Source organism: Muscardinus avellanarius, assembly GCF_963383645.1.
Source record: "Muscardinus avellanarius genome assembly, chromosome: 2".
Taxonomy (NCBI): Eukaryota; Metazoa; Chordata; class Mammalia; order Rodentia; family Gliridae; genus Muscardinus; species Muscardinus avellanarius.
This window is the reverse complement of record NC_137787.1, coordinates 1,623,456-1,694,437: the sequence shown is the minus strand read 5'-3', so window position 1 is coordinate 1,694,437 and position 70,982 is coordinate 1,623,456. Positions and strand designations below refer to the sequence as shown.

Genomic DNA, 70,982 nt, shown 5'->3' with positions numbered 1-70,982 from the left:
TCCACTTCTCCACTCCAGTCTCTCTAAAGACATCTGATCTAGATGCCGGGGCATCTAGGACCCACCCTAAACCAGGATGCTCTTATCTTTAAACCTTTAACTACATCTGCAAAAACCCTTTCTCCACCAGGCGTGGTGGCACACTCTTATAATCCCCGCGGTTGGGAAGTGGAGACAGGAGGATCGCACAGGTTCGAAGCCAGCCTCGCTAGCTGAAGAGACCCTGTTTCAAAATAAAAATATAAAAAATAGGTCTGGGAGTGTAGCCCGGAGGTAGAAGAGCTTCCAGGAACCTCAGTACAACTTAAAAAAAAAACAAAAAACAAACAAACAAACAAAAAAAAAAACACCTGGACCTTGCCCAGCCCAGGGGCCTGGGTGCCTGTCAGACCTCATCTTGCCCCGCGCGGTGGGGCCCACCTCCTAGCCAGCAGGCCCAGCAGCATGGGGGCCTAAGTGAAGGAGGCGTCCTCCACCACCATGTGGTGGACAGAGCCCCCTGCGTCTCTGGAGGTTGCAGGCCTTCACCCAGGTGGTGAGGGAACCCGGAGGAGCAGCGTCCTCCATCCTCTGGGGCTCAGGGTCTACAGGTCAGAGACCTCCAGGCCCTCGCCTGCTGTGTTCACAGCAGAATCAGTCAGAAAGCCATGGAGTCTTTAATCTTGTGTGTGTGTGTGTGTGTGTGTGTGTGTGTGTGTGTGTGTTAATGGTGATGGTGGAACCCAAGGGTCTTCTACCTCCAGACTACACTCCCAGACCTATTTTTTATATTTTTATTTGGAAACAGTGTCTAAGTTGCTGAAGGCCTCACTAAATTGTTGAGGCTGGCTTTGAACCCACAGTCCTCCTGTCTCAGCCTCCCAATGCTGGGATGACGGGCATGCACCACCACGCCCAGATGAAAGCCGTGGGTCCTGAGGGTGCTGACTGAAATGGCGCAGGGTAGACATCATGCAGCTGGAGCGGCCCAAGACGGCGACCTAAGCCTGCTGACCACAGGCATCTGTTCTCCCCTGACGCCGATTCCATTGTGTGACGGGGCCCTGACCTTTCAGTGTCAGCCGCTGAAGTTTTGGGGGGACACCCCCACACAGCAGGCCAGATGCCACGGCTGCCTGGCTCAGGGGGCAGAATGAGGCGCAGAGCTTCCCTTTCCAGCGCCCAGTGTTCTGGCTCCCTCACCTCTCCCCACTGCTCCGCAGAGCTGGGCCGAGCTCCACTCCCAGCTTTCTGTGCAGAGCTGGCCTTGCATTCTGCCCTCTGGAGGCTGGCGGGAGCCGGGCTGGGAGTAGAGGGTCTGGCTGCCCTTGTCCCGGGCAGCGCAGGGAGCTGACACCGGCCTCTGCCCACCTGGCCAGCTGGAAGACGTGGATTTGCTGGCTCAGGCTGATTCTGGAAGGAACCACCATTGGCTCCCCTCGGAGCAGGATGAGAAAATGCTGGGGATGGAATGGCGGCCCACATGTGAGCCAAGACAGTTGGGGCAGGAGAGGCCCCCATCCCAGGTCCTCTGGACATGCTGTGAAGGGCTGTCCAGCTCCGGGAGCACCTTCCCGCCACGCACGCACGTGCCCGGGGCCTCCCTCTCTCCCTGAACGCAGAGGCTGCCACCTTCCCAAAAGGGCCACCTGCAGGGTGTTCCCAGCCGGGGACAGTTTTATTGGCCGTGTATATTTTTCTTTTGAGAAGTGCCTATTCACTCCAATTTCCTGTATTTAAAAAAATTAGATTATTTGTTTTTTTTAAGATTTTTGAGTTCTTTATATATTCTAGCTATCAGTCCTCTATCAGAGAAGTAGCTGTCGAGGGTCGTCACCCATTCTGTGGGCTCTTCAGACCCTTGATGGTTTCCTTTGCTACATAGAGCTTTTTAATTTGATGCCACCCTTTGATTGATTCTTGGCTTTATTTCCTGAGCTTTGGGGGCGTCTTACTGAAAAGACTCTGCCTGCGCCTGTGAGTTGGAGAGTCAGCCCTATGTCTTGACCCCAGGAACTGCAAAATTTCCGGTCTCATTTCCAGGTCTTTGGTCCACGTGGAGCTGACATTTGTGCAGGGTGAGTGTGAACAGCTTAACTTCATGCTAACTTCACCTCCTGTCCTTCTGGGACTTTCAGTTATTTCCCTGGCTTGCTCTGCAGGCTCCTTCCAGAAGGTTGGCCGTCTGGGGCAGGGCCGGGTGGCTCCACAGTTTTGCTTTGACTGCACTTCCAGAACACAGGATAGCTCCTGACACATCACTGGCCTATGCGACGGAATTAATGAATGAGCAGGTTCCGTCTCAAGACCCACACACACAATTTCACGAGAACATCGGCAGTGGCCACCTCTGGATCCTGGGGTTTGGGTGGTTTTAACTAAGTTCTTAATGTGGTCCAAATAATTTAAATGCCCTGCAAGGTCTGTCTCCAAAGTGTTAAATTCAGTGAAGCCTAACACACCCACAGTGATTTCCACTGGACTCGGCTCTAGGATCCCCCTCGCGCCTCTGCACTTTGCTCTTCCCCGTGCGTGGGTCTGTGATGAGCACGTGAGGGTGCTGCGCTGTCTGTGGAGGGAGCGTTGGCACTGGGGTGAGTTCTGACTCTATCACAGTGCGACCGGTAGACCTGGCTTCCTGCCCGGCCTCCCTCCCCGTCTGGACGCTGTGGCACAATACCTGTGTGCCCTGGCGAAACCAGGAGGGCTTCACCCCAAGCTCCTCTCGCCACGGCTCCTGGTGCTGAGGCCTGGACCGTGTCCATCGGAATTCCTGAGCTGAAGCCCTACTGCCTGCTGGGGTGCACTTGGAGCGAGGACTGTTGGGAGGTGATGAGGCTCAGTGGGTCATCGGAGGGGCCTCCTGGAGGGTCAGCGCCACACAGGAAGCAGTGAGGAATATGGCTTTCGCATTCCAGAACCAGCTCTGTGGGCACCTCTGTCTACACTGTGAGAGGTAAGTGTGCGATGTGTAAGCCCCCGCCATGGCATTTCATACGCCAGCCCACACTGCCACATGGGTACGGTCCCCGAGCCAAACAGACTCAATGCCTGCTTTTCCCTGAATAGCTGCAGAATTATTCGAACAAGCCAACTGCATCCTCCTGTGGAAGCTGGGGCACCCAAAATCATCTTGCAAGCCCCTCCCTTGGCCCCGCCATTCACCTGTTGCAGGATAGCGTGCGCAGCCCTCCCCTCCCTCGGCCCCACCGTTCGCCTGTTGCAGGTTACCGTGCGCAGCCCTCCCCTCCCTCGGCCCCACCGTTCGCCTGTTGCAGGTTACCGTGCGCAGCCCTCCCCTCCCTCGGCCCCACTGTTCGCCTGTTGCAGGTTACCGTGCGCAGCCCTCCCCTCCCTCGGCCCCACTGTTCGCCTGTTGCAGGTTACCGTGCGCAGCCCTCCCCTCCCTCGGCCCCACTGTTCGCCTGTTGCAGGTTACTGTGCGCAGCCCTCCCCTCCCTCGGCCCCACCGTTCGCCTGTTGCAGGTTACCGTGCGCAGCCCTCCCCTCCCTCGGCCCCACTGTTCGCCTGTTGCAGGTTACCGTGCGCAGCCCTCCCCTCCCTCGGCCCCACTGTTCGCCTGTTGCAGGTTACCGTGCGCAGCCCTCCCCTCCCTCGGCCCCACTGTTCACCTGTTGCAGGTTACCGTGCGCAGCCCCGCATGGCCTGCAAATCTCTCCCGGGCCAGGTGCATGTGACCAGTAAACTGCAGTCTCTTCCCTCTGCCCAGTGCCAGGGCTCCTGTATTCTCCACCCCCGGCCCTAGGACAGAAACCCCTCCCTCACCAAGGGGGCAGGGAGGGGACAATTAAAACCATGGTCTCTGAGGACAGTCATGCCCACCTGATGCCAGAGAAGATCCAGCCACGTGCTGGGAAGGGCACTGCTCCTCTCTGAGCGCCTGTTCATTCCTGAGGTGGGCTGGACGGTGAACAGGCCCTTGTCACTCAGCTGCCGGCTGCCATGGCAGCCATGGCTCAGCCAGGGCCTGGGCTGGGACAGAGAGGCTGCAGTTCCCATCCCTGGACCATAGTGTGCAAGAAACCCAAAGGCTTCAGCGCACAGCTCCACGTCGAGGTCGGAGCTGCAGCTATTCTGAGCAGTGTCTCCTCAGCTCAAACTGAGACAAGACGTCCCTAAATAGCGTTCACATTTGCCAAGAGTAGTTGAGTCTCTGGAACTTCCCTGGAGGTCAATATCCAGCTCCCTCGGCTTCTGGGAGAAACAGTTCTGAAGCTAAAGGAAGGACATGGCCAGTGCAAGCGGCACAGAAGCCTCCTTTATAACTGTACACGTGCTTTGCCAAATCGGTAATATATCTCTTTTTAATATTTGAGTTAATTACTCGAAGTCTTATTGGTGAAATTAGACACTACCAAGGGAGGAACAATACTGTAAATCAGTAGATTTCTCACCTGACAATGTGAAGGCAGAAAATTTGCCACATTTCCCAAAGAGATCTGTTAGTTCCAAATTCTATGTCCAGTGAAAATACCTTTTGAGAATGAAGCACAAATAAAGGGATTCTTAGAGGAAGCATATAAGGGGTTGGTCACCAGCAGGCTCGCCCTTAAGGTGTCTCTACAGAAACCCCCGAGCACAGGGAAGGGACGAGCGTTCAGAGAGGAAGCGAGAACACAGAATAAACACAGTGGGACACACCTTTCTACTCATACACTTTTAAATTATTTTTATGGTTTAGGCAAAACTTCTTCTTTGATGTAGTGCTCAATATAGATAAACATAAGATAATATTATGTGAAATGTGTGGAAGGTAAAGAAAACAAAATAAAAAAGGTGTCTGCACTGTACTAATAATGAAAACCTTTTTTTTTTTTTTTTTTTTTTTTTGGTGGTACTAGGGTTCCTGGAAGCCCTTTTACCTCCGGGCTACACTCCCAGACCTATTTTATACTTTTTTATTTTTGGAAACAGGGTCTCTTACACCAGCGCAGCTGACTCCTGTCTCTGCCTCCCAAGCGCGGGGATTACAAGCGTGCACCACCACGCCCGGCTATAATGAAAATCATTTATACCAGTAGATTGTGTCCTGCTACACTTATGTATATTTTATTTATTTATTTATTTTGGTGGTACTAGGGGTGGAACCCAGGGGCCTTCTACCTCCGGGCTATACTCCCAGACCTATTTTATATTTTATTTGGAAACAAGGTCTCACTAAGTTGCTGAGAGCCTCACTAAGTAGCTGAGGCTGGCTTTGAACCTGTGCGATCCTCCTGTCTCAGCCTCCCAGGTGCTGGGATTACAAGCGTGCACCACCACGCCTGGCCATTTATGTATATTTTAACATCTAGAGAAATCACTGTATAAACTACACAGAGAATTATACTCAAAGCACTCTAGGCAAATCCCAATGGAATGTTAAAAATGTTCAAGTAATCTAAAAGAAGGCAGTAAAGGTGAAACAGAGGAACAAAAAGGGAAGAAAACGCTAAAATGTCAAACCTGATTTAAATACATAAACTTAAAGACGATAATTGGCAGGTGGATGAAAATGAGCAACAGCAGAACAAACAACAACCCAGTGACATGTTGTCTACGAGATTCTCCTTTAGATATAATCGTGACCGATCACCTTGAATTCACAGTGTGGATAACTACAGTTCACCAATAAATGTATGAGAATAAAATTAAATACATTTAAAAAATATAAAATAAATAATAAGTAACTATAATGATATAGGTAGGTTAGAAATAAAAATAGAAACAGAACATGCAAACCTTAGCTCACAAAAAGTAAAAGTGGCTATATAGATTATCAGATAAAGTAGACTTCAGAGTAAAAAAAATGCTGGGACAAAAAGGGGGACATTGCTTGTGTAATATATACAAGAAGACATAACAACTCAAATATGTGTGCACAAAACAATACCGTTTCAAAGAACATAAAAATGTGATCAGCTGGGCGTGGTGGTGCATGCTTGTAGTCCCCGCGCTTGGGAGGCAGAGACAGGAGGATCACACAGATTCAAAGTCAGCCACGCTGGCTAAGAGACCCTGTTTCCAAAAATAAAAAAGTATAAAATAGGTCTGGGAGTGTATCCTGGAGGTAGAAAGGCTTCCAGGAACCCCAGTACCACCAAAAAAAAATGTGATCAGAAATAGACAAATACACAAATAAAGTTAGTGACTTTAATATCACTCTCCCAGCAATCAATAGAATGGCTAGCAAGACAAAGAAAGGAGGACACACATCACCAGTATCAGGAATAAAACAGGTGCTATTGCTACAGACCCCATGGCCATTAAAAGAAATATGTCTTCACACATACATTTCACAGTTTAATGACATAAACCAATTACTTAGAAACTACAACTCATCAAATATGAAATAGATTGAATCTGTAATGTAAAAGCTTATGAGTAAGTCTCCACATTCTTGGAGAATCTACCAAATATGAATAGAAAATCAGCACCAATTATACATAATCTCTCCCTGAAAGTGAAAAAGAAGGAAACATCTTTTTTCATTTTTAAGGCCAGTATAACCTGAATAAAAATATGGTAAGAAAAGTGCAAAACACAAAAACACATGCCAGTATTCCTCACAAACTTGGGTACAAGAATCTCCAACAAAATACTAGCCAATTGAATCAAACATGATATAAAAGAATTAGACTCCATAACAAGTAGGTTTTTGCGAAAATTTAAAATAGGGTTTATATTTGCAAATTAGTCAATAAAATATACCGTATTATTGATAATGTTATGAAAACTCATCATCATGCCAACTGATGTGGAAAAAGCACTGAACAGCATTCAACACCTGCTCATGATCAAAACTCTCAGCAGACATAAAGAAAAACTTCATCAACGTGATCACAAGCATCTACAAAAGTCACAGCTAACATCACACTAATGATGAAGATTCAGATGCTTTTCCTGGACTATGATGAGAAAGTTGAAAATATTCACTGTTGCTACTCCAGTGTAATGAGCTGAAAATTCTAGCTAGAGCAAAAAGTCAAGAAAAAAAAATAATGGGCATAAGAGATTGGAAAGGAAGAAATAAAACTATTCCTATTTGTGGGTGTTATCATGATATATATAGAAACAAGCCCCTCCAAGTTATTTAAAAACTTCTAGAACTAATAAGTGGGTCCATCACTCATTAGGATGCAGATCAGCATACAGAGATGAACTGCGTGTTGGCACAATGGCAGTGAGCACGTAGAGAGTGAAACTGAAAACACGATGCAGCACATTCCAATAGCTCAGAAAGACGTCCCAGCATCAATACAACATGCCACTTACAGACTCTGTACACCAAAACTACAGGATGCTAACGAAGAAGTAAAACAAATAAAAAGATATACAATGTTCATCGATTGAAATGCTCAAGTCTCTCTAAATTCAGCCAAAAGTTTAACATGGTTCCTATCAAAATTCCAGAAAAAGTTTTTTTTTTCTGATGTGATAAACATATTTAAATTTCACATGGAAAGGGAAACTAGAATATCTTAAAAAGATTTAAAAAAACAATGTGGGAGGCATCACTCTACCTATGTTAATATTGACTCCATATTTACTCTACCTACAGTAATTAAGACTAGAGAGACAGAACAGAAAACAGGATAAAAATCTAGAAATAAATCTACACAGGTACTTCTAACTCATCTTTGTCAAGGTGCAAAAGCAGTTCCACGAGGGACCCACTTCTCCCCTGCACTTTCCCTTCCTGCCGATTGGCCCTTCTCCCGGGTACCTTACCTGCCTCACCTACCTTGGGACCACCCTTCTCCACCTCCGGCTCCCACGCCTCTTTCACACCTTTTATTTCCACCTCATTTGAACCATGGTCAGAAGCATCCTGGCTCGTGGATAGCTGCCTGAGCGCTCCCTCCTCTCTTCAGCACTATCCTGCCGCTGTCTGTGAGGCCTCCAGCTGCTGATAACACACCTTCCATCCCTCGTGACTCCCATGCTCTGCCACAACCCATGGCTAGCCTCTGTCATCTTTCGCCAACCATTCTCTGTGTCTATAAACGGCTCCCTGTGTCTCTACTGGGGAACTCTCAGAATGCGGATCCGACTGCCCCTCTCATGCGCAGTCCCCGCATGGAGCCTCTTGCATTCACAGCCCCGTCGTACCAGGGCAGTGGGGTGGGCTGCGGACAGGCTAAAGAAAGTGCACAGAGATGGTGCGCCAAATATATGGCTTCCTGGGAAGCTCAAGAAAACCAGTGGCTGCTCCAGGAAGAGCCCAGCAGGGACGGCCGGGCGGCACCTCCATCCCTCACGATGCTTCACCAGAGTGTCGCGGTGTTCTCCTCACGCTGCTTTGTCCAGTGAGGACTGGCCAGACGAGGGACATGCACCCTCTCTGCAGAGCCCTGGACTCCACGTGGTCCTCACTGAGAGGGCTGCAGAAGCAGTTTGTCTTCAGCACCGCTGTCTTAGTCTGCTCATCTGACCAGCGTCCCAAGGAACGACTGCCCCGTGTACGTACAAGGCAGTGACTTTCTGCAGGTAACACTAGCTGGCCACTCCCAAGTGTGTGAGAGGCAGCCAGTGAGTGTCCTCCGGGAGAATCCGTATCTGGACTTCTGGCCCAGCCTTCTCTCTTTGTTTCCTTGACCTGGCCACGTCTGGGGACCAGAGAGGTGTTGTCAAGGAGATGGTGGATGAGACTCAACCCCAGCCCAGGTGGACTCACCTCCCGCAGCCCGCCCCACCTGTCGTCCACAGCGCCCTGCTCTCCTTCTGCCTGCAGCCTTCTCTGGCCAGGTGGAGGCTGAGGAGGGTCAGGGGAGAGGGGCCTGGAGCTAAGGGGCAGTATCATGACGAGAATTTGTGTTCTCTGCTCCAGGCAGTCCTTGCTTTCCATAAGCGGGGCAGATATCCCAGCACTGGTGCCCCAAATCTTGTACTGGCCCTGGGCCGGTCAGGCTGGTGTGCCCAGGGCTCCCTCAGACCTGACCCAGGTGCTAGTGTCTACAGGCACAGCTAACAGATAGGATCCAGTGAGGACTACCCTGATAACCCAATACTGTGGCCATGCCCCTCCTGTCACCCCAAGGTCCAGAGTGAAGAGCCAGGCTCCTGGAGGAGGACTCTGCTGGAGACGGTAGCACCAGTCACCTGTTTCATCACCCCTGCCAGCCAGTCACGGAGCCAATCCCTGAGAACTGAAGTCGCACCTTCTTGCTCTCCCTGCCATCTATCGATGGTGAGAATTCATCTACTGAGCTCCTCTGGGGATCCCTGATTCAGAGACCCCGACCTGGGCCGTAGCACACTGTGACAGGCAGAACACTGTGACGGGCAGAACACCATGACAGGCAGAGGCCTGCTGGGTCCTGGCCAGAGCCCTGCACTGGAGGACAGGAATGGACCCTAAGCCTCCCCTGTGGGAACGTGAGCAGACACAGTGACCAGCCCAGCAGCGAGAGGGCTGGGGCAGGGATGCAGCTGCCCTGCAGCCACAGCCCCCTGCGCAGGGAGGGGACAGCGAGCCTGGACAGACAGGGCAGAGCCTGTGCCCACGGCGAGCTGGGGCTGACTTCTGCCTGTTACCAGACCCATCCCATTATGGAAGCTCCAAATCCGGGGGCCTAGAAGGACCCCTGGAGACTTGAACCCAACCTATTCCATTTAGATGCCAGGGAGCCAGTCCCCAAAGCCCCGGGGTAACAGTGCAGCAGACATGGCTGGAGATCCACATGCTCTGCTCCTGGTGGGGCTGCCGCAGTGGCCAGTGAGGGGCCTGAGCTGGGCAGGGGAGGTACATGAGCCAGAGTCCAAATGGACCATCCAGGGCCATGCAGGCTCCGCAGCGCCTCTCGAGCCCCGGCTGCTGAGCTGGACCTATGTTGGTAATGTAATCCACAGGTCTAATAACTGCTGCCCTGGTGTGCATCCCAGGGGGAGTGTCACAGGGCCTCCAGAGCGGCCCTGCTGAGCTGAGGGATCCAGGTGAGAAAGGACGGGGCGGCCACTGTGCACCCACACAGGAAAACGAAAGCCACCGTCATAGCCAAAACAGAGACTAGGACCCTGAGTGATTCCGATCCCTCTGTGAGGCAGGAGCCCAGGGGTAGGTGCATCCACAGCACTTCCCAACACAAGGGTAGACTGAGGCAGGACCGGAATGAAGGCAAATGGAATGGGACAGATCTCTGGGGAGGGAGAGGGGCTCGGCTGCTTGGAGCCTTCGCACTTCCCCAAGGCTAAGAGCGAATCAGGAAAAAGTGTTTCTGGGCAGTTAATCGCCTTCATGGGGGCTGGCCTGGCTCTTTCTTGAAGTGGTCAGAGGTCCTAACACTCCGGCATCCATCTGCTCACAATCCCCTTTCCCTACTGATTTCTGGGGAACCCGCAGACCTTCACCTGGAGAGCAAGCCTCCATGGAGCCTGGGGGAGGGACCTGGACCCGGAGAAGGCCAGGGCAGCCACTTCAGTTACTGCCCCTTCTGCCATCTATGCAGCTAAGAAGGCAAGAAGGCCCGGCCACCCGGCCCGCTGTCGAGGGGCGGTGTGCAATCCTGGGTGTGGAGTAGCACTCAAGAGCATCAAGTGTCCGTGTTCCTGAGGAGCTAAGGTCACCACAGAGGGCAGGCACTTCCCAGACTGCGGTGAGAGACAGGTCCAGGGAACGCCTTTCTAGAGACCATGGGATCACGGATTGTTTTGTTGTGGTGGTGGTACTGGAAATTGCTACACCCCCGGCCCTGTTTTATTTTGTTTTTTGAACAGGGTCTTGTTAGGTTGCTGAGACTCGCTAGTTGCTAGGCGGTCCTCAAACAACCCTTCTGTCTCAGCCCTCCAAGTGCTGGCATGATAAGTGTACACCACCACACCTGGCATTTATTTATTTATTTGATCACAGACTTGAGTGGTCCGGTTTTTGTTCACAAGTGAATTAAGAGCCGCCCTGGACCCCGTCCCCAAGGTCCCGTGGCTCCACTGTCCACGTGTGGAGGCCGCAGTGGGTCCTGCCCTCCCCCACCTCACCTGTGACCTGCTCTGGGCTCTCCCACGTGGTACACCTACATGGACTGCGCGTGAGCCTTTGCGTCCAGCTCCTTACTCAGTGTGGTGTCCTCGGGTCCTTCGTGCGATGACCTTGGCACTGTCCCTGGGCGGGCTGAGCCCAGCACTGGCTTCCTGCAGCCCTGATGACAGCCCCGTGGCCCCAGCCCTCCACCTGCTCAGAAGGAAGCAGGGCAGATGGCGGCCAGCCAGGGCCACGGAACCCGAGACTGTTTACTCCCCCCAGAAAAGGAGCCAGTGCATGGAGAACAAGTTGCTGGCCAAGAACAAAGATTGTTCAGTCAGCAGCAAGGCCGCAGAGTGGGCGGGTCCTGAAGGGGCACCCTAACCCAGCACAGGCCAAGCCTCGAGCTCCGTTCCTCTGTAGGCCAGGGTGGCCAGGGGCCATATGAGGAAAGAGCAGTGAACCTCGAGGCTGGGCTGCTGACGTGGCTCGTGCTGGTGTGGCCGGTCTTGAAGGCGGAGGGCGAGGAGGGAAGCATAGGGCACACTGACATTGCGCGGCTAGCTCCAGGTAAGCATCCTGTAATGGTGGATGGGGGCTGCGGGCTCAGGGAAGCACAGGTGTTTCCTAGCAAAGGACAGAAGTGTGCTTCAGTGCAACGGGGAGACTGTGGGGCTCCGTTAGGACACTTGCAGCGTGAGCGGCAGCCCTCCCCTCTGGGCATGGACTTACCCGAGGAGGTGCCAGGCCCCAGGTCCGACCTGGACCTGCTGGTCTTCCTCATGGCTGCAGAATGTGGCAAGTCCAGGGCAGAGCCTGGCATCCCTTCTGATGTCTTAGAAGTGACACAGTGGGGTCAGTGTGAACAGAGGAGCATGGAGGATCTCAGGACAGAGGACACACCCCACATGACACTATAAAAGTGGGCCCCTGGTACATATGTCCAAACCCACTGCAGAGTGAGGCCTCCATGCAGGATGGACCCTGGCTGGCGGGAGGTTCCTCCCGAATGACAACAGGCACTTGGTATGGGGTGCTGACAGCGGGGAGGTGGGTGCACGTGGGGCGGGGGCATAAGAAATTGTGTACCTTCTAGTCAGTTTGGCTGTGAGCCTACAACTTCTCAAAATAAAGTGTCAATGAGTGATGTCACCCTGTGTGTCACTGTCCCTCCATCAACCCTAAGGCTGGCTCGGCTGAGGTGTGAGGGGTGGGCTTGGGGCTAGCACCAAGGAATAGCAGAGGGCACTGGAGGCCACCAGCACGGCTGCCTCGAGACAAGCTCTGCTCAGCCACAAGAAAAAAGCCAGTATGTGCAGACCTGAGCCTGGTAATGTGATTGTTTAGCTACTCGTTTTTTTTTTTTTTTTTTTGGTGGTACTGGGTTCCTGGAAGCCCTTCTACCTCCGGGCTACACTCCCAGACCTATTTTTTATATTTTTATTTGGAAACAGGGTCTCCTAAGCCAGCACGCACAGCTGGCTTCGAACCCGCGCCATCCTCCTGTCTCTGCCTCCCAAGCGCAGGGATTACAAGCGTGCGCCACCACGCCCGGCAAGGAAACAGGGTCTCTTAAAGCCAGTGTGGCTGGTTTCGAATCTGCGCGATCCTCCTGTCTCTGCCTCCCAAGCGCGGGGATCACAAGCGTGCCCACCATGTCCAGCAGCTACTCGCTCTTTAAAGACGTCTTTATTGTTTATAACTTCCATACCATAAGGCTCGCCAATTTTCTGTCCATCCAATGAGTTTCCATACATCTACAAGCTTGTGTAACCATCACAGATGACTTCAGAACATTTCCAGCACCCCAGAAGGATCCTCAGCCTGCCCGCTCTCCCCAGCCCCTGCCCGGCAACCACACATCTACTGTTCTGGATTTGCCCATCGCAGTCTTTGAAGGAACGGAATCCTGCAACATGTGGTCTGCCATGGCGGCTCCTCTCCACTGAGCACAGTGCTCCCAGGTTCGTCCACGCAGTGGCTGGCTGGGTGCCGCGTTCTTTTTTATTGACAAATAAGTTCCACTGGGTGGATGGGCCACGGCTTGTCACTCCTCCACCTGTCAGTGGACATTCAGCTTGCTCCCTCTTTGTGGCCGCCATGGGCAACACTGCCATAAACATAGTGTGCAAGTTCGTGGTGACGATGCCTCCGACTCGCCTGGGTGGATGACTGTCAGGCCAAGCCCACTCTGTTCCGTGATGGTGGAGGAGGCGCCAGCCTCGGTGTGCCAGCCCGTCTTCTAGCAACTTACCAAAGGGTGGTCTAGCTAAATCAACCCTGGCAGGGTAACTGAGGGTCTGGGGAGCAGAGGGGCGGCAAGTGGAGCTCTGTGGGACGAATCCGCGCGGCTCACGCACACAGGACGTGGGCCAGGGCTCTGCTGCGGGTCCTGGCCTGCCGCTGCTTTGGGCAGCTCTGCTCTTGCCGCACTTCTGTTTGCATTTTATTTTTTTTTAATCGTTCTTTGGCTAAAAATGAAATAAGCTCACTAAAAAGGATTTGAGCCACACAGAAAAATTCAGGAAATGGCGGGAGATGTTTGGAACATCTAAGAGTTCTAGGAGAGAAAAGGGATTTTTCCACATCAGCAAGAAAAGGAAAGCTGTCCTGGCCAAAAAGGAGCATGAGACACACGCTGGCAGCTTAAAGAAGAACTCGGGGACCGTCCAAGCAACACAAGCCGAAGGCTGCAGAATAGAGCCACGCTACCCTGGCACCTCCACCGGGAGAGTCAGGCCGGTGAGTCATGCCGATGTTCGAGGGGCACAGTCAACAGGAAGTGGGCAGAGCTGGGGGTCTGTTGAGCAACCTGCACTGCTGGGCAGCACCGGCGGGGAGGTCTCTGGTGGGCCAGCAGAGGGTTCTGCCGCTCCCAGGGCTGGGCAGTCGAGGGCCGGGCAGTGCCCTTTCTACAAAGGTCACATAGTAAATGCCTGGCCCGCACACAACCTGATCTCCACTCCAGGTAAAAGCTACTGCAGGAGGTGTAAATAACGCAGCACACTGTGTTCTGAGGAAGGCTTGTTGACAGCTGGTTGGACTTGGCCCCCCAGGGCCACAGCTGGCCAACCCCAACCTGAAACACTGCAGCCAGAGGGCAAGGAAAGGAGAGGACACTGAGACCTGGTCACGGCCCTTCGTGCCCTGGCTGGAAACAACACTCAGCCTCCTGGACAGAACACGGTACCCAGGCTGCCTGGCGTCAGGGCCCAGCCTGGTCCTGCACTCCAGAGAACTGCTGACCGGCACTGGGGACGCCCAGAACATCTGGCAATCTTCTCCTCGGATGATGTCCCTACACAGATGCATGTGGAGACATGTGTGCTAAAAGGTAATTTTCAAAAAAAGTAAAATTAGGACTCTCAGAAATATAAAAAGAAACATGTGCTTGAAATTTATTCTACTTGTATATCAGTGAAGGGATCAGACAGATGTTGTAACTCATAACCAAAGAACAGACACATTTATGGATCAGGAAAATTTGAATTAATATGCTGGGAGAGGCAGATCTGTTCCTCCCTGGGGAAGGGGATGTTAATTGGATTTCTACTGGATACGATGGAGTGTTCAGGTCTATAGGAATTAATTTATATTGCAATCAGTTACCATGACTTACAGAGTGGTAAGATAGTTCCCAGACAAGAATGGATTAGAGTAAAAAAACTAGACAAGAAGGACCATAAAACATTGTGCTATGTAGGAAAAAAGAAAGAAAGAAACAGGGAGGAGGGGGGTCTGGAGGGAAACACAGCGTGTGTGTGTGTGTGTGTGTGTGTGTGTGTGTGTGTGTACACTCCGCTCACTGTGTACCTCAGGGCGATGTGTAATTACAATGCACCAATAAAAGTACAAAAAGCACAAGAATCTCAAAGAGTCCAAAGCCATCTATGTGCACAAAGCAACAGTACAACCCATCGTGCAAGAACACACATACAGGTGCACATGCACACGCGTGCACACACGCACACTTGGGCAGCACAGAGAAGGGTCCCCTCTGTCGAGAAGGCAGAGAACGGAGTGCAGGGAACAGACACATTACCTAGCAGACAGGCAGGCGGGCCTCCACCGCCCTGCTGGGACCCGGAGCCGAGGCTCTCAGCGCCAGCCTTCCCTCCTCCCCCTCAAAATAACAGCAGCAAAGTGGGCGAGGAAGAACGGAAAAGATCCCAAGCCCCCTTCTCAGAAAGCCCACCACCATCATCACAATGGCTCTTGATGCCTGTTCTTAGACAGAAAGACACGTGTACTTTCACAAGGTGGGTCTTTCTCTGAACGGTATGTTAAGTTACATTCAATCCGCTTTAATGTTAGTTTTTAACATAAGTTAATAGAAGTAAAACTAGCAATTTTTTAAAAACTGGAACTATTTTTGCATCAAAACAATTGGTATCTTTGATTTTAAAATCTCCTGAGTAAAAATCGCAGATTTTTGTGTCCAGCATCAACTTAGTGAGACCCTGTTTCAAAATAAAGAATATAAAATAGGCCTGAGGGTATAGCTAAGAGGTAGAATGTCCCTGGGTTCAATCCCCAGTACCGCAAGAAAAAATCCCCTGAATAAAGTTGGCCTGAGTCAGGTGTGGTGGGGCACACCTATAATCCAATCTCTGTAAGTTTGAAGCCAGCCTCAGCAACTTACTGAGGCTTTTAGCAACTTAGTGAGACACTACTTCCAAAATAAATAAGTAAACAAAACAGGGATGGAGATGTAGCTTGGAGGTAGACTGTCCCTGGGTTCCACCCCCAGTACCACTGATGAATAAATAAATAGTTGTTCTGCATATTGAAAGACTAACACACACACACACACACACACACACGCGCGCGCGCGCGCACACGCACACGCGCACACACACAGTGGGCTGTCGTCTTTCATCCTGGGTATGAACTGGGCTCGCAGATTTGGAGCCCGTAGTATGCGGCTGGTATGACTGTGTGTCAAGGATGCTGAGCTGCTTCTAGGCGAGTGGCTCACACTCGAGCCTCAGAGCTGCCACAGGCCGCTGGCCCGGGCCTGGGTCCGGGGCGGGAGAGGCCTGAGTACGTGCAGTCTCGAGACTCCCGGGCGCTGGCCCAGGGCACACTTGGAGAATCACGGCCTCCGCCAAGTTTGGCTTCAGTCTTGTCTATGTGCCCCTCGCTGCTAGCAGTTGATTGGTTCTTTACTGATACTGGGGTTTCAGTTTGTGTCTTGAGTCCAGAATCTTGTTTTCGTTGGTTAGACCCTCGTTAAATAGTCTGACACTTATTAAGTTGTGATTTTATCAAACTATTCTCATCAAGGCAGGGCGTTTTCCGTTTGCCAGGTGGATGTCTTACCGTGGGCCTCGGTGTCCTCCACGCCAGGACTCGTCCTGTTTCTCCCACCTCCACCTTCACGCCTGCGGGTAGCGCAGGTCCCCCTGGGTTTGACGACCCCGCCACATTCTCACCCCCTTCCTAGAGCCTGGCACTCGCTGCTCCCTTCTAGAGCAATGTGCAGGTGGGCAGTTGAGGAGACTCGAGGGCCTGGAGGCAGAGGAGCTGCGCGGCCGCCGCAGAGGCCTGCTCCAGACTTGGCCCTCACCCTTGTCCCTGCACTGCGCTCCTGAGACCTGGTTCTGACCAGGGCTGGCTTGACTGTGCTGGGCAGAGCATCATCCTGCCAGGGCTGGGCCTCCCCGAGCCAGTGCATGCCAGAGCCTTCGCTTCCTCCAGAGGGTGCACCAGAGCTGCGGCCATTTTGCTGTGCAGCTTCTCATCTTCCCATCGCCATACCTGGAGTGAGGAGGACAGCTGGGCACTGGCCACTTGCCGCACAAGGCCCTGGGCGTGAAGCAGCTGGGGAGGCGGGCTGGTGGACCCCTCGGCTCTACTTTGGGCTCTTCTGCCTCTTTCCTTGGCTGCCAATTTGTAACAGGCATGGCCTCCTTTGCCTTTGCGATTCTGCTTCTGTTTTTCCCCATGCTGTCCGTCAGGGCTGGGGCAGGGCGTGAGCCGGCTTCCCACGGCCATCTCCGGTGGTGCCTTCGAAGGTCCAGCGGCCGCATGGGTCTTGGCCTCAGAAGGACGCGTCCGACCCGGGGAGCAGCGTGAAGGCAGTGGGGAAGGGGAGCCGTCAGCTCTTGAGAGCCGGTGCTGGCGCAGAGCCCGGGTCCACAGGACAGCAGCAAGACCAAGCGTGGGCTGGCGCTCCTGGGGCTGGCTCCTGGGCCTGCCGATGTCCCGAGGCAGGTGTTGCCACAGGCTGGATCCCAGGCTCCTGAGAAGGTGACAGCTTTCCGACTCCTGGGGGCTGTGCCCAACTCTCAGCGTGGCTCTCTGCTGAGGCCCTGTGGCGCCCTTCGGGGTGTGTGTGTGTGTGTGTGTGTGTGTGTGTGTGTCGGGGGTAACAGACAGCTCAGAGCAGTTGAGGCAACAGGACCCTGGTGCGGACTCCAGAGCCCGGATCCTGGACTCGGGTGGGCAGCACCAGAGCACCAGGACAAAACTGCACGAGAAGAACGCGCAGAGCTGGCAGAGGCTGCCCCGCTGGATGTTCCTGAGGAGCGCACAGCAGCTCTGCTTTCACCTCATAGACTCATGATTATGGGTCACACGGAGAGAAGGCCCAGGACTGGGGCATTTCACACCCCACGGCCACTCATCCCATGCCCCTTTTCAGCCATGGATGTTCTCGTTCCTGGCACCATAACTGCCCTGAGACATCATTCCAAAGTGCCCAGCAGAGATGAAGCTTGCTGACCGCTTGCCGGGCTGCGCGTGTGGACACGTGTCCAGCTCACGCCCAGGGTGGGCCTGGCTGCCTTCATTTTCTCAGAGGAAACTGAGGCTCTGGAGCTCTTAGAAGTAGTGTGGCACCGGCTATGTGACCGCAAAGGTGAACCCTGAAAGCAGATGGTCACAGCAGCGGCGGCATGAGCTGGACAGGGCCAGAGCCTGCCTGGATGGAGCCAGGGATGCCAGGGTGCCAGGGCCTCCTCTCTCAGCCCTGAGGCCGAGGGGTCAGAGTGGCCTCTTTCCTCACCTGGTGCCCACAGTGAGCGTGGCTTGCAGGGCTGTCCCCCCTGGCTGAGGCCCTGGAGCTGGCAGCCCCTGGCTGCTGACCTCTGATGAGGGTCAGGATGAGCACTGGCCACTGAGTCTTCCTGTGGCACTGACAGACATCCCCGGGAGCCCTGGGGAGACAGACTTTCTCAGTCCTATGAATTCCATCTGGGCCGGTGCAGCTGGGCGTGAGCTTTCCACCATCACTGTTGAGGTGTTTTTCATGGTAACTGGCAGCCCAAACCAAGAAAAATAGATGCTTTCCAATCCAACAAAAAGCCCAGACTCTCCAGGAAACAAAACCCAGCTCCCAGAGCCCTGGGGAAGCCTGGTAGCCCTGGAGCTGGCCTCTGCTGCCCCCTAGTGGTCCAGCCACTGCCTGCTCTGGAGCACAAGCTCCACTCGGGCCCAGGGCTGCCTGCGCCCTAGGCGTTGGCCATCTTAACCTTGGAAAGATTGGTCTCGTCCCAGGGCGCCCCCCAGACACCCTCAGTGGGAGAGGCACGGCATGGTGCCTCTGTCTGGCCTCCCCTTTCTCCATTTTCCCTGTGCAAAGGAGGCTGCACACCGCATTTAGAGCTCATCCCTGGTCCAGGAAGGTCCAGCGGATCGATGATACACCCCATCTCCTCAGGTAAATCCAGGCATCACTGGCCACTCTGCAGAGTGCTCCATCCTCGTATAACACAAACGTGGTACTGTCCTTTGCCCTGCTTTGTGGCTGTAGAAACAGGCTCACAGATCAGCAACCTTCCCAAGGCCACCAGCTGCCGAGTGCCTGGCCGTACACACCCAGCGTAGCCTCCAGCCACAGCCCCAGGAGGGACGGGGTCCACCGTGGCCGATTGCAGGCTGCACACCGCATGTGCACCTGATCAACCCGGTTGCGGTCAGGGCCGCGGCCACCAGCAGGGCCAGGACTCCTGGGGCTTTGCTGCACGCGGTGCTTCCTGAAGCTCTCCCCTCAAACGGAGCAGCTGGCCCCGGGTGCTGCATCCTTGCTGGAGCCGCTGCACACTTCAGGAGAGACGTGACGCCAGCTCCCTCCAGAGGCATCCCTAGGCACCATAGCCAGGAAGCACTGGATGTTCAGAACCACGGGCCTGGGCCTCTGCAGGTGCCCATGAAGAGCTGCCCGTGTGGACTCGGGAGCAAGATGGCTCGGGACAAGGCAGAGCCTACACCTACACGGAAGGAGCTGCCAGCAGAGCAGCCCAAGGCAGCCCGAAGCGGCCAGGCAGAGGCCTGGTGTGTGAGGGCCACTCCCTAGCAGCCAGGGTGCCCAGTCCCCCCAGCCTCGCCTGTGGCCACGCTCACCTCCCAGGGTGCCCTGTCCCCCAGCCTCGCCTGTGGCCACACTCACCTCCCAGGGTGCCCCCTGTCCCCCAGCCTCACCTGTGGCCATGCTCACCTCCCAGGGTGCCCCCTGTCCTCCAGCCTCGAGGGCCTGTGGCCATTCTCACCTCCCAGGGAGCCCCCTGTCCCCCAGCCTCGAGGGCCTGTGGCCATTCTCACCTCCCAGGGAGCTCCCTGTCCCCCAGCCTCGAGGGCCTGTGGCCACGCTCACCTCCCAGGGTGCCCCTGTCCCCCAGCCTCGCCTGTAGCCACGCTCACCTCCCAGGGTGCTTCCTGCGGTTCATGGGGCCTGAGCTGGTCATAGCTGGGCTGGTCACCGCTGGAGCTGTGTGCTCAGATGCAGAAGGGGTGTGTGCAGTGGGGGCAGGGAGTGTTATGAGGGTACGCCTCGCTCCCTCCCACCCTGTGGACCTGCTCACTCTGTAGGAGGGGTGAGGCACACTTCAGTGGTGCCCCCAAACTCCCTGCCCAGGGCGGGGTGCTCAGGGCCAGGCGGGCAGCATGTCCAACCTGCGCACCTGCCCCACGTTTGCAGTGGATGTGTGGGAGGCCGACCCCACAGCCTGCGCCAGTAACAGCTCTTCCCCGTGAGCCCTTTGCTGTTGTCTAGAAGCGGGGGCCTGAGGGCCCCTCGAGGCTGGCTGCGCCGCAGGGCACAAGACCAGGTCTCTCTAAAATAAGGAAGGGCATCATTTAAAAGTGAGAAGCCCTGGCCAGCACCAGGCGGGCTGGAGGACCCACGGCTGGCCCTGTTGTGGCACAGGGAGCCCAGGGGCTGTGCCCTGCAGAGGAAGGACCTGCGACCCAGGGCCATGCATGGCCCCGTCACTCCTGCCAAGCTCTGTCCTTTCCAGATGCTCGGTATGGAGCCCTACCCCTTGTCTGTGCACAATTTCTGGGCATGGGGCAGACGGCATGTGGCCTCCTGGTCCGCCTGGGGCCTGCACATGGCTTTTTACCTGAACCAGCCACAAGCACACCATGCCCCATCCCAGAGCGGGGTGTGGGGGGCTGAGGTAGGAAGTGGGCACCTTGGCCAGGGCTTGGGCCGGTGGCCTCTGCAGTGAAGGCCCAGGAGAGGCTGCGAGCAGGCATGGGTGTCAGGGGCAATGTTCTCTCGGGGAGCTCCCCGACAACTGCTTCCAGAGCCACAGGCGTTTAGGGAGAAGCTTGCTTTAGAGGGCCAACACAGCCGGGCATGGTGGCGCACACTTGCAATCCCAGTACTTGGGAGTCTGAGACAGGAGGATGATGGTTCATAGCTAGACTCAGCTACTTAGTGAGGCCCTCTACAACTTAGTGAGACCCTGTTTCAAAAAAGGACTAAAAATAAATAGGGCTGGGAGTGTAGCTCTGAGGCAGAATGCCCCTGGGTTCCATCTCTAGTACAAAAAAATAAGTAAATAAATGATAAGAACAAAGGGACAAGATGACTTCACACATCACCCAGCCTCTCATTTCAACGGCAAGATGGCGTGCTCACCTACTACGGGAGCAAAAGTCAGGCGCTGCCTTGTCTGAGGAGAGCAGCTCTGCTCCATGCTCGGCACGAGGTCTGCCCCAGCCCCGGTCACTTCTGACCAGGCAGATGCTGCGTATGCTTGTACTCACCGTGAACGCTGAGGCGCCAGTCCTCGCCTGCGGGCCGTGGCTGGGGAGCGAGTGCAGGTCGCTAGTGTGGACGACAGTGTGGGCAGGATGAGTCCCAAGGGCGCGCTGCCCAGCAGGGATGCTGGTTCGCTCTGCTGCCTTTGGGGTGGGAAGTGCGGACAGCTGAGACACTGCATCTAGGCTCCTCGGGCAAGATGGGGTTTCCTCCAGCCTCGTCATCATGAGGGCGTAGCCTGGTGCCACCGAGTTCTTCTCACCTTTGACCTCGGTGGAAAAGCGCGTATTACCCTTGCCTACTAGTGAGGAAGTTTTGTATGAAGGGTACTGTAGACAGTTTATATGCAAAGCCTGCCCTGGGCAGAGTATCGGGCAACCTAGGAATGCGGGGCAGGCCAGCAGGCACTCCAGCACACGGAAGGCCTCCTGAATGAAGGCAGCTCCGAGACACACGATCCAAACTGGTGCACAAGGCCATGCCAGCATGGCCTGCTGGGGACCTGCACCACTGGCATCCATCTGAAGTGGCCTTCAGGTCTGGCCACTGCTGCGTGCTCACCCAGTCGTGAGGCCTGCTGGGGCTTTGGGACAACGGTCCAGCTCAGGAGTGGGGCGTGGTACGGGGAACTGACAGAGTATAGGCTGGGACTGTGGCAAGGGGGTGACCACTGTGCCAAACCGAGGTGACAATGGACAACAGACATGGACATCACTGTGGCCCCCTCTGTGGATACTGCTTCTGTGGGAGCAAACTGGGCTTCAACCCGAGGGACCACAGGCACGGGGCGGCACACCTCTGAGGCCAAGGGAGTGTGGACAGAGACCGCAGGAGCTGAGCCGAGGGGGACAGGGCCAGGGCTGCGGCCGGGTGGGAGTTCCTCAGTGCACAGAGTCACAAACATCACGCTGCACCCAGGGACAACCACCCAGGTCAGGCAGACGCATGTGGACTCTTGGTGGCCAGTCCGCACTGCTGCGGGCATGTGTGCACAGCAGGACGCCCCAGCAGCTGCTCTGACCACCGCAGACCCCCTCGGAGCTAAGACTCCGTCGCCCATCACCAAGGTTTCGGTGAACAGCCGGCTCCCTCCAGCCAGGCATGAGCAACTTCTGAGGTCATCAAACATGCTTCCTCTTTGGTCCTCTTCTCCTTAATGGGTTCGTGGGGTGCTCAGACCAAAGACACTCCAAGACTGGCCCAGTGCCAAGCCGAACTTCCGTCTTATGATTACAGCAGTGGACACTTGTATCTGGACCTCAACATCAGGGAACTTTATTTTCAACTCGTAGGGAGTTAAGGAAGGTGGTCAGGAGAGGGAGAGAAGAGGGAGGGTGTGCAGCCTCCTTCAGCAGCCAGACCCACGGGACTTTCGGCCCTGCCCAACACTGACCCACTGGCCACATGGCTCCTGAGTGAGCACTTGAACGGAGCCCAGTGCAACGAAGGAACTGCACTGAATTTCAACTGATTTAAACGTAAACCACCACTAGGGCTGGTAGCTACTGCACTCAGTTTAACAGGATTCACTACTTAGAGCTAATTCCTGAATAATGTTGGACTGCAATTAGCTTGCAAAAAATTTTGGTTTTGTTTTCTACATTTCAAGAGGTGACTATAAAAATGTCACTTCTTTCTCAGTGCTCGTTTGCAACTGAAAATTCCACTTGTGGGTACTAAAGAGCAGGCTGGCTGCTTTTGCACTTCATCCCCTCCACACGCAGCCCAGGGCTCAGTTCAGAGGAGGGCGTCCACAGACCAGCCAAGGATGGCCGCCAGGGCCTTTCCTAAGGTGCACTGCCGAGAAGGGGATCAAAGACTTAGGAAAACTTTTTGGACATGTCTGAACTAAGCAGGCCACAGTATCAAGCCAGTGGAGAGGGAAGTGGCGACACGTGTGTGTGTACACATGACGTGCGAGAGACACAGGAGGGAGGAGTTGCACAGAAATGCTTTATTTCTTGGAGTCTTAGGAGTAACACAGGGAAACAGCGTGACGCAGAGCAGCCGTGGCAAGATGTGCGTTAGCCAGGGCCGGTCTCCAAGCACACACTTGATTTCCCAGTGATAACTGAGGGTGGTTCAAACTAAGGGTAGAAGCTCCACAACCTTCTGGATGGAAGTGACTTCCACTCCGTTAACTGGAGTACAGCGCAGGCTGCTTTTGCTGGGCCGCGTCTCCTGTGCAATTCCACGATTCTGTACCCCCGCCGCTGTGGCTTGTGGAGTCACGGGCCGGGAGCAGCTGGAGTTGGGGGCCGCTCACTTCAGCCAGATCCACTTGTCGCCCACGTCAGCGTTGCACCCAGGGCGGTACTTGCGGCCCGGCAGCTGTGGGAGGCACAGACACTGCTCAGAAGGCACGCTGAACACACGTCCTCTGCCTGCACCCGGGAGCCACACAGTCTGTGGGAGCTGCCATTCTGGGAGGGTGAACACCCACAAGCACCCAGGAGTTGACACTGGAGTCTCAAGAGATGGTGCGGAGGGGAGGAGGCAGGGTGGCACCGGGGAGAACTGGATGTGGGGGTTGTGGGGACCCCTAGGGGCGGGGCCTAGGAAACTGCCCCTCAAGTTTTGCCCATGGTGACCTGAACCTCCAGCTAGCTTTGAAACACATGTAATGGGATCACGGATGAGGCGACTGTGCTGCCCGGTCCTGGCTGGGGAGAGCACTGCAGGCAACAGAGGCCTATGGCGGCCTTCCTTCCGAGGAGGTGTGGCGGTGAGGGAGGCCAGGAAGGGGCAAGGCAGGCAGGCAGGCAGGCATGCCACGCCAGAACTGCGGACACCACCAGCCTAGAGAGACCAGGGCAGGAAACAGCTCCTGACCCAGAGGACCAAGTCTCTCTGGACGGGCCCAGCCCTCTGCCTCCACCTCCAGCCCACAGACTCTACCAGCTCTGCATCAAGGGCAGGGGCCTAGGTGACACTTCCGCAGAGCACAGCCTCCTGGCACAGGATGCAGCGAAGGGCAGGAAGGGTTCCATGGGATTACGGAGGGGCCAATGAGTAAGAGTCTGGCTCTGAGAGGGTAAGACCACCATGGACCTGGCTGGTCGCACCCGCTCCAGGCAGCAGTTTGTGGCTGGGGACCAGAGGATGATGTCTTTTGTCAAGTCATAGTACCGAGTCTTTCTGTACTTGAGAACAGATATGAAAACCTTTCTTAAAATCGATCTTTCCCTCTAACCAGTAGAAGGCATTCGCCATTTGGCAGTGGGCGCACCCATCATGGGTGGCCTCCATGCTGGCCACGGCACCTGCTGTCCCCCACCTTGCCACGATGCCACACAGGCAGAACAGAGACGCGTGCAGCCTCACGTCCCCAGCCCTCCAGGGCAGCACTGGGCAGCACCAGGAGCCTGGGACCTGAGGTCAGATGGCTTCGGCCTCCCTGGAGCCTCGCCTTTGCAGCCCTGGTCTGCAGGAACCTGGAACTTGCTCTGGTGGGGTGGGGCTCGCTGCAGCTCCAGACTGGTGTGCAGAGGGGATGGGAGGTAGGAATGGCGCTCAGCTGGCCGGGGGCTTTTTTTTTGGGGGGGGGGGGCTCGCTGCAACTCCAGTCTGGTGTACGTGGGGACAGGAAGTGGGCACGGCACTCAGCTGGCCGGGAGGGGGGCTCGCTGCAGCTCTAGCCTGATGTATGGTGTGAAGGACGGCTTTATTGAGTGCCAGGTATATTCTGGGACACCGAAGGAAAAAGCCTAGCTTCTAGAGGATTGATAATACTGGGAAAAGAAGGGAAAGGTGGCAGGCATTATTCACTGGGTCACACCCGGGCAGCCCAAAGGGTTACAGGACGGGGGCAGCCCATGAGCACAAGGTTGGGCTGGAGGACCCGCCGGCTTTCGCTGGTTCGGGGGCTGGTGACCGACCACCAAGGTGGAAAGGAAGGAGCAGAGATGACCGACAGGCAAGTGGAGAAGTGGGTCTGCAGCCGAGGAGACGGGGCTGTGCAGCCACCACCCGGGGCGGAGGAGGCATAGACAGAGCACTATCCGTTACTACAAGGTCTGGGAGGGAGGGGCAGCCAGCAGAGGTGGGGAGCCTGTGGACACACGGGACGCTGTCCTCACACTCTGCAGGAGGACGGACGTGGGAAGAGGACCACAGACTGGTGTGAGCAGCAGACAGTGGCCGGGCAGACAGGGCAGGGCTGCCTCCTCACAAGTGACAAAGCAAGCCATGTGGGCGGGCTGAGTGCGCACACAGGTGGTGGGGTCGGTATGAGAGGGCCTGGGCATTGTGGTGGGCACAATGTACCCCGCTGGGACCCCAGCCCCAGGAAGCTGACCATGGGGGACCACGGGGCAACTGGGCCCCGAGAAGGGCCAAGGGTTTGGAGACGGGAGGGAGGGTGGGCACCAGGTCCTGCCCAGGATCACATGGAGCTGTGAGGATGGAGGCAGGAGACCTGCTCTGGGGCCACTGTCAGGCATGGGCGTGCAGTGGGAGCAGAGAAGTAGAGAAGCAGGTAAAAAGAGACAGGCAGGAAGAATAGGGGACGGTGGTTTAGCTCTAAAAGCTCATGGTCCCCTCCCACTCTGAAGGCCAGTTTTCCTTCAGGCCTGAATTCTAAAAGTGAGATCTTCAAGCCCTCTAAGTCCAGTTAATTGGTGCCTATGTATTTGCTGGCTTATAGAATGTACTTTTAGAGGGATAAAAGAAGTCGACAGAAGATACTGCTCAGAGCCCACTGAGAGGTGAGAGCCCAAGTGCTGTTCACCAAGCGAAGGCATCAGCTTCAAGACTCTGAGAACAGACTGCCAGAGCCACAACCCCAAAACTCGACCCACCCGGACCCGGTCTCACCGCTTACAAGGTTTCCTACTAGAGAGCCAGGTTCCCCAAAAGGCGCCTCGCACTCTGGATAGGGCCCCCATTCTCCCTTGAATGTATTTCTGCTTTCCTACAACCTGTTAGCTCTGCCCTTTTCCAACCTGAATCTGCATCCCGACATGTCAAGTCAGCCTGAGTTGGAAAAAGAAGGGAACTAGATTCTCCTCTTGAGCTCCAGGAGCAACCGAGCCGCACTCGAGTCGCTGGAGGATGCACCTGGGTTGTTCTAGACCACCTGTCTATGGCTGTTCTGCCACCTGTGCTGGGAGACAGTGGGCATGTCTGCCCACGGAGCAGAGGAGGGAAGTGCACGGCAGGGCAGGCAGGGAATGGTGAGGGAGCAGGCCGTCCCCCAGAGCAACCAGGAACCTTAGAGCAGCTCCAGTAGAACTGAGACCTTAGAGCAGCTCCAGTGGAACTGCCCCCAGAACACAACACACTGCAGTCGTTGTCACCTCGAAGGCTGGCCCTGCCAGGAAGTAGTTTACCTGATGGACCAATCTGCAGAATTACGTCTGAAGAACAGAAAATCCAAACGCCACTGAGGCTTTGCACAGTCAGCGGCCAGCAGGCAGCTCCCTCGCCGGTGCCCAGCGGCACAAGGGGTTTTCAACTAAACCTCTCATCTAGCACTGTGCCGAGCCCAGGTCCAGCCACGCACATCTGCGCACAGCAGCCTCTCACGAGAACAGGCTCCACACCGGGAAAGTTTGATTTCACCTTTGTGGACTGAATTTTAACTACAGCAAATAAGAACTAGCAGAATTTCAGGCCTGCTGAGCCCAGGCAGTATCTATTAATTGCCTCAGCAAATCCACTCTGTGGACTGCTAGGTGGCATTTAACTGGCCTTTGAAATTTGGAGGCTCTCAGACCCTGGGGTCTCTGTGGATTTCTCAAGTGGCCTCAGAAACCTGGGGCTCTCAGGCCCCGGGGTCTCTTCTGCTCGTGAGCCAACAGGACTCACTGGAGGGTTTTCATTTGGAACATCTTCACCAAGAGAATGCAAAATCAGCTTCTACAGCATGACTTCATGTCAGCACCTGCTAATTTAAAGATTAAATCAACAACCTCAAAACCCAGTCCACGCCTGCAATAGGAAAAGTCCTGAGATGCCCAGAAGAGGAGGCAGGGACCCTCCACGAAGTGGCGTGCTCAGAGTGCCCCGCAGTCTCTGGACGCAAGGCGACACTCCGCGGGGAAGGTGTGCGGTCACAGCAGGGGGGAGCCATGCCCCTCACAAGCCCCCCCATGGCCTCACTGCCCGTGCTCTGAGCCTCTGAACACACACGTGAAGATCACTGGGCATCTGGACTCGCCACACTCGGGTGCTTCAGTGAAGCAGAGCAGGTGAGGAGGCTGCCTCCCCATATTTTCCATTAAAAATAAGAAGTCCACTAGGGCACAGCAAATTCCAAGCCAAGCATTCAGAGTAGTCCAGAGCCCAGACATCAGCGAGCCCACTCAGGCCAGCCGAGGGTCCACAAGAGGGTGCAGGGCCAGCCCCCGAGAAGCCCACTGCCAGGCACACTGGCCCACGACCCCCGCGCAGGGCACCGCCCTAAAGTCAGCCAAGGATGGCTGTGTCCTGGCGGGGGCAGGCACACTTGCACCCAGCCTGCTTGGGGATCTGGACTTGCATTTTTTTGGCAGGCAAGACCAACCGAACCGCACCTTGATCTCCCGGCACACGGCAATCCACACGGCATAGTGCCCGAGCACTTGCAAAGGCTAACTTCCTCCCGAGAGCTAACTGTATGCAAGTCCACGTGCCAGCGGCCATGTTCAACTTACACTGACTCTCACATTCAACGAGGGCATCAGCAACACCCCGGACGTGCCGGACAACGGGCAGGGGCACGGGCAGCCTGGACGTGCCTCCCACCCCACGCTGCTGCCCTGCTGCTCTGAGAGCCCCGGCCAGGCTGTCCAGAGGGCCCTGGTGGCTCTGGCAGGCAGGACGGAGTGGTCCTGTCCTACACGCCTCTGCGCCCTCTGAGTTTTCAGCACGTGAGCATGTGCAGGCATTTCTTTCTTTTCTCATTAAAAGCAGACAGGTAGAACACAGAGGGCCCCGCTCATGAGCCGTAGGCAGAGTGCCTGCCCTGGCTGCTGAGTGGCCCTGGGACAGGAGCCCTGCAGCCTGCTTCCAAGGCTCCCATCATAAAAAACCCTTTGATGCCCTTCCGATGTATGTGCTGGGGACAAACTTCATGAATGGAACAACAGCAGCAGGTGCCACGGGGCCACCAGCTGGGGTTTCACCTAATGGCGTGGAGGCTCTGGTCCAGCTGACACTGCGGCTGCTGGCCATGCGCGCTGGCCCAGGGCTTGAGCCTCTCCAGAAGTCTCCCCAGGCTCATGACCTCCAGCTGCCTCATGCAGGTCGGCATGCTGGCCGCAGCTCTGACCCGGCCCGTGACTGTCTCTAGACAGGGTGTTCTAGCACTTCTGCCACTCACCACGCACCGCAGTGGCAGCATGGCCCACACACCCAAGACCCCAGGAAAAAGTTTTTGACCACTGGCTGCTGCCATCCCCCCTCAGCATATACGAGCATGAGAAACGCTTGTATTTAATCGGCAGAGCCTCACGGAGGCAAAGCCCCGAGGAGGAAACGTCATCTCTGGGAAAAATACTCCCTGCTCTTAGATTTCTATACTAATAAGCTCCAATGATGTAAAACAAGATCCCAAGAATTAGGACTGTGGAAGTTGAGTCCATGAAAGATAAATGTTCTAGTAAAATGTCTGAGCCCTCAGAATTTCTCTGTATTGTTCCAGCTGTAATAAAGGGCAGTCAGAATTCAGGGGCTGCAAAATTCCTCTCGGCCTTTCCGCAGGCAGGTCCTTTGACCTAAAGATTAGCTCCCAGCACTTCTCTGCCAGCAGGAGAAGCTGCAAACCTACCTTCTGCCCCATTTCCCAAAGAGATGTAAAACTGTCTCTGGAATCTGGGCCATTTGTTTCCCCCTTAAGAGATGCTAATAAGCTCTTTTCTAGCTTTGACTTAACAAAAGCCTACTGTTTGTGACTCAGCAGCAGGACAGTAAAAAACCCAAAAGTCTGCTTCAAGATTATGCATTAAAGAACAATTATAGAAATCCAATCACCTGTGTTATAATGCTTTTGCCCTGTCTACTAACTGTAATATAAGTATTGCCTTATAGGGGATGGCGGAGCAGACAGGACCGGACAAATCCTCAACGCAACCCTATGGATCTTGATAAAGGAGGGCCTGGACTAAGCCCTAGAGACTCTGGAAGGATCAAAGGAGATCCTAGAAGACTGAATTTCTCCAAAACGAACTTTTGGTGTGACACCCCCCCCCCCCCCGCCTTTCCAGATTCCGGACCTTGCCCCCTAGGGTTTACCTGTGAAGCCAGAAACCTGATTTCAATCACAAAAGCCAAGTAGGTGGACTTTAATTGCCCAGTCCCACACAAATCTTAAACTGTGACGCCATGGATCTTCTTTTATCCTGTTTATCTTGTTTACACTCAATGCCTCACTATTGTCCTTTGAAGGGGATAAGGGGATAAGTACCAGTGATGAAAATTAAAACTTTGTCAATTGCACAAGAGGCATTTGTCCATGTCAGTCATTTTCAGATTTTTTTTTTTTCCTGGAGAGGAATCTCCACTCTTAGCACCGTGAACAGGAACTTAAAGGAGTTTATTTCATAAAAGGGAAAAAAAATCGCTGCAGATAAGTGGCTGCAGAACTACAACCGAAGCCTTTGCCCACCTTTCTGAGACTCTCGGTCCCGAGTGGACTCAGTGCTGGATTTATTGTGCACAGTACTGAGCTAATCGTCGCAACTGGCCACAAGACAGTTGCAGGACATGAACCCTGATATCCCACTCAGGATGAGTTCCTTACTGAAAATGGAAGCAACTTGAGATAGGAAAGAAATAAAAATAGCAGGACAGAAAGAGAAGAGTCTGTCGTCCTGGCAACCGTCTTGGACCCAGATCTGTGGGAAGCATAGCATTTTAACAGCACCCGGCCCCCCTAACTAGAAGGGACCAGGTCTGGAGGAAAAGCCGAATCAGTATGCCTAGCCAAGGAAGGACTGCACTGAAATAAAAATGGCTTAGTATGGCATTTGAAAAATGACTCCAGAACTAGCAGCAAGTCAGATACAGATTCAGAGGGAGTCACTCCCTCAACACTGGGCTCTTCTGGGCTCCTAGACCTGGCCGCCCGCTGCAGGCTGCTCGTCCCCATGCCCTCCCATGTGCCTGCTTGCCACCTGCTTCCCTAGGAGGCGCACTCCGAGAGCAGGGCCTGCCCTTCTCCCAGCAGGTGGGGGTCGGTCTGTGAGGGGCTGGGCCGCCAGTGCTGGGGTCATCTGTCCTCCCAGAAGTCTCTGGTTATTAAAAAGGACAAGAACCCCTTTACTGGGAATGCGTCCCTAGTATGCCATGATTCTCGGCACTGGTGCTGCTCCGGGGCAAGCACCCGCTGAGCACATAGGATGGAGAGTCCAATTCAGATCTTCATGAGCGGATACAGAGGAACCAGCACTGAAGTGGCCTCGGCTCACAGAGAAGCGGGGAGGAGCCTTCCACTCCAGCAAATGCAAGCAACATGCTGATAGACGGGACCTCTGAGACCCACAGGCACAGAGAGGGGGCTGACTCCGGCCTCGGGGCTCGCCTCAGCAGGCGGCATCCAGTGAGATAGGGGCTCAAACACACTTCCCCACTCCAAGGTGCATGCCCGCCCCTTTTGGCAGCCGTCAGGACAGGCGCAGGGCGGGCCCCACTGAGCAGGGCTGAGTCCTAAGCCGCCAGAAGAGTGAAGCCAGCGAGCCCCAGAGAGGAACGAGGCTGCCAGACTCAGCGTGAACCACACCCACGGCAGCTAAAAAGAGAACAGGAGCCTGTCCACAGACCCTGAAGGCACAACCATAAACAAAAGTCAAATCTAGACCTGCGCAGCTCAACGACAAACCCCACGGACAGGAAAGTCAAAAAATGGAGAGGAGACTGTGACATTAGGTTAGGGGGGGTGCCGAGAACGAGGGGTGCAGCTATAATCCCGACAGGCCAGCACCTGCTGCAGAGGTCAGCATGGCGCGGACGCTCTCTAGTAGCAGAACCGCCCCATGTGCTCCAAGCGGGCGTTAGTCACCACCTGCCCACGGAGCTATGCCTTAGGTTTTTGCTACCTTTACCATCTTTCTAACATTAATTAGGACTATTTAAGCTTCTCATGTTGTCTGGCTAAAATACATATCCATTTTAAACTTTGTAAACAATTTCCTTGTGACAAGAGCCACTTCCAGGGTGCTGGTGTCCAGGGCCCCGCTGACCGCCACCGACTCCAGGAAACAGCTGTGCAGAGATGTCTGTACTCCTGCCAGAAGGCCGGCCCCACGCCTGGGCCTGCACTGCCTGCTCAAGAGCACAGCCTCCGCAGCCAAGGTAAGGATCCACAACTGTGCTGGGCGTGGTGCGCACACTTGGGATCCCGGGATTCAGGAGGCTGAGACAGGAGGATTGCGGTTCACAGACAGCCTCAGCTACTTAGTGAGACTGTTTCAAAAAAAGAATAAAAAATAGGGCAGGGGGTGTAGCTTGGAGGTCGAATATCCCTGGGTTCCATCTCCAGACTCACAAAGAAAGAAAGAGAGAAAGAAAGAAAAGAACCCACAGCTGTGTCCACGTCACCTCAGACGTGGCCTCGCTTCTCAAGAGGCTGACTCTTATTTCCTGCGGTCATTCAACTTTCATAACATGCATAGAGCAAAGTCTGAACCCTTTTCTAAAAATGTCTGTTCTTTTCAGACCTTTGCTATTTCTTCCTGTAACGTGGTTCTGGAAAGCAGTACTTAATATGGTTAGCAATTCAGATTCCACAGCATTTCTCAAAACTTCAAGATCTCCAACTCTGACCCAATTAAAAGCCCCTCGCAGCTGGGTGGTGGTGCACGCTTGTAATCCCAGCATTTGGGAGGCTGAGACAGGAGAACCTCGGTTTGAGACCAGCCTCAGCTATTTAGTGAGGCCCTTTGCACCCAGTGAGGCCATTTCAAAATAAAGAATACAAAACAGGGCTGGGGGTATAGCTTGGAGATAGAATATCCCAGGGTTCCATCCCCAGTGCCACAAAAACCAGCATCTCACGGCAGCTTGTCCTTTCCTGGAGGCCCAAGGGGTGAGGGTTTCCAGGGCGATGGCCTCTTGCTCCGGGCACGTTCTCTACTTCAGCAAGACAGACACTGCGCTCCTACCCCAGCCCCTCTCTCTTCCATTCCCCAGCTTTCCAGCCACGCCTACTGCCCCTAGTAGCGCCACAGGAACAAGGAAGGCAGATGAGGCCAAGAACAAAGGATTACGGACAGACCACGTCTCGTGACAATCCACCGTCACACTATGTGTTGTCTGATTCTTCGTTGTTTCCAAGGGAAGGAAGAGAGCGGGGCCCATAAAAACGATGGATTGGGTCTTACTTTTCTAGTGTGCTTTAAAGCAAAGGGGTGCTTTCCCCTGACATCTGATGGAGGCTGCTGCTAACACAACCTGTCCACTCAGAAGGCCGAGCAGAATGAAGCCGCCCTGCCTCTCTGCCGCCGTGCCTCCTGCTCATGGGGATAGGGGACCCGCCACGGCTGGCTGGAGGACAGAGGCTCAAGGCAGGGCACTTGGGCGTCTGCTTGTCTGCCGAGGACCACAGTCAGCAGCTCCACTCAAGGGCCTTTCCTGGCACTGTGATGTGCCCTAGGAGTGAAGCGGCACAGCGCAGCGGCAGTGTGCAAGTGAGATGCTGGTAAAGCAGGGCATGATGATGACCAAGGCTGTGCCTGGTCATCAGTGCCGCGTGAACGGCCTCCACCCGAGGACCCCACCACGTTGTGCAGAGGGAGGCTGCGAGGGAGAGGCTCTCGCTAGGCCCCTCGCCCCTCTGGCGGCTCTCCAACCCCAGGCTCACCTCTCTGAATGCACGGTAGACCCGGTCACTCTGGTACGCGCCGATCGTGAGTTCTGGGAGATAGATAGGGATGGTTGTGTAATTCAGCACGTCCAATTTATTCTGAACCCTAAAAGACAAGACAGACACAGTTCACACCAAGGCATCAAAGTACAGGTAAAACAAGCACTAAGTTTCATTTTTAAGCACCCATGGAGCTATATCAGAGGCCCGGCCTCTGTCCCACAGACTCCTGGGCCTGTGTGAGGTGCTCTGCTGAGGGCCTCTGAGGAACAAGCACAGTTCTGGAAACAGGAAAAGGGAGCCAGAGTGTGCTTTGGACAGAGGGACAGCAGCAGGAACACCGTCAGCCAGCAGCCACATCACAGAGCAGGGGAGAGACGAGGGTGGCCGCAGTGGAGGCGCCCCTGAGCACCCTCGCTCAAACCACTCACTCCCATGTGACAGTAACCCGAGGCCCACTCCCATTCCATTGGCCCGGCTGCCCATGTTCCCAGGTACATTCACCCACATTTCCACGTGGCTAGCAACGCAGCTACACCGTACACGCTGAAAGCAAGATGGTTCTCTTCATCTTCCTATCAAGTAGGTTTCATTTGCCAACAAACTCAAATGCTAAAAAAGTTCAAACGAGCAAATTGGAGTATTTGAAAGGGAAATAAAAGCTGTAGTGTCAGAGCGCCGTTCCTGGCTGCTGGACTGTAAGGTGTGCGCCCGGCACACTGCGCACACACAGTCGGTCTTCAGCACCTCCCTCCCAGCAGAGCCGGCGCCGGCCGCCTCCTGCGCCTCCTCCACGTGCGCGCCACACAGACGCCACAGCACACAGCTCTTTACCATGCACAGACAGAAGCCCTCTGTATCTGTTACTGCTTAATTTAGGTGGCCTCACAATAAAAAATTTCAACTAAAATTAAGTTCATACTTTTAAATGTTAACAAATATCACACTGGTGATGGGGCGATGACTAAGCTCTCTCTGCAGTTGAAAGTCTTAAGAAAATGCTGATGAATGTGAAAGCGCTTAGTGAGAGATACGGGCAACAGTGCCACCTACATTTAACTGGCACGGTAACAATACAAAGCCCGAAGAGCTTCCGTCAACAGCGCCACCGTATCTGAAGATTAAGACAACAGCCTACTTCCACTATTCTCCGCCTTATTCATAAACACTTCAGCACACTCCTGTGAGCTTACGGGCAGCTGTGAAGAGCCAGCTCCTCTCCAGTGAACACTACGCTGTGAGCCTTTGGTGACTACAGACGTCCTCTGCACGGGAGATCAGCAGGGACAGGCCCAGGAGGCTCTACGACCAGAAAGAGCAGCCAAAGGAGCACTTCAGAGTATTTTGTTTCATGACGAGTTCAGCACCTGTGCCAAGCCAATGTCCGCGAGGGGAGGCACTCAGTCTGACTGTGGTGCTCAGGGCCTGCCGCACACGTGGCGCTGCAGTGAGGCTGGAAGGCAGGGAGCAGTGGAATGGCAACTGCTGTCTTCTGAGGCAGCTCCGCTTCCTGCCACGGGGTTTCCACAGCCTGTTCTTTATTTCCTCCTGCACTTCCAATTCTATCTGAACACGCCACGATCCAACATCCCCTGCTGTCTCTGTGGCACTAGCACTCCAGGATGAGATGTCCCTGGAAGCCTGTGGGGACTGCCGGGTGGAGGCGCCTGCTCGGAGAAACAGGAGGTCTGGGTGGAGCCCTGCACACCAGGGCGCCTAGGCTCCGAGGTGGCCACCAGGGGTGGGCTCTGGGAGAGAGGAGCCGAGGGCTGGCAGGGACGGGGGCTCCAGCGAGGACTATGGCTGGCGAAGGAGTCAGGGCTCCCAGGATTCCAGCCGGCCTAGGGCTCAGGGAGCCACAGAGCACTAGCGGTTCCACCCCAGCAGCCCAAGGCAGAGGCAGAGGCCAGTCTCGACACAAGCTGCCCAGGCCCGCACTCACTCTCCTGGGCCCTGGCTGCTCAGGGCTGCCAGTGCCAAGGCCTGCTCACCTGTGAAGTGGAGGAAACGCTAGCGTGACCGGAACGAGACAATTTCAGAGTAACGGGAGGACAGTCACAAAGAGTCGGGAGAAGGGAGAGGTTGTTAAGCACGGTTCACATTGGGAGAGCACATGTCACTTAGGTCAACTCACCAAATGCAGGGTCCAGACAAAAAGTTAACAAGAGAGCTTTAAAAAATAAAGAGGTGCCAGGTTCAAGGTGTACCCGCACTCCCAGTCCTTGGGAAGCTGAGACAGAACGATTACAGGTCTGAGGCCTGCATGCAGTAACTTGGCTAGACCATTTCAAAATTTAAAAAAAGCCAGCCGCAGTGGCACACACCTGTAATACCAGTACTTGGGAGGCTGAAACAGGAGGATCATAGGTTCAAGGCCAGTCTCAGAGACCATGACTCGGTTTATGTGGGCACAGTCCAGACTCACCAATCAGACCCCAGAGACTGTGGAGCAGATGAGACAAGACCCAACCGCTGCCTACCGAACGTGACTTAGAGAAGTCAAGAGCAAAGGCAAGGGGACAGCACGCCCGCGCTAATGGAGCGAAGAGTAGTCTTCTAGCTTCAGACAGAGCAGCCTCAGAGCAGGAAGCACATCAGGGCACCACATAGTGCAAGGGGCCGATTCTCCAAGAGCACACAGCCCTGACAGGCAAGGACCTCACAGCAGCCTGTCAAGACCACGGGCAAAACCAGCAGAGCTCACGGGAGAAACGGGCAGACTGCACCGCTGGAGACTTGCACCTGTGTAAGACTGGCAGATTCAGCAGCCGAGGATCCGAGAGGACATGGGTGACCCCGTCGCCACACGTCAGCTCTGTGGGTGTCCACGACTGACAGTGACGGCGCTCTCCCTCCAGTGGCAAACCCACGCTCCCCCAGCTCAGCAGAGCACCAGCAGAGACAGAAAATGGGCCTGGCCTGCAAACCCTCAGGAACGCGAAGGAGAAACAGGACAAAGCAGGCTCCTGGGCCACACAGAACCAACGACGGACAGCAGCTGGAAAACCTCAAACACACGAAGATGAGACCCTTCAGATGAAATGTGGGCAAAGAAAAAGTCTCGAGAGAAATCTAAAGTATTTTGAATTACATGAAAACAAAAGTCCAACCCATCAAACTCTGGGATGCAAGCATGTAGTGCCTAGGGGACTGGGAGCTCCGTGCACCACCAGCAGCAGGGCGTGGGCAGGCCCTGCGCGCCACCTCAGAAGCCCCACACGGAAGGCAGGCACCCCAAGGAAGCAAACAGAAAGCATCAAAACCAGAGCAGAAGCCAGGAGACGGAAAACAGCAAAATCGGTCAGCACTGAAGCCTGGTTAGAAACAGTCAATAAACAGGAAAAGGAAATTCACAACTAGGACCACTCGAAGGACCGGTAAAGAGCCAATAAAAACAAAACCTAAGTTTGGTGCTTATAAAAGGCAAAGTAAATGCCAAGCGTGGTGGCACATGCTTGTAATCCCCATGCTTGGGAGGCAGAGACAGGAGGATCGCGCAGGTTCAAAGCCAGCCGCGCGCGCTGGCTTAGGAGACCCTGTTTCCAAATTTTAAAAAATGTAAAAATAGGTCTGGGAGTGTAGCCCGGAGGTAGAAGGGCTTCCAGGAACCCCAGTACCACCAATAAATAAATAAATAAATAAATAAATAAATAAATAAATAAATAAATAAATGGCAAAGTAAAGCCTGTGCTTTTCTTTGGCAACAAGACTGTGTGCGTCTGTATGCCTTACAGCGACTCTCAGCTGGGGTGTGGCTTGGGGCAGGTGCTCGCCTTGTGAGCGCAGTACCTTGGGTTCCAGCCCCCGTTCCAAAAGACACCCCCCTAGAAGGCAAAGAAACAAAAGCAGCATCCAGAAGACAGGTTACAAGTGTGCAGCCTGGTACGTATTTTCTGGAGAAAAATTTTGCAAACAAAATCAATAGCTGTAAAACAAGTTTGTACAATGAGACCTGGTCACACTTACACACTTCAAGGAAGTCAGGAGGAGCTGAAGGGAAACGGGCACAGCTGCTGCTGCTGCTGCTGTTACTGAAAATGAAGGGCGGAGTAACGAGAGGCAGCGGCGCGCGGTAAATGACCCGGCCACGCTTCAGAGGCACCTGAAAGGGTCAGGCAGCAAACACTGGGCTCTGAGGGCTACAGCCTGTATCACAGAACCCTTGTCCTTCTAATGCTTGGAAAACGTAAGGAGCTCTGAGCCGCTGGGGCTGGACCACCACAGGCCTTGGTGCGTCAACCTGGCTCACATCTCAGTCAACAGATACAGACGCATATGTGGGCAGCTCTTAAAAATAAAAACTTTAAACGTTTAAGTAAAAAAAAGGAACATGTTCAATAATATTTAAAAACAGGATATAAAGTATACAGAAGGTACTACTAAAAATACATGAACTTATAAGCATTTAAAAAGATAGAAAAAACCTGCATTACCGCGACTCCTGGCTATTGTGGGAGAACTAAGGGTGGTCCGATTGCTGTTAGCCTTCTGCATGGACCTCCTGTCCACTTCGTCCAGCCACGCTCCTGGAAAGCCCTGCCCTCCCGACGCCCAGGCCCCAGCCACACGGGCGGCCTCAGCCACGGCACCGCCTGGTGCTGCCCGGGTGGTCTTCTTGCAACTCACAAGACCGATTTCCTAAAGCAGCAGTCAGTCCCCACAGGGCGTAAGGATGGCTGGAGTGTACTGACGAAGCTGGTGCCACAGGGGCCATTACGCTGCCCCTGCCCAAGTCCATGCCATGCAGGATAAAGAACATACACACGGGGCACTGGGCACAGGAGCCATTTTACACAGAGATGGAAAGAGAGGAGAAGCAGCGGGTGCAAAGTCCTCCCCTGTGCTCATGATCACGACAAACCACGGAGCTCCTGCTGGATGGCTGCCCTGAAGCTCAGCGGCCAGCAAGCGAGGCCTGGGAGCACACGGCAGGCTTGGAGCACAGGCACGCTCTTCCCACGGAGCCTGCGGGAGCCGATACCCGGTCGTGCCTGTCACTGTGACGGGCACAGGGGTGCGGTGAGAAGACGTGGGCCTGCCCTGCCCTGCCGCTGCGGCCTCCTGGCCACACTCTGCTCTCACAGCACCTTTGGCTGCACATGGACGCCACCACTCAGCCCCACTTCAGGCTGCTCCTCTCACAGCCTTCTGATCCAAGGCAGCTCTACTTGTTTATTCTGCCCCCCCACCCCCACTAGAATGTGTCAAGAAAACAGAAACTATGTTTGATACTATATCCTCTGGATCTGATCAGCGCCTCATACATAGCAAAGATATCTACTGAATTAAAAACAGCAGTCAGTTAAGGGATGTTCAGAAGGGAAGGGCGTGCCTCAGTGCTGGACAGGGACATCGCCCCTAGCGTCAGCCCCAATTACTTTAAAAACCTGCAGGTTTCCACACACGAGCAGACCCCAGTCACTGCAGCAGAGACCAGCAGGGAGCCGCGAGCAGCTCCCGGGCCGAGGGACTCACAGCAGCCGCAGGTTGTGGAAGGTGCGGTCGTCCTGGGTGAGCCAGGGCCCTTTGTCATGCTTGAGGTACTGGATGTCCTCCACCACCTGCAAAGAGTCCAGAGTCAGCAGAGCCCACTCGTGAAGTTTAAGCAAGCTGGCCCTCGGAGTTACAAGTATCTGGCAGGAAGTATCACACCACAAAAGTCAAAACGATGGCAAGGTGGACGGCCCTCAGTGGACGTGGGCCTGAGCACAGCCCTCCACATGGCTGACCCTGCCGACACTCCAGGATGGGAAAAGAATGGAGACCCCAGCTGAGACTTCCCGTGCTCATGACGGACAACTCACCTCTTCCTACGTCAATTCTTTCTAGAAGGTGAAGTGGCAGCGGGCCCCAAGGCCCACAGGCTGGGTCCCAGTCTCCCACTCCAGACCGCCTCCCAAGGGCAGCCTTCTCACACTCTCCCCCCAAGTAGGCCCAGCCTGCAACTTCTCTTCCAACTTTGAAAATTTGATGACAACAGTCTTAGAGACAGAGGTATTAATTATTCTTCTAAGACTCAAGCCATCTAAACATTCTGCCAAAAGGTATATAAACAATCTGAAAACATATTCGCATCACAAAACATAGAGGTTGGGGAAGAAAACAAGTCACTCTGTCTGACGAGCAGGATGAGACAAGGCGTCCGGACCAGAGTGGAGGCTCCTGAAACGAGAGCTGCTCCCTGGGAAAGCCCAGCCGCCCTCGCCTCCGCGCACCGGGCACCGAGGCGGGCTACGCTGGCGGCCCGGCTGCCCAGCCTGCAACACACACTCTGCTCTACAATCCTCGCGCCTTTTGTCCCTGCGTTTGTCTTTTAATGGTTCATGCTAACACACAACATAAAGCACTTGTTTTACCAGAGATGCTCAATTGCCTCAGTACCACTTAAGAAAATGACCATATTCTTCTACTTCATTTTTTATTGTCTTTATGGAATTAACTTTGCCCAATAAGATCTAGATACCCCGCTCTGTATCTGGATTCGATATTGTTCTATTAAGCTATTTATTAGTTCTTGCATTAACACCGGGGTCCATTCGTTAGTATGTGTGTAATCTGTTTCTGTATCTGGGGGTAAGCATACTGAATTATTCTCTTCGTTTCCTGGCTATTTTTTTCAGGGAACCACTAAGTTCCCTGGAAGCTCCCTCCACTGGGCCTGATGGGAAGAGCCACCGTCTTAACTGACTCGCTGCGCGGCGCCTTCACTCAGCCTTCAGCTTCACCTTGTGTTTAGAATGCCAAAGCAGGTGGCCCCAAGTTCTTTGCATCTCTGCCTGCTCTTTTTCTTTTTAATCAAAACCTCATAGCCAGGGAGGTGGTGGGCTCGATGGGCCATGACACGCTGATGTGCCAAAGGCCGTGAAGCTGGACGATGACTTGATCTCTGCACCTTACAAGGAATCACACTTACGCACACTCAGCAGCTTTTCAACGGTTCTCACCTTCTCCGGGTCTCGAGCTTCCCTTGCGCTGTAGACCAAAACCTCGCATTTCTCACTGTAAGAGAAAAGCACACGGCGTTAAGGCTCTTTCCAGGACGAAGTCCGTGTGCAAGGAGCCCAAGCCACTTGGGTCTCCTGCTTCACACGCTGTAACCCTCTGCCTGGGCACCGTGCTGGGCAGGCCAGCGCCAGACAGGGACAGAGCAGGCCTGCTTCCTGCTCCCCCTCACCACAGTGCCCTAGCCCATGAGCCTGACACGCCACGGCCACCACGGTCAGGGGCACGAGAACGCAGGCCGCCTGCCGCGCCCACTCCCCCCAACCGCATCTCGTCACAGGAGACAGACTGGCCCAGGGCCTCAGCCGTCGTGGCACCAGAAGCAGGTGGACAGACCGACAGAGGGGCACAGAGCAAGCCTGCATATAGCCCGCACCAGCCAGACCGTGCAGCGGGGTGGCAGCAACACAGCCCCTTGGTCTTTAGGCTTTAGTACAGATCCTGAACGTCACTGCCGGGCCTCACAGGGCAGGGACTGCAGCTCACCATTCCCTTCCACCTGCCTCCTCCCAGGCTTACACCACCCATGGGGAGCCCCAGCTGCCAGCAGGGGCTGACAGAACACAGCACACCTCCCCAGCAAGGGGCTGCCTCCGCCATCCCCTCAAGACAGCCAGCGGGCCGCGAGCACCCCCAGCAGGCAGGCAGGCGCCGCCGGAGGCTGGCACTGCAAAATGCTGGGTATCAACAAGCAAGTGCAGGAGGTCGGAAAATACCTTCTGGATTTTATTGCACAAATGACCTAAGAGTTTTAGGTGATACCCTAATTGCTATAGGTTTCTTGAATTTTGTGTAAAATTGTCAAATTTCAGAGAAAGCCTAAGTCCCAGCCACTACAGAACTGCAGCGTGGTCTTGGTGTGTGACTCAGCAAGTACTGTAGTGCGCATGCACAGAGTGCTTCAGCTGCTTCGTCTCCAAACGCAATGGCTCTCGTCAATCTGCACAGCTTGAGCTGCCAGACGGAATTCACTTTAACACCCGACAGAGACCCCAGCCACCTCGGTGCCCGAGGGTAACGATAAGCTACAGAGCGGAGGAGGCATGAGGCACAACCTTTAAAAATGTAGTTCTGAGCCGGGTGCAGTGGCGCACACTTGTAATCCCTGCACTTGCGAGGCGGGGACAGGAGGATCGTGCAGGTTTGAAGCCAGCCGCGCAGGTTCAGGGCAGCCGCGCTGGCTTGAGACCCTGTTTCCAAATTTTTTTAAAAAAGTAATAAAAATAGGTCTTGGGAGTGCAGCCGGAGGTAGAAGGGTTTCCAGGAACCCCAGAACCACCAAAAAAAAAAAAAAAAAAAAAAAAAAATGTAGTTCTGATGTGTTCCTTTGGGAAAGGCAACACTGAACACACACATGTAAGCATGCGTATGATGCCTACACCGGCCACTGGCTCTCACGAGTGGCTGACAGCAGAGCTCTATGGTTTCCTGGTAGAGGACACAGGGCACAGCCCTGCATACCATGCCCAGGGCCAGCGCAGCTCTCTGCAGAGGGCTGCGCGGGGAGTGCAGAGAGGACTGGGCTCTGGGTACAGCCCAGCAATAATGCACATTTCCTCTTGTTCTGTTTTTACCCAGGGGCATTCTCCCGCTGAGCTACACCCAGCCCTTTTTACTTCTTATTTTGAAATGGGGTCTCACTAAGTTGCTGAGGTTGTTCTTTGAACCTGTGATCCTCCGAACTCTGCCTCCCAAGTACTGGGGTTACAGGTGTGCACCAACACACACGGCTAAATGCAGAATCTTTAACTTTTACTTTACAGTCACTATGTTGTACTGCAAACAAACATTAAAAAGTCTCCTTTTAAAATTTGTCTTGTCAGGCGTGGAGGTACAAGCTTGTAATCTCCACGCTTGGGAGGCAGAGACAGGAGCATTGCGCAGGTTCGAAGTCAGCCGTGCTGGCTTAAGAGATCCTGTTTCCAAATTAAATACTTTATATATATATATATATATATATATATATGGGTCTGGGAATGTAGCCCAGAGGTAGAAGGGCTTCCAGGAACCTCAGTACCACCAAAAAAAAAAAAATTGTCTCGCTTGCCCCAGCAGTGGAAGGAAGGCTCTGCCGAGGGAAGAGCTGCACTGGGCTTGAGACGCGCCAGAGTCGGCTCGGGAATGAAGCGAAGGAAGTGAACACCCTCTCGCTTGCTACAGTGGAGACGCACGCTGCATGGTCCGGCCTGGACTGTCCCCAGAAGCCCAGGTGTGGAAAGCGCAGTTCCCGGTGCACAGGGCTCAGGGCAGGCTGGGGCGGAACGCTGCCTGTGCGTACAGACACAGCTCTCTGCTTTGGCTGCCTCGAGATGGGCGGCTTTTCTCTGCCACGTGCCTTGCCGCCGCGGTTTCTGCCTTGGAGTGGGCCCACGATGAACTGAAACGCCGTGAGTCCAATGACCTTCTCCTCTTCTCCGCTGCTCCTGTCAGGCATTTGGCTACCACGATGGGAAGGCTGACTGCAAGGTGCCCGTGCCCAGACGGGCGGCCCTACCCACACAGGCCACACACTCTGGGGGCATTCTGAGGCCTGCTTCCCCTCTGGGCGACGCAGCTGGGCACTAACAGAACAGGCAGACGAGCAACCGGAGCGTGACATGCCCTGCACTGCAATGTCCTGTGTGACGATTCCAGCAGCCTGGGCAGAGATGACGCGCTCTCCGCCTCGGACACTCGGTCTCACACAGGCCTGGAAAGTCACGCAGCTTCTTTCTCCAATGGGCGTGGGTGAGCATGAGCCCTGCTCCTCACGAGTGGATCGAGCGCTGCGCGGCTGGGACTCCGGTGGCCAGAGACACCCAGGGGAGAAGGCCCTCCACCCCAGGCAGAGCTCCCGCCGAGCACTCGCACCTGTGGCCGCCGCCATCCACCCTGAGGAAGGGAAGTGCTGCCCAGGGAGGACACGTGGCCAATGACACCACTGAGAAAGACGCCACCGAGACCGACACGAATGTCCACACAGGAGCCGGCAGCGTGCCGGCCAGGAATGTGTGGTGGTAAGGACCTAGAATGAGGCGCCCTCAGCACCACACAGTCCTACAGACGCTCAGCCTAGCAGCCACAAGCCCCACCTGACCGTCAGTCAGCACCAAGAAACCGCAAGCTCAGCATCAGGCTAGGTGAGCCGCGCACTTCTGCTCCGCGCCCCGGCTCCGTGTCTCCCGCCAGAAGCTGGCAGGCGAGAAAGACGCTGTCAGGGTTCTGCACCACGGACGTTAACATCGCCCTGAACCCGAGGCGTCCGTGGGCTCTGGGACACTGCACCTGAGACCGCAGGAGCCTACGCCCAGCCAAGCGGTGGGTGCTCAGAAGGGCTGCTATCTCCCCATCACCAGGAAGCCTGAAGGGCAGGTCCTTTACAATCACTGGGAGACAAAGACTGGCCCACCTGAGTGCAGGCAGAAGCCGCCAGAGCTCAGCGTCTACCAGAGGATGTGCCAGGAGCCCTCCACCTCCCCAGTGGTCAGGCGGAACTTGTGGGCTAGAAACTCGAGGACCAACCAACTCTGCTTATGCTATTTATGCACATAGCTCTGTACAATATACAGAGCGGAGAGGCACAAATGGCTTCTTCTGTACTTCTGGTCTCAAAAGGAGCCTACGATTCCCGTCTCTCCTACCAAGAAAGCTCATCACAAGCCAGCCGAGTAACATCGATCTCAATGCTGTGGCAAAAAAATACTTTTCAACTTAAAAACAAAACTTTTCTTCCATAATGACTGTGCTTTTGCCTGTTTCCACAATTTTAGATTACTCTGAAATTTAAACCAGGGCATGGAGTTTTAGGTATTAAAAGAGGCTCAAGTTTTTTAAAAGCATGAGAAATACTACTGAAAACTTTTAACAAAGCATTACCTCATCTAATTGTAACAGGACTCCAATGACAGTCATGACACACCTCATATACTAATACCCCCAAGATCATAGGATAACAAACTGGAAAGTGGATGGCACGAATTTCACTTGTACTTTCAATAAGAAAAGACACAGGAAAGGAAGGGAAAAGGTCGATCACTCATCTACCCTCAACACCCCTGAGGATGTCAATTAAAAGACTGTGGAGCCGGGAGTGGTGGCACCCACTTGTAATCCCAGAACTTGAAAGGCTGAGATAGGAGGATCGCAGGTTTGCGGCCAGCCTCGGCTACTTAGAGAGGCCCTCCGCAAGTTAGTGAGACCCTATTTCAAATAAAGAATGAAAAATGGAGCTGCGAATGTAGCTTGGAGGTAGAATGCCCCTGGGCTCAATTCCCAGTACCGCAAAAAGGAAAATAAAAAAATACATGAAAGTACTCGTGGAGACTGTCCATCCCCCGTGCATTTCAAAGCAATCCTTCTAGGTAAATACAAGTGTTTAGTTGCTACCCAGAGTAAAAGTACATGAGTCCTCTCTTGCTAAAACCTGACAAAGACTAGAGCTCGGCTTTACTTCTAGCATCAAAAGATTTGAAGGGTGTAACAAGAAGTGAAAAGTGTTAAAAAAAAAAAAAAAAAGGCAAACTAAGCCCCTGCAGAAATCAAACTGTCAGCTTGTTTTCTAACACTGAAACGTCCAGAGCACACCCACCATGCACTGGGGGAAGAGAAAGCCCTGCCGCTGGGGAGCCACTCCATCTGCAAAGCAGCTCTGGCCCCTCTGTGCCCACTCACCTCATCTCAGGGAGGAAGGTTTTCTTATAGGCATTCTCGATGTCCTGGAGGTAAGCAGAGGTCACCTTCATTTCATGTGGCTAAAAAAGCAGAAAAAAACAAACCGGAAATATTCGGACATTGTTTTCTTTTACACATGCATTCATAAAACACCAGCACAATCAATGGCGCTGCTTTCTTCTAACAGGCTGAGCACTGCCAGCAGAACTTGAGGGTTCAGGACAAGGCCTCAGCCCAGTTGAAATTATTCCTGAGTACAGACACTCTACGCTGGCCCAGGAATAGAGGCCCTCAGTTTTCTCTATTAATAAATGTCAGTCAAAGGAGTGAAGCTGTCAAAAATTATTCCGCTGGCAAACAAATACTAACTTGCAGTTCCCGCCTCCTGCCACACGAGGCAATATTAACGTGTCTAGATTACTCATCACACTCAAGAGCAAACTCTTTTGCATTCGAGGAACAGAGTGGCCTGAACAGGAACCACTGCGTCTCTCCTGTGCGTGCAGCCGAGACAGAGGAGGCCGGGGGGTCCCACAGGACGTGTCGGGGCAGCAGAGGACAACTGAGCCTGCCATTCGGAAAGACCTGCTGGCCCCCGGGAGGACCCCAGCCCTGCAACGGGCCCTGCAAAGACCAACCAGCAGGCAACCTCGTCTTCAGCACAATGCCCAGAGGGCTACACTCTCCTCCAGGAGGCCCTGAAGCAGAACTGCCCAAGGGGGCAACTCCGAAGGTCCAGCCCACCCGCCCGACGACCATAGCCGGAGCAGCTGGTGTGCGTGGAGGTCTCCACTCTGGTCTTCTAGAACCAGTGGGCAGGAAAAGGGGGAGGCTCAACTCGGTGGGAATGAAAGGTGTCAAGAACCACCTCCCAAGTTAGGAAACAATAGGACAGGGGGATCCCCGGAGAAGAGCACGGTCCGCGGCCTCCTGACGGCCTCCTCCCAGAGCAGCCCAGGTGGCCCAGGAGCTACACAGACCTGCACCGCGTGGGACCTTGGCTCCCTCCACCAGCACAGTGCCCCTCAGCTGGCGTGGGAAGACCGCCAGAACTAGAACGCTGTGTGACTTTTTAAAGCAGCGCGGCCCGGGCAGGTGGACTCACGTCTCCCTTCTTCTGGATCCGACTCTGGACCTCCGGCACGGGCACGTCGATGTAGATCACCACGTGCGGCGGCAGGTACTCGCAGAGGGTGATGTTCTTCACCTCATTGTAGTGGTCCACACCTGGCACGAGAGAGGCCTGCCATCTGACCCCGCCCAGGCTTCCGGCACATGCTCCTCCCTGAGCGAGGGACAAAGCTATCCGAGATCTCAGGGCCACCTACCAACAACAAACCCCACAACTCGGAGCCCAGACCCATGCCCACCACCGTGAGGTGTGGGACGGCCTTCCACGGGGCCCACGGACGGCACCCCCACGCCATGGTGTCTGCACAGGGATGCAGGCCCACAACCTAGATGACATAAAACACCAGGTTCCACGTGGGTTTAAGGGCCTCACTCCCTTGGAGTCCCCAGGGCCCCTCTTGGTGCTCCTGAAGGGGAGCTCGCCATGCACCCACCACAGTGCCTCACTGGAGGCCAGGCTTCTCCACGGTGAGAACAGCTTTTTAAGACTATTTTCAGACAATTCAAATGAAAAATGTCAGGCTATATTTGGCTGGGTTCAGTGCTTTTCAGTAAATTCAATCAGCTATACAGAATATCTGCTGAATCAGATCTGGGAAGAAATAAGGTCGAGGAATAACCCAACTAAAGTCATCCTACAGACGGCAGCCACGTGACAGTAGACGCTTAGGAGACTGCTGCTCAGAACACGCTGCACAACCAGCCACACCAGACACCAGCGGGACACACTCAGGTCACCCTCGCACAGCACAGGGACAGCATCAAGAGACCATCACGGTACTGCTGTCAGTTCAGAGGTAGAATCTTCCAGAAGTGGCAAGCAGAGATCATGCCAAAAGACAATTACTTTTACCTTAAATAAAGCACTTTTTTTACCTTAAAGAAAACCCATCCCGGAGGAGGGCAATTTCAGCGTGGTCACTGGACCAAGACCAGAGAGGACTGGGCTGGAGGAAGGGGAAGGACTGTGCCTAGGGCGGTATCACCAGCAAGGCCAGGGCTGACCACATGAACACATGCCCTTGCAGGACATGCTGGGCCCACTTCAGCTCCCGTCGCCCGCTGACCAGGCTCCCGCTGGGGAGGGACAGCTCCTCCTGCTCCCACTGCCGAGCGCTCACGTTGCTGGTTCCTTCAGCCCCCCACTTCCTAGGCAGGTTTCGCCTCATCACTGGCCAGCCCACTGGCCAATGCACTTTGCTTCCCCCAAAAGCAACACTGAAATGATTCTTGCTAAAGTCCCGGCCCAGGGTGAAACCCGATGGCCCTCCTGTCACGGCCAGGGGCACGACAGCCACTGCCCCTCCAGCCTCGGGCCCTCCTGTGCCTCCGACCACTCAGCTCCACTCCTCAGGGCTGGACCTGCCCAGCCAGGCACCCACACATGGCCACAGCCCTCGCTGTAACCACAGCGTCCCAAGACTAGCAGTCAGGGCCGAACCCTGTGCTGCCCAGCCCAGCAGTGTGGTCCTTGGGTCTTTAGCACAAAAACCTGGCCACCTGTGGGCCTCTTCCATGACCGACCTCAGGGAACCTCACCCCTAAGAGGCTCAAACAGGGGCCCCTCCAGGCTCTGCCCCTGAACCCCTCCTGCAGGCCCGCCGGACCACTTCTGGCTGGCCAGTGCCTCAGATCCAGCCTCCTAGGGTGCTGGCTCCCACTTGGCGCGGCCTCTCGCCCAGGCACCCACTACACCTGTTCCCAACGGGCTCCATCCCTTTGGAATTCCCCACACCAAACGAGTAATTGTACTGGTCATTCCACAGGTGGCAGCCACGGCATCTGTGGGCACTCACAATGCTTAGGAAACTGCTGTTCAGAACACTCTGCATGCACCAACCACACCAGACACTTAACAACTTTACACTCAAATCCAATCACACCGCTTCCACGCCTAAAGCCCTCCAGGGGTTCCACGGTACTCTCATGACAAAATCCAAGCACCCAGCACGAGGCAGGGTGCCAGGCCCCGGCCCTCCACCCACCTGGCACGGCTCCTGGCCCCGCCTCCAGGACCGCACCTGTGCCCTTGCCGCTTCAGTCTCTGCACACCTTACCCGGCACGCACGCTCACAGTCCAGACTGCAGCTCCTCACCTGCTCAGCCACCTCAGGCACAGGCGGGAAGGCGGCCAAGCGGCCCAAGGCCTGCCGCGGCACTGCCGGACACCCTGAGGCAGACTCACCACCAACTTGATGCCAGCCTACTTTATAGCAAAGCCATTCGCCAATTCTTTTGCCATTTGTCAATGCCCAACACAATGCCACTGTCCCTAAACACACAAGCGCAACGTGTCAGAGGGGACGGGCTGGGGCAGGTGGGGGAAGTCAGACACCGCCTCCACGAGGAAGCACAGTGCAGCCCGCAGGTCCAGGGACAAGGGCGGCCCTGCTGGGCTGAGTGGAGAGCAAGGGGCCATCGTCGGGGCTGCAGGAGCCGGCTGCGTTCTCCAGCACCCGGGACTCCACTCTGCTTCCTAGTACCAGGAAGAGGGAGAGGGGGGAGATGCCCACTTTAGGAGGGAAGGGGGCGGAAGCTCAGTAAGCTTCCTTGTTGCCGTGGAGATGCTCTGACCATGGGCACCTGTGCATCCATTCAACAGCCCCGCCCCGGCCACGCTGGCCCCGGCACACTCACACTGCTTTCGGATGAAGCCCTGGTTGTACATCGCCTCCAGGAAGACGAAGTCGCTGAAGATGGAGCGCTCCAAAACCACACCTTGTCCTGTTCAAATACAGGTGAATAAAATTAAAAGCCAGCCAGCCAGAAAGCACTGGTAACTAGTAATTCCACTTCAGAAATGGAAGAAGAGCCATTTATAATTGCATTTCCACACCAAGTACAGGGAAGGCCACGCTGGTGCGTGGGAAGCCACTCCAAACACATCCTGGCGTCTGGTTGCTGTGCCGATTGCTTCACTCAGGCAGCATCACGGGAGCAGCTGGATCGCAGGGCGGTCCTGCATGGCCGCCCTTCACCCCACATCCCCTCGCCACACCGTCCTCCGTCTCCCGGGCACTCCTGCAGCCCAGCCCAAGCCCTGCGCCTGCCCCACGTGCGCCCTGCCTCTACGCCCCCAGCTCCCACAGGCCGCAGAGGGAAACGCCCAGCTCGGCACACATCCCAATGGTCCTTTCCTTCAGAGGAAAGCGCAGCCCTGCAGCCAACCGCCGCGCCTGGCTGCCTTTCCCGACTCATCGCTGTCGACGTCTGGCCTCGCCTGCTGCCATCCTGTCACAGGGTCCCAATGGCCCCTGGCCTCCCACAACCAGCCCTGTGGGGTCTGGGTACAGGCCTCCCCTAACTCACCCAGAGGGGCAGAGCGCAGCCACACAGCCCTCCCAGGCACTCGACACTCACTGCCTGCACACGCTTCCCCTGCAGCCTTTACCCCCCACTGAAACGCAAGCCTCCTTCCTCCGTCAGCCGCAGGCTCCTGGGATGGGCTGGCAGGGCTGGCTTTCACTAAACAATTAGGGAATAAATGAGCACAGCTCAAAAGGAAACAAAGCAGCTTTCATCTAACAAGTTATGAAATCAGCAGTCAGAAAACAGGGTGAAAACTGCCGGGCGTGGTGGCGCACGCTTGTAATCCTCGCTCTTGGGAGGCAGAGACAGGAGGATCACGCAGGTTCGAAGCCAGCCTCAGCTGGCTTAAGAGACCCTGTTTCCAAAAATAAAATAGGTCTGGGAGTGTAGCCCGGAGGTAGAAGGGCTTCCAGGAACCCCAGTACCACAAAAAAAAAAAAAAAAAAAATAGGGTGAAATATGCCAGGTGTGGTGGCGCACACTTGTAATCCCCGCACTTGGGAGGTGGAAACAGGAGGATCGTGCAGGTTCAAAGCCAGCTGCACTGGCTTAAGAGACTCTGTTTACAAAAAGAAAGTATAAAAATATGTCTGGGAGTATAGCCTGGAGGTAGAAGGGTTTCCATGAACCCCAGTACCACCCCCCCAAAAAAAAAGAAAATAGGGTGAAATATGCTTCAAAAAGAAACGGGAGTGGCCCACCCTCTGAGCCATAGTGGGCTCCTGAGCTGGGCCTGTACAGAGCTCCAGAGGTAGGCTGCAGACCACCTATTCTCAGGAGCAACACCACCCAAGGTAAGGGTTTGTGCTCACGGGAGGAAAAAGGACCATCAGTAACTGCCGAAGCAGCAAGAGAACAGCTAGGTGCTTCTGGAAGTCTCTCGACGAAGTGTGCTACGCCGCCTTCGTGGTTCCGTGCAGCGAACGGAGGGAGTGTGAGGCAGTGGCTTCCACGCAGATCCAGGGCCAGCCCCACCAGTCATGGGGGCCCAGTGGAAATACAATCCTGTTCTCACAGCTCACACCCCGGGAAGCCACTCCAGTGGGAACTGAGCTTGTTTCTAAAGAGGCTGGTTGGGACTCTGAAGATCCACCATGTGGGAACCGCTGCTACATAAAGTGGACGCGGGGCCTCAAAGTCAACCAGCCCCCATCCCACCCAGGCCCTGGCTGCCCGTGAACATGGGCAGCTCAGCACGGCGGCTGTGATCAGGAGGTCGTGGCCACGGCCAAGTGTAACACACAGTGCTATTTCCCAGGAGAGTGGGACGCCCGCCAGCCTCATCTGCCCCGACCCACATTCCTCTGCTCCGGGATCCCAGCTGCACATCGCCAGGCTCTGGGCTCCACCTGCCCCAATACAGAGCCCTTGTCTGTGAGCCCACGCCCTGTGTATTCCGCCTCCTCCACCCCTGCCATCTTTTCCAGGGCCAACTTCTACCCTGTGGCTTTATGGGACTCCCAGCCCAGGTACTGACCTCTAGACCCTCCCCAGCATCTTTGTCCGTACCTGTGTGACCCGAGCTCCATCTTTCTGAACAACGCTATGCCCTCCCAGCCACTTACACGTCCTCCTCCCTGTCGCTATGATCTACACGCTTAAAGCAATGGCATCAAAGCCCACATCATCCCTAAGTTTCATTTCAGTATACAAAAACTGAAATCTATTAAGTTAACTTTACTCTGAAGCAAAAAGATGGATCTCAAGGAATGTGGTCTTACTGGAAACAGCAGGGCCTGCCTTGTCAAGCCCCAGAGAGAGCTGCTACCTAGTGGCTCTGAACGGTGGTGGGTTCTAGATCAGACACCAGCCACGGGCACAGACCTGTGCTCAGCAGGTGCTCCAGGGCGTCCGCGTACTGCACCAGGCGGTTGCAGTATAGCCAGGACTGCAGGCGGTAGCTGTTACCATCGTTGCTTTTGGGGTTGTCATAAAACTTCTCCAAACTGCAGTTGCTGAATTCGAAATCGAGGGGTTTCCCATTTCCTGTGACACTGTCTGCGTAATGGATCCCTGCTTCAGGAAAGTGCTTCATGCCTGAGAAGAGAGAGGTCTGGATGGAGCATCAGTGGATCAAGCACTCCCACCAGCAGCAGGTGGGACTAATGAACGCAGGTCCTACGCCGCATCGGCAGGGCTGCTCCTGGACCCGCGGAGTCGCCCACACATGCGCTGCACCAACGCTAAGCGAGAGCATGACCGCAACAGCATGTACGCTGACGGCTGCGCTGTGCCCTGTGGGTTCACCCAAAGGACAGCTTCCCAGAGCACGGGAGCCCTCTGTGTGTGCGCGGGCAGCTGCGGCAAATGCCACAAAGAGGCACGGGACAAACGTCTGCACGAGGAGCCGGGAAACGGGCCCTAGTGAGCAGCTGTGATGTCAGCTCATCCCAGTCCACCTGTGGTGGGCGAGAATGACAGTAGTGCCCTGGGGCAGAGGCTGCCACCAGTCCACACACGGCTACATGGAAGTGCTCTGCCCGCACTGCCAGGCAACACCCACTCACACTGATGACCAGCACAGACTGTTTAATTCCCCAAAGCTGAAAGATGAAAGTTTTTTCCAATAACATTTCTTTATGTGTGGTACTGGGGATGGGACCCAGGAACATTTTTATCTCCAAGCTACACCCCAGCATATTTTTATTATTTATTTTGAAACAAGGTCTCACCAAGTTGCAGAGGGCCTCACTAAGTAGCTGAGGCCGGCTATGAACCTGCGATTGCTTCAGCCTCCCAGTACTGGGATTACAAGTGTGTTCCACCATGATTGGCTCAATAGCACTTCAAAAACGTAAAGCATCTACCTTAGGTCCACTTCTGCCTGTTCAATACTAAACTACACCCAAATAAGAAAGCAGGCAGGTATCTGAGGAAGGCTCATGCCGCACAACACTCATTCGTACCTAACTTCTCTGCTATTTCTTTCGCGAGCTTCCCCTTCCCAGAACAGATGTTGCCGTCCACAGTGATGACTTTGCTGGATTCTGTCAGCTTTTTGGTTGTCCTTTCGCCAAGTATGAATGCCAGATATCCATACTTCAGCCTGCAACGTGCACTGGTATGAATCTGTTCCTGAAAGACAAATCACACAATAGGGTGTGACCCCAGCCACTGTGGGCAGCAGCAACTTCCAGGAGACCCCTGAGGGGTAGAACGCCAGCATGGACGTCCTTAGGACTCCCTCCCTACCCACGCTCCCTAAGAGCTGACACACTGCCTGTTCACTAGGCCTCAAGTGGAGTATGCTCGCTACATCCAGTGCAAACTGGATGAACAGACGGAGGGACAGACAGACAGGCAGAGGGGCAAGAGAGGAGCAGGGCAGGGAAGAGGGCAGGTACTGCTCCCTAGCCAGAATGGCTCACTCTGGGGCCCATTCCGAGCCCCAGGCCTAATTGCCCACCACCTGTTAAGCAGTTCGGGCTGGATGTGCTGCAGCACCTGAAAGCCAGCAGACTGGAAACTTCTAAACCCTAACCCCAATCTTGCTTTCTTCATGACAAGGAATACTCACTACCCAAGAAACCAAACCGCAGATGCGAGCATCACTTTGGCTATCTCCCTCTCCTCCAGCTCCACACCGCTGGCCAGACCCTACGCCCTCAGCCACTCTGGATCAGGCCTCACTGGCCCCCACCCTGATTCTGTAGACATCCTGGCACACCCCTCCCCATCCACATCTCCTGGCGCCAGCATCCCCATCTATTCTCCACACTGAAGCCAAAACAATCTGCCCAAATAAAAATCGGAGGGTGGGCGGAGGCAACTAAGAGACAACTGAAAAAGGCCAACACATGTGGCTGAGGAACGACACATGTGGCTGAGGAACGTTAGTGTAGAAAGAGGTTGTAAGACCCAGGAGATAAAATGAGGGAGGGAATGAACAGCTTATTTACAATAAGCACACCAAAAAAAAAAAAAAAAAAAAAAAACCTTAAATGTCTAAGAAACACACACAGACTGTGAACAAGGAGAAAAGTCTCTTTCATGTACCAAATGAAAAATAATTGATTTTTATGACAAGACAACAAGTGCCCTCATAGACTACTAATGCGGATTAAACCTCAAGGATACTGAGCCTCCATCAAGAATACATTCTAAGGAAATACACATCCATCTGTGAAAAGAGCCCCTGCAGACGCTCAGTGGAATATGGCTTACAATACTAAATATGTGAAACCAACCCCTAACAGTTCAACAAGAGTAGCGGGTTAAATAAAAATCAAGGTATTCCCTTATCAGGGAATACTAGGCATTCACAAAAGCAGTAAGACACTTTATTGTGAAAAAATGGGAAAATGTAAATAACAACAATATTTTTTTCATTTCTCGGTTTACTTGATTACAGAAGAGTGGGGGAAGACAAGCTGCAAACAACCCAATTTTAAAATGGGCAAAAGATCCGAATGGACCTCACAAGCGAGGATCTGTAGATGTGTTCAGCAACACTTGCCGGCAAGTGACGACAGTGAGGACGGCGCGCTGGACACGCAGAGACGGCGGCGAGCCCGCGGGGCCGGGACCCCTGCTCGGCGTCGCCTAGGCGGCCCGACCCACCCCACGCAGAGCCCGCGCCGCCCTGCCCCGGAGCGCGTCGGCGCGATGCTCCCCACGCGCGGGGCCCTAGCCCGGCAGGAGAGCGCCGCGCCGTGATGGAGGGCTCGTCGCTAACGCGGGCAGCCGGCAGGGTTTAGAGGAAGTGCTGGGGAAGGCGCGGTCTGAAGGGCGAGGCGCCGGGCCGCCCCCGGCCCCGGCCCGGCCCCGGCCCCCGCCGCGACCGCAGCCCCGGCCCCCGCCGCCTCACCACGCGCTGCGCGCCCCCGGCCAGGCCGCACAGGGACGCGGACACCGGGGCCAGCCTCAGGAGCCTCGGGAGCCTCAGGGCCATGGCTGCGCGGCGGCTCCGCTCAAGGACCTGCGGGGACGCGGGCGCGACGGGGACCTCTCCTGCGGCCGGCGCGCGGCAGTGACGTCACGGCGGGCGCCCGCGGCGCCTGCGGGGAGTCCGCGGGGGCGGGGTCTGGGCGCGGCCCGGGCCGGGTGGGCGGGGACCTGGGTGTGGGCGGGGCCGGCGGCGGGTGGGCGGGGCCGAGCTGGTGCCGCCGGCCCTCGGGCGGCGTGGGAGCCTCCTGCAGAGTTCTGAGGTTCAGGATCCGTCCAGGGGCGGCGGGATGGGCCGAGGGGCGTGGAGGGCCGGACCGTCCTCCGCCCAGTTTCTAAGGATGAGACCCTCTCACCGCCGCCGCCGGGCTCTGAGGGGGAAACCAGCTGGCCACCTGGGTTCCATTGATAGGGCCCAGCGGTTTTGGACTTGAGCTGTGAGGCTGCTCATTAGAGCCACCAAGACGCTTGTCTGGAGCCCAGGGCTCCCCGTCCTACATCTGCAGCCCCGGTGCACGTGGGCACCTCTGGAAAGCATCTCTAGCTCCCAGACACCTGAGCCTGGAGGGCAGGGAAGTGCGGGGGCTGGGGCTGCTCTGAAGTCCACAGGTCTTGGGGTCGCCCAGGGGCTTGGGGTGAGCACCTTGAATAACGTCCACAGACTGGAGAAGAGCACCCAGTAGGTGCCCCCGATGCTAGAGCTGCAGCCTCTGGACCCCGGGCTTCCGGCTCGTGTGGCGCGCCTTGCTCTCTGAGAGACCCTCTTCGGACTAAAGCCAAGCCACAGGCAAGGAGAACGCGCCTGCAGACCACAGGTTTGAACCTAGTCCTGGTTTCTGGAATATGTAAAGAACTCCCCAAATTGAACATTAAGAAACAACTTAACTTAAAAAATGGGCAAAAGATGAGTAAGACTTTTGACACAAGAAGATATACAGATGCCGAATAAGCACAGGAAAACAAGTGCAACCTCATTAACCATTAGAGAAATGGAAATGAAATCCAGTATCATCTTTAAAGAAAAGGAGGGAGCTGGGCACAGCAGTGCATGCCTGTAATCCCAGTACTGGGGAGGATGAGGCAGAAGGATTGCAGGTTCGAAGCCAGCCTCAACAACCTAGTGAGGCCTCTGCAACTTAGTGAAACTGTGTTTTTTTTTTTTTTTTTTTTTTTTTGGTGGTACTGGGGTTCCTGGAAGCCCTCCTTCCTCCGGGCTACACTCCCAGACCTATTTTATATTTTTGAAACAGGGTCTCTTATGCCAGCACGGCTGGCTTCGAACCTGCGCAATCCTCCTGTCTCCGCCTCCCAAGCGTGGGGATTACAAGCGTGCGCCACCACGCCCGGCTGAAACTGTGTTTTAAAATAAAAAGTAAAATAGGGGTGGGGGGTATAATTCGGAGATTGAATACCCCGGGTTCAATTCCCAGTTTCACAGAGAGAGAGAGAGAGAGAGAGAGAAAGGAGGACAGTGAAGCACTATGTCCCTGAACACCCCCTTTCTGTTCCCAAAATCTTGGCCAAGTTAAGGGATCAGTAAGAACAAGCCTGGCCAGAGAGGCCAAACACCTCTGTCTAAAGGACTCTCTTCCTCTACACACACTGGGAACTAGGGCGGCTTGTGCTATCTGTGGATGGCCACGTCCTTGCACCTGCACCAGAATGGTGGCTCTTTGGGACTCTGGTCAGACAAGCAGACTAAGCTCACTGGTGCTGGTGACGTCGCTGCTTCTGCGGCCCAACATGTAAAACTCCTCTCTCAGTGAGGACAGGTGGAGCCCAGGGCGCTGTGGGCAGGACACATGTCACTCATCCAGGGGCCACCCCTGGACAGAGCACCCTGAGGGAGAGGAGGTGCTGCTCAGCAAAGCAGCTGAGGGGCGGAGCGTCGCCTGTCACCACCAACCTCTTAGCGGCCCAATAACTCACGTCTAATATGTGGTCTCCTGCACTGTCTCTGGCCTCTCCACAACCCACCCCGCTTCCATGGTACAGTTGGGCTGGGAAACAATCCACAATGGGATATTAATGCAAGCCTATCTCAAATGCTAAAATAAAAACAATCGCATAAACTCTGGAAAGGATGCGGAAATCGATCCACGTGTACCTCTCTGCCTAGAATATCTCTAATAGTGAAAACGGGGTTACCGTACAACACAGCACTTGTAGTAGAGGGCATTTATCCCAGAGAAGTGCAAACTTCAGTTCCGTGGAAACGTGTGCGTTAGTGTTCACGCTCCTTCCTGGCAGCTGAAAACTGGGGCCACCCACTTGTTCTTCAACAGGAGTATGGATCAACAGAGCCATACTATGGGAATGCCACTCTAATAAAAACAGACTATCAATACACATGACGACCTGGATGGAGCTGAAGGGAGTTATATTGAGAGAGAAAAGCCAATCTCCAGAGGTTGACATGGTGCCGTTCTATTTCTATACCACCTTTGAAATAACAAAAGTAAAGGAATGGAGAACAAATTAGTGTCTGCTCGAGGTTAGAAGAGGGAGGCGTGGCCACGGAGCAGTGACACGGGGCGCTTACTGGTGACAGAGACGCTCTGTGTCTTGCCTGTGTTGTATCCATGACGCTACCTGTGCAGGGGTAAAATGATAAGGCTGCTCCTGCCACTCACTCACAGACGGACGCGTTCGGAACGAGGGGACCAAACAAGTGCCGTGGGTGGTACCAAAGTCCTTTCCTGGCGTGGGCACTGTGCCAGAGTCTTCACAAGTGATACCACTGGGGAGACCTGGGCCTGGCCACACAGGCCCACCCGTGTTGTTCTTTGCAATTTCCTATAAATCTACAGTTTTCTCCAAAAGGAAGCTTAAAAATTGCCGTATATGTAAGAGCATGAAAGAACAGACAATGAGAATCTTAAATTTAAGTATTTGTGTTAGCAGAAAGATACGAAGGACCTCAAACTTGTGATAGTGATATTCCTTTCCAAAGTAATCTATAAATTCAACCCAATCCCAATAAAAATTTAGCAAGTTTTTCTTTTGTTCACATGGACAAGTAGATTCTAAGATGTCAGTTTCCCCATTTGAGAAGGCCTAAGGCCAATCAAGGCAGTCTTGAGTAAGAGCATGGATGCAGGACGGGCTGCCATCAGCACAGCACTCAAGGGAGGCCCCAAGAGACAAAGGCAGTGTGGCTGCAGGAACAGACAAAGCCGCCGGGAGCAGGCCGGAGGCCAGACGCACAGGACCCACGCGTGCCGAGGCGCTGGGGCTGTGGAAAGGCTGACTTTGCAAAGAGAAGGGAGTGATCTTTCCAATACGTGACGAGTGGGGTGCTAAGTCAATTTCATGTCTGTATAGAAGTGAGTGGATACTCTCCTTCCGTACATGAAAATCAATCTCAGATGGATTGCCACTTTAAGCAGGAGAGCCAAGGCAGCTCTAGCTGTTGGCAGGAACCAGGAGACTTTTTTGTGAGGTCAGGAGAGAGGACCATTTCCTAGGTGGGCAGTAACTGTACAGGGCGGGTACAGACACTCGACATAAAAGTTGAAGAACTTGCCTCCATCAGAAGATACCAGAGAGAATGAAAACACAAGACACCAGCTGGAAACGTCGTGCGTGAAGTGAGCCTACAGAAAGCTTGCATCCAGAACACATAAGAACCCCTGGGTATGGAAGAAACTCATCTAAAAACAGGCGGAGGGCCTGGATCCAAAAGGGCAACAAGCCACTAAATCCTAAAATGGTCTCTGCGTCATTCGTCACTGGGGGAATGCAGAGTAGAGCCATGAGGAGATACCATTCCAACCTCAGAAGATGAAAAAACTGAAATAGAATACAAAATGCAGGCAAGGACAGGGAGCTAATGGGATTCTGCACTGGGAGTGGGAATGAAAACTGGAACACGCTGCAGAATATAGTCTTGCAGTCACAACTAAACCTGGCTGTGCACAGACTTTATGTTGCAGCAATTAGAGATAAAACTTGTATGTGCCTGGGTCTGCCCCGGGGAGTTTCGTGTAGCTTACAAAACTATGTATATTAAGCAAAAGACATTAACCAAATACTTATAGCTTATCCATACCTGGACAGCATCTATAGTACCGTCCATCAGTGGTAAAATGGTTAAATGCCTACCATAACTACACAGTCTCTACGGCAGAGAAGATGCACGCATTGCTGTTACATGCAAAAACATCAGGATTTCGTCCGAGCAGCATGCTGAACCAGAAGCTGAACAAAGAAGCGTGAAGGCTTTGGATTCACACTCACAAGACCCTCAGAACACCCAGACTAGTCTCTGGCATGGTCTCAGGATAGTGAGTCTCCTGGGGAAGGGATGGCGGAGAGGGAGGCAAGAGAGGACCCTCTGATTCTTGATCCTTCCAGGAGCGGGCTCCAACAGTGTGGTCTTTCCTAAAAACATGTCCATAGGAAGGCCGACTACTGTGGCTAGTTCTGTAGGTTGTTAAGTTACACTTTAAAAGTCAAAGATCATTGGTGCCACATTAAATTTTTACCTACGCAAATTAGCTTCTGGGGATATAATTGTCCTACTGTGGGTCCTGAGCTAGGCCCATGGCCTTCCTCAGGGCGTCCTTGAATTCTTTGTTCCTCAGGCAGTAGATCAAGGGGTTTACCATGGGTGTGAGGACGGTGTACACGGCAGAGATGAGCTTGTTGGAGCTGCGTGTGTCAATGGCCTGGGGCCGGACGTACATGAAGATCATGGCCATGTAGAAGATGGTGACGACGGTGAGGTGGGAGGCACAGGTGGAGAAGGCCCTCCAGCGGCCCGTGGCCGAGGGGATACGCAGAACAGCCAGTGTGATGTGTCCATAGGAAAGGACGGTGGCCAGCAGCGGGAACACCAGGATGATGAAGGCCAGGATGAAGTCCACCAGCTCTGCGGTCGAGAAGTCCGTGCAGGCCAGCTTGAGAACGGGGGAGATGTCACAGAAGAAGTGGTTCAAGACGTTGGAGCCACAGAAGGTGGCGCTGGAGATGAAGCCGACCTTGATCACAGAGATGGTGAAGCCGCTCGCGAAGGAGAAGGCCACCAGCTGGACGCAGCGCCCGGTGGTCATGATGACTTGGTAGCGCAGGGGGTGGCAGATGGCCACGTAGCGGTCGTAGGCCATGGAGGCCAGCAGCACGCACTCGGTGCACACCAGGGAGCTGAAGAAGTACAGCTGAGTCATGCAGCCCACGAAGGAGATGCGCTTTCTCTGCAGGAGGAAGCCGTCCAGCATCTTGGGGATGATATTTGACACATACCAGATCTCCAGGGAAGACAAGGAGCCCAGAAAGTAGTACATGGGCCGGTGGAGGGAGGCACTGCTCCAGACCGTGAGGATGATGGCCGCGTTCTCCACCAGGACAAAGAGGTAGGCGAGCAGGAAGAGGAGGAAGAGCACGTACTGCAGCCCCGGGGCCGTGGGGAAGCCCAGCAGGATGAACGTGCTGACCTGGGTGACGTTCTCCCCCCTCATTCTCCTGCACCTGCAAAGATCAGAGGGCCAGCGTGGAGGAGCAGGGGCTGCTGAGGGGAGGAGGCAGGGCAGACCCGGAGGTCAGCTGCGTCCTGAAGGCTGAGAGCGGCTGCCTGCTGCAGCCGGCAACAGGAAAATTCATTCATCTGCCAGGCCTTCCGCAGAGGGGCCTGTGCCGTTGCTTTGGGCACAGTAACGAGTGGGCACAAGGAAGAGAGGGTATGCTTAGGATGCTATGGGGGCTGTCTGCATGGCCCTCCCCACGGGGAGCAGGAGTGGGCACCAACACCGCTGTCTGCTGGGCTGCTGGGGTCCGGGCTTGATTCCCAGCAGGGCGAGCCTTCTGCCCTAGCCAGCACCGCGGCTGCCCTCCACCAGTTCAATCCAGGAAACCCCAGCACTTGCTTAACTGGCTTCTCCCCATGAACTTCCCAGACAGCGAGGCTGCCTTCGGGCTCTGCTGCGGTGTCAGGACACAGAATGTTCTTCCTGGAGGTGAGCTTCTATAGACCAGGGCCTGGGGTATGGGCAGAAAGGGCTGGAGGGTGAGTGAGGGTCTCCAGGGCCTCTGGTCTGTGTGGCTACTGCACCCCATGCCCACATGTGTGTGTACACACACACATATGCATACACACACACGCACACACACAGAGCGCAGGCTGGACAGGACACCTTGCCTCTAACTCCCCAGACCACATGCTTAGCAAACGGCTACATTTCTACATGGTCGCACCCTCTTATCATGAGACTGAAAGGGCAGGTGGGTTCCACACTCAGCAATCACCCACAGACACACACTTGGCATAGCACCCACAGTCGCACACCCAGCACAGTACTTACTATGTGAGGACTGTCCACGCGGCTCCCATATACCATTGGGCTGGATGCTGGCAGGGAGAGTGGGGCTGAGTCCTGGCTGTAAACGGCACACACGTGGGGATCCCACCCACCTTCCTTCAGGAAGCCATGGAAGGGCCCAGCTGCCCCTAGATGGACGAGCGGCTCGCGCCCTTGTCCGGCAGCGCCCAGGCCCCACCGTGCCCCGCGAGCCTGGGGCAGGCTCTGGAGAAGCGGCCTTCCTGGCACTGAGGGGAAGAGCTGTGGCTTTTTCTGCTGGTGCCCGGGGACTCTAGGGCCCAATTACCCCGTGCCGCTGGCGAGACTGCCCATGCTGCCAATTAGCTGGGTCCTTGCCCCCGGGGCTGCTGCCCTCCCGGCGGAGAGGCCCAGGGACTGTGGAGGCCTTGGCCCCTGGCCCTTGCTCAGTGCTCCTCAGGGCCAGGGACTTTTGCCCTCCATGGGAGACGCTGACCCTTGTCACCCTCTGGTCTCTCACTCAGCGGGTCATTGGAGGGCCTGTGCTGGTGGCCAGAATACATTTCTACAAGAAACCGCACCCCCCATGGCTGGAGGTGGGGGCCAAAGCCACAGCCCGGGGCCCGCTGCCCCCAGGGGCTTGGTGGGGAGTCAGGGCTTGGCGCAGCTCAGAGCCCCAGCCCTGCTCTAGAGGAGGGACGTGTCAGGCCACAAGGGCGGCCACCAGCTTGCCTCTGTTTCCCCTTGGTCTCGGTTCTCCTGCCCTCCTCTTCTCTCCTCTCCCCTCCCCACTTGGTCCTGAAGCAGGCTGGTCCTGCACGCCCTGGGCTTGACTGGCTGTTCCCCCTGGAACGTTCTTCCAAGGTAGGTCGTTCCTTGGGCCAGCCCACACGTCCTTCAGACCCCGAGGGCACTGCGCCTATTGCATCTGTCATTGTGACTGGAGGGCCTGGATTAGGGTCTGCCATGTGGCAGGTGTTTGGGTGCATGGCTGAATGAGAACAGCTCAATTAGTGGTAGAACAGCTCAATGGAGGGGTTGCCCAGGAGAACCAGCTACGTTCTGACCAGCCAACCCTGGTCCTGAAACAGGCTGGTCCTCCATCCCCTGGGTTTGAAATAAAATACCCAATTTTTTATTGGCCTCGTCATCATCTGATACAGGAAGGGTTAAAAATGTAGACCCTATACAAGTCCAAATACAACATTCCAAACCTTTGTTTCAATTCCCTTAATATCCATAAAGCTGGAAGAAATTCAAGGAGTCCTGTCAGTTGTAGAAGATTTCATTAATCAAGGACTTCTCATTCCTATACCAACTTTAAAGAGTCCTTCCGGTCTTTTTAAAACAAAAAACACAAATGGACAAGGTTAGAGAATTGCTAGTGTTCTCTGTGCTAATCTCCATGGTGGTTTTGCTCATTTAAAGCCCGCTAACACTCTAGAAGCACACCTCCCACACACACCTTTGCCAGCATGTATCATTATTTGCATCCTTGATGCCTACCACCCTAACTGAAGTCAGTCGAAATCTCAGTATAGTTGTAACCCCTGATTGAACAGGATGTTGAGCCGGGCATGGAAGCACATACTTATAATCCCAATGCTTGGGAGGCTGAGACGGGAGGATCACAGGTTTACAGCCAGCCTCAGTTACTGACTGAGGTCCTCGGCAATTTAGTGAGACCCTGTTTCAAAATAAAGAATAAAAAAATGGGACTAGGGGTGTAACTTGGAGATAGAATGCCCCTGTGTTCAATCCCCAGCACTGCAAAATAAGGATGTTGAACATTTTTTTTTCACGTATTTATTGGCTGTTTCTATTTCTTCTCTTGAGAAGTGTCTATTGAGTTTAATTGTCTTTTTGACTGGTTATTGTTTTGGGTGTGGATTTTGTTTTTGCAGGTCTGGGGATGGAACCCAGGGGTATTCGACCTCCACGCTACACCCCCCCCCGCCCTATTTTTAATTCTTTATTTTGAAACAGGGTCTCACTGAGTTGCAAAGAGCCTCACTAAGTAGCTGAGGATGTCTGCGAACTGCAATCCTCAGGTCTCAGCCTCCCAAATGCTGGGATTACAAGCCTGCGCCACCACGCCCGGCTTTGGGTGTGGTTTTTAAAGTTCCCTATATATAGCCGGGCGTGGTGGCGCAGGTTTGTAATCCCCATGCTTGGGAGGTAGAGACAGGAGGATCGCGCAGGTTCGAAGCCAGCCGCATGCGCTGGCTTAGGAGACCCTGTCTCCAAATAAAAATATAAAAATAGGTCTGGGAGTGTAGCCCGGAGGTAGAAGGGCTTCCAGGAACTCCAGTAAAAATAAAAATAAATATAAAATATAAATATAAAAATAAATATATAAATATAAAAAATAATAATAAAGTTCCCTATATATTCTGGATCTAAGTCCTCTCTCAGGAGGGGCTAATGTCCCTGCCATCCTGCAAGCTCTGCCTTTAGGCTCCTGCCTGTCTCCCTGACCATGGGAGTTCTTTCTACACTCTAACATCTTTTCCCTCCCTTTCTTTCTTTCTTTCTTTCTTTCTTTCTTTCTTTCTTTCTTTCTCTTTTCTTTCTTTCTTTCTTTCCTTCTTCTTTGTGGTACTAGGGATTGAATCCAGGGGCATTCTACTTCTGAGATATACCCCCATCCAGCCCTATTTTTTGTTCTTTATTTTGAAGCGAGGTCTCACTAAGTTGTGGAGGGCCTCAGTAAGTAGCTGAAGCTGGCCTTGAACCTGCGATCCTGTCTCAGCCTCCCAAGTCCTGGGATTTAGTGTACACTGCCACACCCAGCTTTTATCTTCCTTAATTTTTTTCTTCACTGCTCTCTAATTTTAACTGTCAAGGTTTTTTACCTTCTTGGTTAGACTTAGCTTTAGACATTTTCTTTTTATATTTTTTGAGGCTATTGTGAATGGAGTTGTTTTCCTGATTTCATTTAAGTGGATTAATTATTGGTATATAAAAAGCTATTGATTTTTGTATATCGACTGTACATCCTTCCTGCTATATTAATGATTTTGTTTATCAGTAATAGATGTTTTCTCATAGTTTTTATGGACCTTCCTTAGTTCCAGACATCTTCTGGTAGTTTTTTTTGGAGGGGGTCTTCTAAGTATAAAGATCATGTCACCTACAGATAATTTCACTTCTTCTATTTCCTCTATGTATCACTTTAATTTCTTCTCTTGCCCAAGTGATCTGGCTAAAATTTCAAAGTACTATACTGAATAAGGGTGGCGAGAGTAGACATCCTGGTCTTGTTCCTGATTTTGGAAGAAGCGTTTTCATTCTTTCCCGTTTGGTAGGATGTGGGCTTTGGGTTTGTCGTGTATTGCCTTTATATTTTTCAGGCAAGTTCCTGCTCTCCTTAATTTCGTCAGTGTTTTGAACATGAATAGGTGCTGAATCTAACAGGTGCTTTTTCTGAATCTGTATTAATAATCATGTGAGTTTGTCCTTAGTTCTATTCATATGATGAACTACATTTATTAATTTGTATATGTTGAAGCAACCTTGCATTTCAGAGTGAAACCAAGTTAGTGAGGATGAGCAGTCATCCTGATGTGATTTTCAACATGAGTTGATAGTATCATATTAAGGATTTTTGCATCTATCTTCATCAGTATATGAGTTTGGAGTTTTTCTTTCCTTGATATGCCTTTATCTGGTTTTAGTATCAGGATGACACTGGCTGCATAGAATAAATTTGGGAGAATATTCCACCCCTTTCTAATCCTTGAAATATTTTGAGGAGTATTGACAATAGTTCCTCTTTGAAGGGCAAGTAGAATTCTCCTGGAACGCCATCTGGTCCTGTGGTTTTCTTAGTTGGAAGGCTTTAGTTTTTAATTTTTATTTATTTATATTTATTAGAACAACAAAATAAAATTCCAGCTTAGTGTTGGACATGGTTTCACACATACATCAAACAGTCATGCCTAGATATATAGATGTTTACATACATACATACATACGGTAACTTTATAGACAAAAAAGGAAAAAATACCCCTTTTATTTTGGCCTTTTAAATCATCTCGCGCAAAGCAACTACCTAAGGAACGGCTAGTACACACACACACACACAAAGTTACAAGAATGCTCAGAATAAGAGTGTGTTGTTGTTTTGCCTTTTTAACAAGGTTTTCATCCTGTGAGATCACAATGGACATGAGCACACCACAAGTCAAGTCAGAAGTAGGACAGGAAAAGCGCGAAGGCTGACTTGTCCATCCGAAATCACTGAAAATTGCTGACTTAACATTGTGTACAAAAAAAAAATAAATGTAAATAAAAGTACGATCTCATTGCTGTTACTGGTCGGCTTGAGTTTTCTGTATCTTCTTGGTTCACCTTTCAGAAGTCATATGTATCTAGAAACGTGTCTTTTCCTCCTAGGTTTTCCCATTTATTGGCATATACATTTCAGAGAGTCCGTGGGGAGGTTGTGTTTTGCCTGTTTGGAGTGCCAAGTGCCTGCGGGGTCTTGCTGTCTGCCTTTCCCCTAGTGTTTGAAACATTCTCAGATATTATTTCACTGAAGAGTTTCTGTGCCCTCAGCTTGTATCTCAAAGCCCTTGTCCAGTCCGAGGATTCTTAGACGGGTCTCAGTTCTGCCCCAGACTTCTTGAACATTCTGACCGTGGTCACTTGTTTTCTTATTGTTGTTGCTAAGCGATTGCGCAAGGCCCCACGCTCTGACTTTGAGGCCTGAAAATCCGTCCTTGTCATTGCCTTTTTCTCCTCCTCCTCCCCCTCCTCCTCCTCCCCCTCCTCCTCCTCTTCCTCTTCCTCCTCCTCCTTCTCCCCCCTCCTCTTTCTCCTCCTTCTCTCCCTCTTCCCCCTCCTCTTCCTCCCCTCCTCCTCCTCTTCCTCTTCCTCCTCCTCCTCCTTCTCCCCCCCTCCTCTTTCTCCTCCTCCTCCCCCTCCTCCCCCTCCTCCTCTTCCCCCTCCTCCTCTTCCCCCTCCTCCTCCTCCCCCTCCTCTTCCTCCCCCTCCTCCTCCTCTTCCTCTTCCCCCTCCTCCTCTTCCCCCTCCTCCTCCTCCCCCTCCTCCTCCTCTTCCTCTTCCCCCTCCTCCTCCTCCCCCCCTCCTCCTCCCCCTCCTCCTCCTCTTCCTCTTCCTCCTCCTCCTCTTCCTCTTCCCCCTCCTCCTCTTCCCCCTCCTCCTCCCCCTCCTCCTCCTCTTCCTCTTCCTCCTTCTCCTTCTCCCCCTCCTCCTCCTCCTCCCCCTCCTCCTCTTCCCCCTCCCCCTCCTCCTCTTCCCCCTCCTCCTCCTCCCCCTCCCCCTCTTCTTCCTCCTCCTACTCCTCCTCCTTCTTCTTCCAGTACTGGGGATGGAACCCAAGCTACACTCCAAACCCTCTTTTTTATTCTTTATTTTTTGAAACCGGGTCTCCCTGAGTTGCAAAGGGCTCACTAAGTAGCTGAGTCTGGCCACAAACCGTGATCCTCCTGTCTCTGCCTCCCCAATGCTGGGATCACACGCATGTGCTCTCATGCCCAGCTTGGAAACCCTGTCTTCTCGGTGGTCTCATCCATTGGTGATACTTTCAAGTGAGCTTTTAAACTTCTTTGATTCTTTCATTTGTAGATTTTTCCGGAACCTCTGCCTCAGTATGGAGATGCTCATCCACTTTATACACGGCCTCTTATTTCACTTGTTACGTCTTGTTAGTGTCATTAATCACATTCATAATCAACCTTTTGCATTCTTGGTCTGAGATTTTCTCCCTCTCCTTATGTGTGAGTTCAGTTATTGGAGAGGCTGTGCCAGTATTGGAAAATTACTCCTTATTGATTTCCAATAAGAATGTAAAAGGCAGACAGAGCCTGGATGCCCTGCAGGCACTCAGGCAGAGAAAAGCACATCTTTGTTTGTTACACTTCAGAATCCCCCTCCCCTCTCCTCTGCCTTGATATTAACTCATGGTTTGAATGTAGAGGAAATTAAACTTTAAAATATGTAGAGACAAAGCCTTTAACTTAAAAAATATATATGGAAGCAATTAAAAGCCCTCAGATCACAGTAACTCTGCCTGGTACATTTTAAAGCCATAAAAGAGCCAGGCATGGTGGCGCACACCTGTAATCCCAGCATTTGGGAGGCTGAGACAGGAGCATCGTGGTTCACAGCCAGCCTCAGCTACTGCTTAGTGAGGCCCTTTGAAACTCAGTGAGACCCTGTTTCAAAATAAAGAATGAAAAATAGGGCTGGGAATGTAGCTCGGAGGTAGCATGCCCCTGGGTTCCATCCCCAGTACTGCAAAAAAAAAAAAAAAAAAAAATTGAAGCCATAAAGGTAGTGAAGGCCTCACGTTGTGCTCTTAAGCTTGTGCACAGCTGCATCCTGTGCCTCTGTTCCCTCCTCTTCTTTGTGACCTGGCCTTGGTATGTGGAATGTGAACTCTGCGTTACTTTAAAGCACCCATAGTTGATGGGCAACCAATATCACCAGATACAACAAAGGTAGAAAAACATAGATTATTAACCCCTGTACTAGGAAGTACACTGTCCAGAGAAAAGAAGGCACCCCCTCCTAAAAAATAAGTTACTAGCCTGTTGTCTTGGTAACACTGATAAGAACATGCCAGTAAGAAAACTACTTAAAGGCCCGGGTCTGAGGGAGAAGAGCCCCATTCTGGCCCCCAGCATGGCTCCCCTAGCGTGACCCCCCGCCGCGCCTCCCCCCACTGCCGCAGCTTCCCACCGTGGCTCCCCACAGCTGCTCCCCAGCCTGTCTGCTTGGCTCGCTGCTTTTCTTCCCTACCCCTTCTATTTCCTACTGACTTTGTAAAAATGATTTATTTAAGCTGCAACCCAGCCATTCTGACTTCCCGATTCAACATATGTGTTTGAATTGAGGAAAAGGGCCCTTGGCGCCATTACAACTGTAACCAGGTATTGATTTGGGAAGGCACTTTGCTGGCCTGTTCCCTCGTATTCTCTGAGGTCTCGCTTCAGTCCATCTGTTGAGATAGACTCTCTTTTCCTGCTTTATGTGGACTTTAAGTGAATGGTTAGCTCTTTACAATAAGCCCTGGGCTGAGACTGTGTCTTCACATCTCCACACCCCCCAGCCTCCTTGAGGCAACAAGTTTAACCTTCAGAGCCACTTTGAGAGGAGAGGCTATCCCGCCAGTGACCGTGGTTGTTAGGATAGGCAGCCCAGGCACACCGAAGATGGCGCCTCTCCGGCTTCTCTTCCGGATTGTGCTGGCTACCTCATAGCCTGTCAAATGGGGCCACGGCATGCCCAACAACCAGTCCCCTGATAACGCACTCACTGGGGTATGAGCCACCCAATCAGTAAATGCCTCATACTTTGTGCGATCTTCCGCTGTGAGCGGAAGCCCCCTCCTATTTTCAAGAAATCCCCAGCTGCCAGACTTTCACTTTCATTGGTGCCGAAACCCGGGAGGGAGACCCCTCTATCTAGAGGACTCCCTCCTCCTGGCTCTCCCCCGGCCGGCCGGCCTCGTCCTCCTTTTGGGTGCTCGCTTTCCGCATCTACCACCACCGGCCATCCCGACCACCTCTGTCACTCCACTCCACCTGGGTAAATCCCCCTTAGGCTAACTGCCTGAGCTTGGCTATAGCAGGGTATCTGACTGTGAGCATCCGGCTCTACCCTGACACCAGGCTTGGGGGGAGACTGCACCCCACCACGGCCTTTAAGACTACAGTGGACTCCCATGATAGTCTACTGTTTCCTTTAATGACGGGATAACTGGAAGGAAGAACAGGCCCTGCTATTCTCTCCATTCTCGGTTCTTTCCCCCTTCCCCCTCCTAACACTCTCCATTCTGACACCATTCTGATACCGTCCGTCCAAAAATCCTGTCCATTCTGACACCATTCAGAGACACCGTTCTGATACCGTCTGTCCGAAAATCCTGGCACTAGGTGTCCCGTGACTTCTGGGTCTGGCCTAGGTGGACTGTTCTTGGGTGACGACCCAACAACATCTCCAGCCACTACGACCCTACTGGGTTCCGGGGATAATTGGCCATCTGGGGATGCCCATTTTGGTCCTTTATTCCTTTACCAGTCCGGGACTTTCCGTTCTCTCTTCCTCTCTCCCCCTCAAACACCAGGCTCTCCTTCCTCTCTCTCTCTCTCTCTCTCTCTCTCTCTCTCTCTCTCTCTCTCTCATCCTCTCTTATCCGCCCTTTCCCTCTTTCCATAACCTTTCACCATGGGGGTCTCTTCTTCCATCCCGGATACTGCCCCTTTAAGGTGTCTACTTAATAATTTAACCCGTCTCTCTCTCTCTTACTCCAGACATTAAACCTAAATTTCTCATTAAATATTCTACCCAGGACTGGCCTTATTACCCTCTGGACAATAACAACCATTGGCCACCAGAGGGATCCCTTAACCCTCTTCTCCTCTGTGATTTGTTATTACTGTGAGCGTGCAAAAGGGTGGAAGGAGATCTACACTCTTACCCCAATCTGTCTTCTTCCTGCACCCCCAACAGGTTCTTTTAGCCTGCAAACCTGTTGCAATTCCCTATAAAAAAAACTTCCTCTAATATTCTCCCTGAGTCATACATTACTGCCTTTGAACCAGCGAATGAACCCCCCTTATAGGCATGCCCTTTCAGAGCGTGTATTTCTTTCTCAGCCGTCTGCTCTCCCACAAACTCCACCTCCTCCTCCACAGGTCCCTCCAGCACATTTATCTCTTTCTCCATATTCCGCTCTCCCACAAACTCCACCTCCTTCTCCACAAACCTCAACCCTTCCCTGGCAATCTTCACCTCCTCGTCTCTACCCTCCCATTCCTCAGATCTCTCCCCAATCAGCCTTTAGTCCTCCATTAAGATCTCACTCTCAACCCTCGGCCACTCTCATGTCTTTGGTCATGGCTCCTCTCCATGAGGTGGCTGGGCCAGAAGTCATAATCAGAGTTTATAACCCCCTTTTCCATGGCAGATCTGTCCCAGATTCACACCAAGTTAGGCTCCTACACCTCCAACCCTGATATCTATATCAGAGAATTCCATTATATCACTCAAGCCTACAGACTCACTTGGCATAAACCTTAGAAGTGCCAGTGTTTGTCTTTCAACATTTGGAGTTCAGCTGGGATAACAGCCAACTTTTAGCTGACCAAGGTCAATACAGGCTGCAGCTCTTGGCTATCAGCTTAGCTGCAGAAAAAGATTTTGTTGTTTTGCCTATGTATAAAAGTTTACTCTTATTACATATTAGTTCATGTGGCTTAAATTTTTAAAGGTTTAAGTTTGTTAAAAATATCAAAATTTTCACTAAAGATTAATACACTTTGTTTTCTTCAGGCTAAGACAACTACCATTGGCTTCCTGGTAATAGATGCTTAAATTGTAATGTCATTCTGAGGATTTATTTTGTTAAAATGGTGGTTTAATCTATTGGCTGGTTATTAAGCATCAGAGGAGACAAATGCAGACACAGGGACAAGCCCATTTAATAGCCCTGCTTTGGGTAATAAGTCTTTGCCCCCTCAGAGATACCAAAGGCTTCTTATACAGAGAGGGAAAGAAGCTGAAGGCCTGGTACTTGCCAGTATTACAAAGGTGCCTGAGTATTGCATCAAGGGCTGCCCTGAGTGGAGTCCATCTCCATCTGGGCTGTGCCATCTCTGTAAAGAGAAAAATATTAAGAAGCATGTTGCCCTCACTTCTGAAGGGAAGAGAGGTTGTCTGCTCCCATAGTGGCTGCCCTCAAAGACTGAAGACTGAAGATGCCCAAGGCTTGGCAAGGCCCCTCTGATCAGCCCTCTAACCAGCTGGATACAGCAAGAGAAAGCCTGGGTAGCTCTTGAGGTGTCAGGCAGAATATTGATTGTTTTTAGATACAGGGCTTAGTCCTCTGCTTGCTTTGTCTCTCCTAGAGTTCTCTTCTATGGAGACCTATTTTGTACCTAGATTTGACAGCATCCCAGGGCCAAATAAATTTTTAATGTCTTAAACTTATACGATCTGGCCAAGGGCCCCCTTCATACACACCTGGCCACCTCCCATCACATGCTTTTCGTCTCCTACAAAAAGCGTTACTTTTAGCTCCTGCTTTATACCTGCCAGGCCTACTAAAACCATTTATTTTATATATACATGAAAGGGGAGGGCAGGGCCTCGTAGTTCTTGGCCAACAGCATGGACCCACTTTTGCCCCAGTCACATACCTGTCCAAACAACTAGATTCTACAATCAGGGGTTGAGCACCTTGTCTTCGTGCCCTGGCAGCAGGCCACCTTCTACAAAAGGAAGCTCACAAACTTACTTTCAGAACACCCTTAGCCATTTTCTCTCCACATCATCTTCAAGACTTGCTCACCTATAAAGACCTACAGACTCTACCTCCCTCCGGAATCTTATCTCTCTTAGTTTCCTTCCTTCAAAATCCCTCCCTTCTTTTGAGGCCGGCCCACCCCTAAACCCTGCCTCCTTGCTACTGGAAGCCACAACTAACCATCCTCCCATACATAATTGCTGTGAAGTTTTAGAAACCTTTCTCCCTTGCCCCTCAACCATCTTGGGTGAGGCATTAACGGATCCTGATTTTACTTGGTTCATTAATGGGAGCTCATTCCTTCTGGATGGGATACGGCAGGCGGGTTACGCCATAGTTTCATCCACCGAGACAAGTGAGGCCCATCCTCTTCCTGTTAATACCACCAACCAACAGGCCAAACTAATGGCGGCTATCAGAGCCTGTACAATAGCAGCACAAAAAACTCTGACCCTGTACACAGACTCCAAATATGTTTACCACATCTTAGTTTCACATGCTACAATTTGGAAGGAACATGGTCTTCTCGATTCTAAGGGATCAGCCATTATTAATTCTAAACTGATAGGCAAACTCCTCCAAGCTTCTATCCTCCCACAGCAGTTAGGTATTGTTCACTGCAAGTTTCATCAGACTGACTAATCTCCAATAACCCAGGGAAATTCTAGGGCTGACCAGGCAGCGCGGGAGGCGGCCCCCAAAAATGTATCAACCCCTTCCCTTCATACTGTTATTACAGGATGCT

At 53.5% G+C, this 70,982-nt stretch overlaps 2 protein-coding genes across 2 annotated transcripts; both read right to left on the bottom strand.

The window, feature by feature from the left end:
- Nucleotides 1-23,165: 23,165 nt before the first annotated feature.
- Nucleotides 23,166-53,693, bottom strand: NDUFA10 (NADH:ubiquinone oxidoreductase subunit A10; the record flags this gene model as incomplete). Its single annotated transcript, XM_080689641.1, has 10 exons — nt 23,166-23,259; nt 32,708-32,816; nt 38,186-38,271; nt 39,655-39,709; nt 44,363-44,442; nt 45,468-45,589; nt 48,131-48,217; nt 50,627-50,839; nt 51,709-51,877; nt 53,610-53,693. The coding sequence occupies 10 exons, from the start codon at nt 53,691-53,693 to the stop codon at nt 23,191-23,193; spliced, it is 1,074 nt and encodes a 357-aa protein (XP_080545767.1). The 3' UTR covers nt 23,166-23,190.
- A 4,513-nt stretch (nt 53,694-58,206) lies between these two features.
- Nucleotides 58,207-59,145, bottom strand: LOC308279736 (olfactory receptor 6B2; the record flags this gene model as incomplete). The annotated part of the gene is made up of 1 exon (XM_080719883.1): nt 58,207-59,145. The coding sequence occupies one exon, from the start codon at nt 59,143-59,145 to the stop codon at nt 58,207-58,209; it is 939 nt and encodes a 312-aa protein (XP_080576009.1).
- Nucleotides 59,146-70,982: the final 11,837 nt, after the last annotated feature.